Source organism: Harpia harpyja, chromosome 13, assembly GCF_026419915.1.
Source record: "Harpia harpyja isolate bHarHar1 chromosome 13, bHarHar1 primary haplotype, whole genome shotgun sequence".
In the NCBI taxonomy this organism is placed as follows: domain Eukaryota; kingdom Metazoa; phylum Chordata; class Aves; order Accipitriformes; family Accipitridae; genus Harpia; species Harpia harpyja.
This window is the reverse complement of record NC_068952.1, coordinates 23094595-23166683: the sequence shown is the minus strand read 5'-3', so window position 1 is coordinate 23166683 and position 72089 is coordinate 23094595. Positions and strand designations below refer to the sequence as shown.

The 72089-nt window shown below is 40.8% G+C and overlaps 1 protein-coding gene across 1 annotated transcript; it reads right to left on the bottom strand.

Moving 5' to 3' along the window:
• Window positions 1–36249: 36249 nt before the first annotated feature.
• On the bottom strand, window positions 36250–69963 carry KCNK5 (potassium two pore domain channel subfamily K member 5). Its single transcript, XM_052806295.1, has 5 exons — window positions 69608–69963; window positions 41305–41416; window positions 39709–39875; window positions 38405–38573; window positions 36250–37565 (listed from the first exon to the last, which is right to left on the bottom strand). The coding sequence occupies exons 1-5, from the start codon at window positions 69791–69793 to the stop codon at window positions 36745–36747; spliced, it is 1455 nt and encodes a 484-aa protein (XP_052662255.1). The 5' UTR covers window positions 69794–69963; the 3' UTR covers window positions 36250–36744.
• Between the last annotated feature and the right edge of the window lie 2126 nt (window positions 69964–72089).

Genomic DNA, 72089 nt, shown 5'->3' with positions numbered 1-72089 from the left:
AGCTAAGAATAGTAGCCTACAAATACTATTGTAGTATAGGTAGTAGGCCATAAGGTGTTTCCATATCATCCATTAGCCAGAGCTCCCAGAACACTCTATAAGAATAAGTGAATTAAAAAGTTTTTACCTCTTTCACCCTGCATCGGGTCATTTCTTGTCATCCCTTTTCAAAGTTGCTATTAGAGATGTGGCCTGAGGTACAGGCTGGTTGGACTTGCATAGAAAGCAAGCAGGAACAGGAAATGTAAAATATATGCCATGTTCAAGGAGGTAACAGTGGAAAGACTCAAAATACAGATGAAATGTTCAACACAAGATTAAAATAGTTCCAGCAGCTGATTTTTCTATCAGAAGTCCAATTTGTCTCTTTTAAAAATGCACAAAGAGCCTTCTTCTGAAGCAGCTGCCTTCATCCTCTTTTTTGCTCCTTTGCAACTCTGTTGGGATGCAGTAGACATGTACATACACCTTCTTTATCATGCATCACAAAATACCTCAATTCCACCTAGTTCTTCTCCCTGGGAAAAGTGCAAGACTGCTACCTATCCTGCATTTATTAATATTTTGTCTAATATAGTTGAGAATGTGCCAAGTGGTTTAAAACCATAACAAGAGCTGTCATGGAGCAGAACTTAGTGCATTTGGTAAATGGTCTTGTGTAAACCTGTAACAACATGCTTCCTCTAAGGCAGGAGATCTGTTATGGAGGGGGGGATAAAGGCCAAAAAAACTCCAAGCCAAAACAACAAAAAACCCAACCCAACCCCCCAAAACCTCTCCCAAAAGAAAAACCCCACAAGACCATAAAAATAGTAATAAAAAAATCCATTCACCACTGAGCTGAGGTGGTGGCCTAAGGAAAAATCCTTTCACCTGCAGCCTGTGGGAACTACAAGTTAGTTTAAACTATGCTTAGTTTTGTGATAGATGCAGATTTCACTTATCCTTTTATAGCTTATTTTATTCTCAACCTGCATTTCATTATCACAAGTATTGCGTAATTGTTACAACACAGAAAAGAAAGTCAGGATTGTTGGGGTGAGTTTAAACAGCTGTTTCTACTCTACACTCCTGAGCCTCCATACCTCTGCAGAGATGCATAATTTATCACAGTGGGCAAAGTACTTTTAAAATTGCTGTTAATGAAATGTGAGTCTTACACTGTGATTTCCCTGAATCTAAGTTACCCATAAAATGGGGAATTACATAAAATTGCTCTCATTCTGCAGAATGGGAGAAAGCAGCAAGACAAATGCAAGAGAAAGATTTTAGATCACAACTTAATTGCAGATGCTGCCTACTCCTCACAGCAGCCCAGCCCACCTTCAGCTAGCAAATATCACAGTTTTTCAGAAGAGCTTGGAGGAGTCCATGCACCCCTCACTAAAGCATCATCAAATTCCAGTAAAAGTAAAAACAAACAAAGAAACACCCCCCCCCTCACCCCCCCCCCACCCCGGAATAGATACATTGAAGTATTTCTCCTGTATTAACCTAACATTGTACCACAGAGCATCCATTTTTCTTGAACATTTTCCAAACAAGACTATACATTCATCCAAGCTCATGCATATAGTATTTAGTCATTTTCACTAACATCTGATTTAAATGCGACTATTAACTTCTGGAAACTTCTTTAAAATGCAGACTAGAAAATCCCTTCTTTCTGTCATTTTGATGTAGTTATGTTTAAAGACTCTTCCCTCTGGGAATTTGCTGTGGTCAGAAGTCTTCATCACAAACTCACTGTACTACATTTGCTGTAAAAACAAGGTCAGGGCCGCGTTCATTTCCTTTTCAAGAACCATGGTTTATGATGTTTTAATTAATCTCCTCTTAGCTTGACAATTTAAGAAGTAATTTGAACATGCTTTCACTGCTTTATTACCACAACTTCAAAGCCATGGTCATTGATACAGGAGCCTGGGTGCTCATCACATATCCCTAGGTGGGTTCATTTCTGGATATATCATGCAGCAGCCTCCTTTTCTTCCTTAAGATGGTCCCATAAGACATAGATATTTAAATTTTAAAAAGCATGAAAAGACCAGAGACTCCACTATCCTCATCATAAGATTCTGGGAGCTCCAAGTAAAACAAAGGCAACTAGAGCTCTACCATGAAATAAAAGCCAATTGTTTCAAAACCAATGCTGAGACAGCTTTGATATTTTCAAGGGATGATTTATAGCAAAACTTACAGTGGTAGCAAGGATGTAAGAATGGCCAGCATAGGCAAAGCTCAAGAACAGATGAGAAAGAGAATTCAGTGGTTTTTAGATAAGAGTGAGAAACAAACAATGAATCCAACTGTACAATCTGGTAGCAGAATTACTGAAGGGCTAAAGGAAGCTTATCACTTTTTTAGTCTCCAAAGAATCAGAAGTATTTGGCAGACACTTGAGACAGGAAACAAATAAGTTTTACTTGAGGCCTCAAACATTATTTATAAAAACGTCAACTCATAGTAATCTTTCATTAAAAACTCATACTATCACAGCTGTAAAATGTATATTTTAAGACATGACTTTAGAGTTTCTGAGTTGCCTGAACCATCTACATCTCTGTCTCTCATATATATATGTGTGTGTAGGTATATATGTACCTACAAAGCAATTTGTTTGCCTTTAAAATATATAGCTCTTAAGTCAAAACACCCTCCTGAGAGCACTAAATTGTTTGGTTTAAACATTGATCTCTAGGGCACTGATAGTATTCTTGTGGGTTTGGGAAAGCTGCAAATATTTGCACTTTAAAAATCCCATATTGCAGAAAAGCAATGTTTCAGCAATCAAGAACATGGCCCATTCTCTGAGAATGATTCACTGTAGCTAAGCCCCCAAAGAAGCAGAGCTAGTGGATGATAGCCAGTAGTAGTGTATTCTAGAAAGGTTAAAAACAAGCCCTGAAAACATAAATAGGTGCTGTTTAAAACAAGTTGTGCACAAGTACTGTTCACAGACCGGCAGCCAGCATTACACCGTAGTCCAGACATAGATTAAGTTTTGTCCTGGCAAACAGGAATGCTCCTGTTAGATGTTCCCAGCCAAAGCAACAAAAACCAAATCGGGGCCTGATATAAGAAGTGGTCTGTCCTTGGCTAAGTTTCCTCTCTTCTGGGGACTACACCCTGAGAGTGCCCTGCCCTGTTTGCTCCCACTAGCTACGGAGGGGACGGCAGACCCCCACCTGTGAGGGGATGTGCAGCCAGCTGCAGAGGCTTCCATGTTAACATTTGCCACCTTTGCCAGTCACTGACAAGGGAAGGATTTTTGTCAGCAGTTTTGCAGACCATATGAGGGCTGGCTAGTCAAATGCTTCAGCATTTGAATGACTCCCAGCTACCTCCTTTTGGCTCAGACTCAGCGCAGCTCAGTGCAACCTCAGCAATAGCATTTGATATACAGCAGTGCAAGAACACAGCACCTGAAGCTTCTTACTGTAAGCCATATACCAAGAAACACACTACAGACATTTAGCAGCCATATAAGGAACAACCCTGGCACCGATCTGCTGTTCTCATTTAAGACTCCCTCACCTCACACTGCTGCAGCTTAGCTTCTGCCTGTACAGACTCCCACAGATTTTTGGGTTGCACAACCCTGTGTCTGAAAGCAGAAGTAGATGAGCCCAGTAACTCAATGACCAGTTCTACAATATGCAACAAGACAAAACAAAAAAACAGAACAAGCCCCCACATCTGTGCTTAGTTCTCAGCCCTGGTGCATTTTTGCCAGACACCCCTAAAGCCAGAGGGTTCATGGTAAGGGCTATCTTCTCTGCAGCCCTCAAATGGAGTAACTCCATTGCTCTGCAATACTCACTGGGGCATCCCCCAGAAGCACCTGTGGTACGAGTACTCCTACACCCCCAGATCCCCCCATCGTAGCAGAACGGCTCCAAATTGAGACCAGCTTGGGCTGAAGCTGCCTTTGTGCAACTCCTGTTCCAACCTGCCCAGACAAACAGGTCCTGAAGAGCTCATTCCTCTGCTCAGTTTTTATACAAGAGAAGACCTAGTTTTGCAAAACAGACGCAGCCAGGATGCATTCTCCCTAGCCTGCACAACATCTGTAGGAAAGCATGGGTTATAGATGTGACCGGTACTTCCAAGGAAATATTTTGCATTCCTCAAAGTCCGGACAGGGAGAGAGGGACTACCACAGCAAAGGGCAGCACAAGTTCCTGCCGTGTTTGTAAGGAACCTTACATCTGGCTTTTCTGAAAGGGAAAAGTCCTTGTGAGCTCTGGCATCTCATGTTCAATCCCTCCTGGAAATGACCAAACCAGCAATGACAGCATGTCTATAAGTGGAAGTCCAGGAGTGTTGCTCAGTAGAGGAGAATAGCAGTAGTTAAATCTGCTGGAAATAAAGGCTATTTCTGTTGGCACTGACATTGTGTAACACCCAGGGAAAAGGAAGTTGCCCTCCTCAGAAGTGCTTCACAGTGAGATGAGCCTCTGTGCTATTCTCAAGGTGAATATTGCTGAGAAGGACACAAGTGAATGAATCTGGGCCGCGAACTAAAGAATATAAGAGAATGCTTCTGTCTATATCAGAGGAAAGGCATATTTGCAACTCTACTTACATTTTTAAACAAGCAGCCAAGGGGTCTTTATCTCCCACATGAGAGACAGACAAGGAAGAACTTGTTTATTTAAACTACAAAATTTTATAGATGGTCTGAAATTGGGGGAAGCATTTTAACCAGCTGAAGCTTGAGCTACTTTAGGGCTGGGAAAATACTTTATCTTTTGTGTTTGATCTGGGTGGCTGTATAAAGGGACAGGAAGGTCTGATTTTGCAATGCATCCAGGCAATCTTGTTTGTGAGCATCCCAGCACCACAAAACAATTTTAACCCCCCCCGTTATTCTTCCCATTGACCAGTTTCCATACTCACCTATTTATAAACCTAGTTGTCCATTTTCTTTCCTAAGTCAGATTTTGTGAGACTATAGTAAAACTACTCTACATGTTTATGTGCCTCTCTCTGTTTCCAGCCTATCTCACCTGGCCATATGCATGGTTTATCCTAGCTCTGGCAAAGTCACAGGGTGCATGTGGGCTAACCTACGTCTTATCTTATGAAGTGTCTGCTTCTATGACCTGAGGTCCTTCATATGTTTGTATTGTCATAATGAACTATTGCCAGCAATATCTCTGAGACAGTTTTTATTGTTTGTTCCCTCCATCATATTTGCATGCTTTTTTTTCCAGCCTCCTTGTCTTTTCAAACTTGACAGCCTTACACATTTCCAGTGTGTAACGTCATTAATAAAGTAAATCATCAAGTGAAAGAAAACTTCACTTATATTATCCATTTCCAGCAGAAAACAAAGCAGCACATGGCTTGCTTTAACACTACCTACAGTCAAGACCTAATAATGCTAGATATTTTCAGCAACTCTAGAGAAATGTACCATGTCTTTCTTTGGGTTTATCAGTAAACATTAAAAAACAAATGCAGCTCACCTGTACACAGGTGAAGTGATTTTTTTAAACTCCATTCAGGTTTTCGTCTTTGGCTCCTCTTATTATTTTCTGCATCCTGCAATCCCCAAAAACCTGGAGTGCTTCTCTGCCTCTGCCAAGACTTGACACATAAATGATTGAGGTATATATTTCAAATAATTCAGATGTCTCTATCAGTCCCTTTAATTTTATCTGCTGAAAATAAATGTGACTATCAGCTAGCAGTCTTCTCTCCTGTGTGTTATCTGTGGCAGAGATTTGATAAACCACATGCCACTTGAGACGCTATAGCTTTACCAGGTGAAATGAAAACCTGAGAGGGAAAATCTCCTTACAGCTTTTTATTGCAGGTTCCTTTGTGCATTCATGTTCCCTTCAAAAAGGGCAAAGTCATGGCAGGACAGCAGGGAGAGGAAGCTCATGGCTCATGGTGAAGCCTTCACTGTCCCACTTTCAGGTCCCATCCCTTGCAAAATAGCTAATCCTGAGGTTAAACAGAGAGCTTTCCCCTGCACTACATTTTGAGATCGAGAGGTGTTAAGAAGAGTTAAACTGCTGGGAAGGGCCTCCTGTTAAAGGAAACGCATGGATAGCTGGGCATGGATTTGGGGAATCTTAAAGAAGACTTACAATTGCCAGAGCTACCAGAAAAGTTTGGGCCAGAAGATGATGCCCTGAATTCGTATAAAGGAATACAAAGACACCAAAAATACTTAGGTTGTTGGTATACCTACCAATACACTTTTTAGGGTCCATTATTGTTTTAATTATCTTTACTTCTGACAGCACCTCTGGTCCTTGCCTTCTGATACTTAAACCTGTGTGGTGGGTGTGTTTAAACTCTTTCCATGAGTGATGTTTACGACTTTCAGACTCGCCACTTCCTCTACCCAGCCCACACAACTTACTTACAAAACAGATTGTGACTTACCCTAAAACCTTCCCCAAAACCCCATACCTACTCATCCAGGAAAAAACTGACAACTACAGGTTTTTAAATTACTGCTTGTCCTCTGTCCACACCATGAAGGTAGAACTTATGATTCAATCTGTATTTGAGCGTAAATTTATTCATTAAGCATCTTCACAACAACTTTTAAGAAAACATAGTGTTGATCAGATATGCCAGATTGATATACCTTGGACACAGAAGGCCTCTCCAGAATCAGAGGCACCACAGGGCCGTGCTATTGTGGAGTGTCCTCAGGAGGTAAAAGTATGGAGCGCTGAAACACATTGGAAGTTTTGTAGGCTTGATAGTACAGAAAGGAATGCATAAGCTTTTTCCCACCCTATCACCATGTCTTTTATGTTTTGTAAGAAGGGACTGCTTCCTATCATGTGCTAAATGCCATTAAAAAATTGGTAATATTTTTCCCAGCTTACTTTTTTTGTCTGGTTTTGTTTTGAAAATTTACCTATGTTCTTTTTCTAGCTCAATACAATAAAATGCACACAATCCTTTGGTAACAATTACCTGTGCCCCAGTATACAAAAGAAATGGTCCACAGGGACCAAAGAAGTAGCTTTCTCCCTGCATATCCCTTCTCTTACTTCCACCATACACACGTATTTACAAAAAGCATAATTTTGACTTTTTAAAAATCATTGTTTACTGTCCTGTGGTTGCATGGTGCCATTTCCAAAGCTGTAAGCTGACCTGGTTTATTACCAACATTCCTAATGCTGCTGCTGCATTGGGCAAAAAGATTCCCCATAAACCACCTACACACACAAAAATTCCCTTTGGAAAAGAGGCAAGGCACCGAGCTGGGAAAGGATAAAGGTCAAATCCATAGCACATAATTGCTCAGCAAAACCATTTGAGGTTTTGTGGTGTAAAAGTGACACGACTTTTTTAGCATACATTGGTGCATTGATGATGTCATAGCTTTAGAGATTATTCCACTTCTTGACTTAGCACTGACAAATGACCTGAAAAGCAACTTCTAAGGAAATAAGCAAGTTCATTGATAACTTAGTAGTGGATGAACACTATTTGAGCAATCTGAGACACACAGTGTCTCAACCACAAGACTGCCACCAAATGTCATTTCTTGTCACCCTGTGACTCACAGAAGAGGCAGCTATAAAACCCATGAAGTTGTTAATCCTCTTCTTCCCCATGAAGCTTGGATCCATTTACTGGGAACTTGGATGACAAAGGAGCTAATGCTAAGTGGTTTATAACATCAGACTACTTAGGAAATATAAACTAATGCTAACTTCCTCTGTTCAAAGTCTTTATAATAATAAGTCTTGAGCCTCATTAAAGCTAGAGTTGCTCCATGAGTAAAACCGACTGAGCACACCAGCCATTTCAAGCTTGGTGCATGTGGGCCTTGCAATGTTAGTGTCCAGTTTCCAAAATGTGTGATAATTCACACCTTGTTCTTCTGCAAGGCAAAGAGAAATGGTTGGGTATTTTTACTTCTGAAACGAAGCTGTCGGTATTTTAGCAGAGGAGAAAGCCCCTGCAGAAATGTGGGGACGTACACAGTATCAGGAAATAATATTTAGGCAATTGAATTCTCAGGGGTGGACATGTTGCTAGATGCTAAGCCAGCTAGTCCTGAGGGACACTGCTCTTACCAAAAGCACGTATATGAAGAAGTAACTTGCATCACTGTGAGAGACCTTGTTCTGGGAGGTAACAAAATCAGATAAAACTCTGCAAACAAGAACAGCTGCAAACACTGTCTACAATGAGAAGACAACAGGGCAGGAAACTCACCGGACTGGGGGCTTTACAGGCTCTTTTTTCAAGTCCTGCAAATTGCGCTGAAATGTCCATGAGAAGGGCAGGTAAACACCAAGTGAAAGAAATGTTCTTTATGTCTGGTCCAGTCAAGAGCTGAGGCCAAAGTCAATGCAAGGAGCTAGCTTTAGTCATAAAATCCCTCAGTCTGTCTCAATGGCTTGGGTTTTTCCCTCCTTCCTTAGTAATGTTGTTGTTATGTGCAACAAAGAAAGATTTCATGCAGTTTGCTTAAATATTAACTACTCATGATTTGAAGAAGAAACACTAACCACAGGCTTCGCATAAATATTCTACTGTTATATGCTACTGAATGACACATATGTCCTCTTCTGAAAGGACATCATGGTTACCCCTTCTTAGTAGTATGCAGAAAGTCTCAACTGCTTGGTTGGTAGGAAGAATTGCTTTATACTCCTATTAAGGGGGAAATCAGAAAATTATGGTAAAGTGATATGCTAAAATATAATATAATGGACAAAATGAATGAAAAAGAAAACACAACACCTGGACCAAGAGCATTAAATTCTCTGTGGGAAAAAATGGTTGCAGACTGTACGCAGTGTACATTGAAAGCAATGAAGCCTTCCTTCAGAGAAAGGAGATGGATCTCACCTAAACCTCCTTGGGAAAGAAAAACTGATACATTTCAAATCTTTACTGAAAGTCAGGAGGAGACATTTGAAACAATGATAAACATTTGTGCTACACTATTACATGCAGTAAGGACATCTCCTTTGGGAAGTTCATCCGTTCCTGTGCTTGCCAAACATGAAAGTGCGTAATTTAAATGGCCTCTTTTTTTTTTAATATATTTTATATTTACCTGATTTGGAATTGCTTGAGTGGTCATTTAAGGCACCAGTTCAGCGTCCTTTTCTCTCCGTCCAAATCCAGCTCCGGTGATGCAGACTGCGGAGGCTGCAATGAGCACAGAGAACTCGCTCAGCCCAGGACCAGAGCAGCTGCCACCCACTCCCCTCAGCATCTGCTTTCTGACCCCAGATACAAAGGCAGGACAAGAGCACGTGCAGCATTTTCATTACCAACATTTAATACCGACAAGCCATGTGGAAATTAAAACAACCCACCCAGTGTTCCCGTAATTTACACAAGAATGAGTGGGCGAGTGGGTCCACAGGGAGCCAAGGGTATAGGTAGCACAAAATGATTTTGTTGCTCTTTCCTTGGGCTGCATCTTTTGTGGAGCATAAAGCTGCCTGAACCTGAAGTAAAACAGCTTAAAGACTATCACATTATGGTGGCTAATCATAGCTATATAAATGTAATTAATGAATGTTATTTAACTGCTGCATTCATCATGAACATATTATATATTAACCATATTATTGCATGCTTGGGTTTTCACTTACGTCCTTGTTGTTTCAATAACGTGACTCAGCAGAGAATAATTCTTAGCTTATTTTCCAGCTTCTTTGTGGTCTCTCTTGTTGATGCATGTAGTGTAACGCACGGAAAAGACAGCAGTGAAACAGCTCAGACCCTGCCACTGTATGTAGACCTGAAAGCCAAATCTCTGGTCATTTTTGCATCCAGCATCGCTCACTGATGGGAACCGTTGTGCTAACTGTTTGGCCCTGGTCTTATTCATTGGAGCTGTGCTACCAGCTCTGTGAACTATCAGGACTGAAGTGACCTAAATCTTTCTCTCCCAGCTTTTTTACAGATACCCACAGCAGCATTTCCAAAAGTAAGAGCAATATGAGCACAGAATATGATGCACCCTTCCTTGCACAGGATTTGACTCAGAATCCCTTATCCAACCAATCCCCCGAGCCAATACTACTTCTCCTGAGACAAGTCCCTAATAATTAGCCCCACGCCTGGGCCATAGTGCTCATCAGCTGGTGTTGTTCCTCTCTCTGTTCTCACCAGCTTTATGGCAAGTGTTTGCAGTGTTCACAGGGCTGGGCTGGGAGGATGAGAGGCAGAGCGCACACAGCTTGGCATGGACCTGCGCTTTACCATCTATAGAAGACAGTCACTTGGATGCCCCAGAGGTTGAGAATAGCAGATGTAAATAATTTCTGGATCTGATTTTTATTTAAATATTTAATCATGCCATTTGACATTTTCTATTACAAGATTTCCCCAGTGGTGAGCTTCCTGAATCAGTTCAACGCACCATATAATCCCACATCTTCAGAGCTATCAGCTGGATCACTGAGTCTCCTCCACAAATCTGTTTTTGAGAAGATATGTGTGTGTGTGTGAGATGACTATGGGACAGTCCTGGGAGTCACTGTTGACTGGGAGAAATGGACCTCAGGTGCCCAGATATTTTGAGAAGATGTGCTGGTTATTTTTGGTGTCATTTGAACTAATTTAACAAGGCAATTAAAGACAGAACAGCCATTGCTCCCTCCTGTCAGATTTCTTCAGCCTTTTCATAGTGCTAGACAGCTACATCATCTTCAGTAAATTTAACACTTTTATCACCCCCCCCCGATGCTTCAAGTTTTAAAGTCACTCAGAGACTCTGCCTCAGTTTGGGGGACTGAGAAAGAATTTATTGCAAAAACATTCTTTGTGGGCTTTAAAGCCTACTTGGTTTTAGGTCGTTTACTTGGAGCATATTTCAGATACGTTGTTTCTTCCAGCTGTGATAGCTAGACTAAATATCAGTTGTATGCTACGTAACAGGAGCTACAAGTGGAGTCCAGGAAGAAGAGCAGCTGTGGTAGGTGCTGCTGTTGAGCAGCCATCCAGCCGCACTTGCTGGAGGCCTCTGTAGCTTTCAGCCCCAGAGGCAGCAACCACAAGCAACCTAAACTAACTTCCTGATTATGGAAAAACCTCACGGCAATATTTTCTAGGTTTCTCTCATGCCAAGACAGCATGAAGACAGTAAAAGACCATTTTAAATAGCCTTTTAAAATTATTTGGGTTTTTTTGAAAAAAATTGTCAGAAAATGGCAAGTGTTCAAAACTGAAACTTCAGGAGAGTATCTCAGAATCACAGAAGACTAAATCTATAAGGACCTCAAGATATCACCTACAGCTTGTTTGATCCAGATAAGAATAGTTGGATCTAGATGTTCCCTAGTATATATCTCAGCTGTTTTAAAACCCTCTGATATCAGTCTCCAAAATGGGCTATGTAGCTTATTCCTGAACTTAGAAAGCTCTTTCCAATCCTGCAGATGAGTGCTGATCTCCTCACTTTTATGTCTTGCCTGTACTGGACATGGAAAACAATTGATTACTATTGTCTTTGCAACAGCTTTTTTATATGTTCAAAATCTGTTATCAGACAACCTGATGTCTTTCATCCAGACTAAATACATTCCTTCAAACTTCCTCCACCTTCCACATAGCTCTTATCATCCTTCTTGATCATTGTAATTTGTGATATCTATTGTGAACTCTGGTGCCTTTGTCAAAAGACTTTTGAAGGCCTATGCCACGGGGGATGCACTGTTACATTGTCTTCATTTTGTACAAATTTGAGACTTTGAAATTTTGGATGGCTCTGTTCATAGATCAGGAAAACTATTTCCCCTCTAACTGAAGATTTGAGCTTCTTTATAACAATACAGTTACTTGCATTGCCTCAAGTTTAAATTACTTTTCTTCTTAACAAGATAGATAGCTATTTGTGCTGATGGGTTCATATAATATTTCTGATCAGCAACATGTTAATCCATTGAACTTCGCTTCAATTCCGTTTGCTCAACACAAGAGAAGTCAATGGGGATATATCACAGATTAATGTTTCCATCATATAAGGTGTCTAAGTTGTACGTCAGTGGACTAGGTGTTTATGTGATGTTTATTTGTGGTGGTGTTATTGAATTGCTGTCCACAGCAGGGGCAATTCCTTGATTTTGCATACCGCTATCTAATGTGCAGTAAAAAGGATTAATAATACAGGCACGTTGCAAAGATTTGCTAATGAATATGAGTATTTTTTTTCATCCTTGTTCTTACACAGCATTTGGCATCTGTCAGTTGAAAATGTTGTGCAAGTGTTTGGCAACACTGTGTTAACCGTCCTCTCCTGCAGTAAGAGCTATTGGCATTCTCCATTATAGACTTTGTTTAACGTAGTGATCAAAAGGCACATTGTATTGCCACCAAACCCTGAGTCACCCTCCCCAAGGAACAATCACCCTTTCTTTCCATTTGGGTGGAGATAGTATACTTCTTACGAAGGGAGTGGTGATCTCAGTCCGAAATTTCTTGGTAATATTTAGTAAGCTGAAGCTGGCTATTTTATATTGAGGAGACAGAGAAAAGGAGGCTTATTGCATACATGCTGGTAAGCTTTTGTCATTGCACTACTAAGATCACAGCAGCAGTTTAGTGTCTATTTTTTTCTTAGAACAGTTACAGAGGGAGAGGGAAGGAGCATCAGTATAGGTGATGCTGTGAACTTTGCAAAAATATCTGGCAGATCTTGGCTGTAGCAAAGGAATAGAAACATCTCATTTTTTTCCAGACATGCTGCCTGTGCACTGCCTCACTTTCTAATGGGGACATTCTTCTGTGGACCCACTGGGTTTGACTTTTTTATGGTTAGGAAGCTGCAGCGACATCAGGATACAGCAACAGTCACCCTGAAGGTGACTGTTTGCCTGCTGTGGGCAACAGCACATGGTAGCAGAGGGAAACAGTGGGAGGTGGAGGGTGATGAAGCTGCCTGTCATGTGCTATGGGACAGGATTTGAGCATGAGGAAGATTGGTTTATCCTGCCCTAGAGAAAGTCAAGCAGAAGACTTTGCAGCCAGATGTCACTTCCTTATGCCCAAAGGTGAAAAGCAAGAGGGAGGAAAGAAGAGCAGGGTTCAGAGCCAGGGTTGTGGCAAAACCCACCCGTGAGGAGCTCCCCATTTCTCTCCCTTTAGCTACTATAACCGTTCCAGCAGTCTGATCAGGAGGAGGAGGGAAGAGCAACTAAAGGAAAGCACGGGGGACATAGGGTGGCACATTAGAAATTTGCTGGAATTGGTCAGTTGGGCTGGAACATGACGGGATCTGGAGAGTTACTCATAATACAAAGTTTCGAAATATGTACAACTCATGCTCCAAAAATGGCTTGTGTTTGTGGGTGGGGAATATTTTCCCCAGCCCCTGCTTGCAAGACAAATAGGAAAATGGGCAGGGGGGTTGGGGGGGGGAACGATGGGACAGGACAGGGGGATGGGGGTGGAATTACTACAGTAAACTGTTTAAGTAAAGATAATTGCCCTGAAGTTTGCTCAGGTAACGTTTATTCTTGCTGCCTGCTTCCTAGAGGCTGTCCAGGGCAGGTACCTGATAGCACAGCTGGGTCCTAGTGGGTCACTGAAGTGCAAAAGAAGTGTGCCTGAGTCTGGGCTCAGTAAGGCCTTTGGGGATTTTAAGTAGGCTTCCTTATGAATCAGGAAAAGTGATACTGAGTGCCTAGGGCTTCTTTTAAAGACTGTCTGCAATCAGAAATGTTTTTAATTTAATTTAGCTACACGAAGACACTAGCTGGTAGGTAGGTGACAGTTACCTTTAGCATATTATTTTTTCTTATGTGAATTTTTGCTTGTTTCCCAAATGTGTAGCAGTATAAATCTCCTTATACGCAGCCACACTTCTGTACTGTCTATGTTGAAAAATCATTACTTAGATCAATGGCAGTAAATTCTTCTGATGTGCAGTATCAAATTTCTTTTAAAAAATTATTGGAACTTATGGCTGGTCCAAATTTCTGCCTGTGCTAAACTGGGTACCGGTGCCAGCGCTTTACCATCACTGACCTGGAGAGATACTCTCAAAGTCATTTCTGAATAGATACTTCTTGAGTGCTGCAAATAATTCAGCTGTGATGATCCTTGCATGATTGTGGTGTGACCAACAGCGACCAGTTACCTGGATTTCTCATAGTTGCAGAAGACAAAGTGACAGAACCATGTTTGAGCCTGATGGGAGGAAAGCTTCTTCCTAGCCTTTCTGACTTTAAAAAGATCTTTGCTTGCCTCAGCCATGTATCAAGTCACTCTGACCTGCTACAGTTAGATTTCCATAAATACAATCTACAAAAGGAAATACTTGCTCTAGCTAATGCTGCGAGAAATTACAGGTCAATTCATTTATCATACTCATCAGTATAATATAACAGTGGGTGCACACACTATTCCTTTGATTATTCAGAGCATTGTTCTAAATCACTTAGTGCTCAGGATGTGTTCCTACAGAGATGGCAGGAACCAGAAAGTTCAGGCTAAATCAGGGAGTTGTAGTTTACTCTCTGTCAGTTACACTGACAAATAGGTGGAAGCCTAAGCTGTGGTACAATGGGCTGTAGTGCTCTCATCAGTGTAAAATTAACCTCTGGGTAATGTCTAGATTAGATGTACACCAGGACCCAGTGAAGACTAATCTCATTGGAAGCGGGGCTGCAAACTGATGGGCATTTCCCCCCCCTTTGTCTCTGGCTCTCCCCCTTCCATTTCCTTCTGTCTTCATCTGAAACCACTGATAAGATATGTGGTACCTGCCTTGCCTTTTCTGTAGCTGCCACTCTGGGGAGATAGGGACAAGAAGCAATCAGAAATTAGCAATACATACAAGGAGTTTGCCTACATAGTAGAGTGATAATACTGCTCTTTGCTTTGAAGCTCTTTTTTTTGATCTTGCAGATTTCAAAGTGCTTCACGCCAGGGTGAAATTTGAGTGCTTTACTCCTTTTTCAGCTGGGACAACTGGGGCACAGAGATGTACCAGAACATGTTCTAAGTTACCTGGTGAGACATGCAGGACTTCTAAGCCAGGACTCGGTGCACCCAACACTCCAAAGAGAACTTGCTTTTTCTATTAATTAAAGTAACTTAGGGTAGGTAACTCAGGCCTGGAGATACATTCAAGGAAGCAAAAGTAATCTTTACAAGGGTCACATATGCAGTAGGAAGGATTCTGTATGAGCTGGCATCTGCTTTCAAGCTCCATTATTCTTCCCCAATATTTCTGCCTGTTGCATTCTCTTCCTGTAGATGTTTTGAAACATATATTAAAAAATGCCTGAGGACTGTCTTCATGACGGATGCTCAGCAGTTCTTTAACGAGATTCAAAGCCAAATCCTTGCTTCTGAAAGTATGTTTCAGACCTGAATTCTATGTAGGAATAAGCACCTGTCGCAATCAAAGACATCTATCCCCAGGAGAGAAGACAGACATGCCAGACTGATCCAGTGTGGGCTAACATCAACACTCAGATTACCTTTGTGCTAGGTATTTCTATGAATCCACATTCCAGAAGCAGAGGAAGCCTCTAAGTGTCACTTGAAGGTATTGGGAGTTGTTGGAAGAACAGCAGGTTCCCTTAAGTGGCTCACTCTGTGATGAAGGCATTCCCTTCTCCCCAAAGCACTTCCAAGTATTTTCATTTGTTTGGTGTTTTGGGGCAAAGAAACCATTGAATAGTCAGACACATCTTTAAATACTTTTTTTGTGTTTGCAGAGGTTTACAGAGTGAACATTTTGGTGGGGAGAAGTTGTTTCTAATGTTTTTAAAATTTTTCACTGTAGAGTCTTACAGGTTTCCTTACAATAATCACACTGGGTGAGGTAAAAAACCAAACCAAACCAAACCAAAACAGTAGGTTTCATCTATTTGCCAGTGAAATTCAGTTTTTGTTTCTCATGCTGAGGCCTCAGAGGGTAGTAGTCCTTGTCACATGCAGCTGTTTATGACAAGAAAATAATGTTCCATAACCAAAAGTCTTCAGCACAAAGATCCTGGCCGTGCAGTCATGCTGGATATTTACTTACATCAACTATTCTTTAGCAACTTAGACCCACTTTTGACAGCAAGGTGTTTAGATTTGGGGGGCATATCAAATTCAAAGAGAAAATTCAGCTGCTTATCAATTAAATGTATATTTATTTACTGAACTAAGCATACATTGGAGAAAGCTGGTAAAACAATATTTCTATGCATAAGTGCAATTTGGTTTATAAGTCCTCCACATTTTCAGAATTTCAGTGTGCTGCAAAACTACATTGAAAACATGTGACAGTATTGCAGAATTATCAAAACGAGAGCTGGAATGGAGGACAGCTGCTTAAGTAAGCAGCTGTGAAGGAACAAGAGGCAACTTGTGGTGGGGACAATAAACAAGTTAGTTGGTTATTCTTCCCCAAATCCATGAATATTTTGTTTTCATCACAAGGAACTAACACTCATATACCTGCTAAGGAGAACAGAATAGCTTAAAGTGCTATTTTTCAGGTAGTAAATACCAATGCATCAGCTTGTTTTCAGGTTTCCTTGCAATCACAGTGGTTGGAAATTAACTTTTTAATAAATGAAGGCTGATTTCTGAACAGATTCTACACCAAGGGTGAATACCATATTTCAGGGTCACAGAAGACATGCAGTGTGCACAGGTCTGACATGAGAAGCCTGGCTGATTCCTCCCCAGGCTTTTTGGGATTACAGCCTTCCTCCTTGGGAAAGGTGAGCTCAGTGTCTGGGAGGAGAGACGGGTCACGAGAGCAGCGGACCTCGGCAGAGTCTCTGGCCATCAGTGGCACAAGGCACCGCAGGGAAAGCAGTTCCTCTCACCCCTCTGGTGACAGCATCCCTGTTTATATGGTGTACTCAGAGCCTCTTAGAAGAGACATTTCAGATGTGCAGAGCCCTTCTGGGCCTGCTTTCGGTGCTCAGCCTGCGTCCCCAGCTCCTGCTGTAGTCCCAAGTTCTGTTGCCCTGTTTTAGGGCAATAGTATTAACAGCAATAGTACCAAGAGTTTATTGCTACAATATAGTTTTCCTTATTGAATTTCTTGAAGTGGAAAAAAGAGTCTTTATTTGATGACCCTTAATCTGTAAAAATACCTGATGACTACTGTGCACACTGGAGTGGAACAAAGAAAGGCAAATATGCTAGTTAAGGAGAAGATAAAGGACATCAGCTTGTTTAGTCTAGCAGAACAAGGACAAATTAGTGGAGTGGGGATACAATTACTGTAAGTAAATACAGCAGGACATAACACTAGGAAAGGAAGAGAATACTCAAGCTAAAGGACAATGTTAGCTTACTAAAAATAGGTAAGAACTGATCAAGAATAAATCTGTGCTGGAAATCAGGTTTCCAAGTCCCAGAGGAATGAGAATTTGGAACAGCCTTCTCCTAGGGCCAAAATCTCTCACCAGTCTTAAAAGGAAGCTGGATGTATTTGTGAAAATTATATCGGTGATGCCCATGGAATATGCCTGATCGACTAGGAGATACTCTCTCCTCTGACATTTTTATTTTCAGCCCTTCCTTTTGGATGCAGCATGAAAAAATCTCAGAAAGTATACAGGTCAGATATACACCTTAGGAGGTCTTTGCCATACAATTACAGCGCAGTATGGTGCACCTCTTGTGCATCTGTCAGTATGAGTTGAAACATGGCCTTACTCAAACTCAGAGTTGTTATCAGCCAAACTAAGCAAAAACAAATCTTCAACAAGTGAAAAAAGTTACTTGTTTCTCCCCACACTGTATTTTAGTTACTTGTTTCTCTCCATGCTGTATTTTGTCCCCAAAGGAAAGAAGCCAGGAATGTACTCCCTTAGTAGGAAGGATAAAAGGGAGAAACTTTGTTGCTTTGGAAATGACCTTGCTGAGTTCCTCCAAGACAGTATTGGTTTGCATCTATCAATTGCAAATAATACATGTTTATAGGAGCGTAAGCAATCCTCCCTAATATCTTTAGGCAGCAACAAGAGAGAGGAAACAAAATACCTAATTTAATGGGAGTTGGTGAATCTGAAGGGCAGAAGAGTCAATGGGAAATCAGGCCTGCCAAACCTTTGCTACATCAGCCTATTGAGGTAAACTACCTCTTGTGTTTTTCTGCTGCCAACACCGTGCCTCAGGCATCAGCTGGGTGAGATCATTAGCCTGAACAAGGTATCCCTCTCAGCAGAATTAAGTCAAAGTCTCCAAACATTCAGACATCATTATTCAGGCCTCTTAGAGGCACAAGATTTATCTTTAAAAGGCCTTAGATTTGTTAAGTATGTGTGTGTCTAACCTGAAAAACTTTAAATGCTGTTTTACTGGTCTTTTGCATAAAAGATCAGGACAGATTAGGATATGCCTAATCCTTGGTGTGAAATTCTGACAATGCTGCAGGCAGTGGGAGTTCTGCTAGTGACTTCAATAGACCAGATGCCTCTTTCACTTTCATCTCGGGAACTCTTGCTACTGGTGAATAAAAGCCTCATTTGTGAATTAGAGGAAAAATAGTTCTCTTCCTCTGTAATTGAAGAAATTGGTGACCAAAAGGTCAATTTGAAAGAAATTTTTACCCTATACAAAAACAGAGGGAAAAAATTGCAGTTTCTCAGCTGTTATTAAAATTAAATTAAATAACCTAAGATGTCATTTCTTAGATCCTATGGAAGCAGGGTACATTTGGAGTTTATTACAAACAAGCAAACAAGCGATCCAGGAGGTGTTTCTTTGATAAATAAGATTATATTGTGACTCATTTTTTTATATGTCTATTGGACTACCTTGCTATGAAATTCATTGGCCAGTGGGCTGCCTCTCCCGTGAAAGCTCTGGCAATTAATGGAAACACACCAAAAGCCTTAGATGTTTTCTGTGGTGAATCTTGATGCTAATGTGAACATTCACACCCCAAAACAGAGCTTCTCCACTGCTTTTTCACTGCTGCAGAGAAGACGGTAGTAAAGAAACATCTCAATGCAGCGGGATCTTGAGAGAAAGATCTCTAGGTTAAAAAGGGCTGGAGACCAGTAGCTGAAGATAAGGGTCAAGGTGATGTAAATAGCTGAGCACCTATGTACGGTCACTAGTAGTAGTATGGGACATTTCTGAAGGTCTGCATAACTAAGAGGAAGACATGGCTTTGGGGGTAACTGGATGGAGTATCTCAGATACTTGTCTTTTTAGTTCAGAGAAGCAATCACTTCTACAGGGCACAAGGGCTGTAATGGTTTGATTTTGGTAGCAAATCAGTTCCACAAATTCCTTATGATCTGGAGATGGAAAACCAATGACAGAAAAGAAACAGTTTTTGAAGCTTATGCCAAGGTCTCAAAAGCTTTTTGAGGTATACAGTCTTCTTGTGAGCCACCAGAGCATTAGAGCATCCAAGGGCAAGGCCACATGGGAATGATGTCTGGGATGCAAAGTTAAACATGCTGGCTCAGCATGTTCCAAAGACCAGTATCTGTTACTGTAAAGACTGATGCAGTTTCAAAGGAGGATGGGGAATGCAGAATATTTGCACTAGGTGCTGCTGGATCCAGTGAAGTTCTGGTCACATCTGTCTCAGATGCAAATTTGGGTGGCAAGATTATGGGAAGGGTTGGAGAACCCAGTGTTACTGCAAAATCAGGTGTTGATAGATCAGATCGTTTCAAGGTAAATGTTTGTACTGCAGTTAAGTCACTGTGGACATGAGAAGGACAAAGATATCCTCCCAGGCTGAGCAGAAGAAAAAACAAGTTGATTTAGTGCTGGGGCAGGACCCAACGGTGACTTTGAGCCTTTCTCTCTGGCTCAGGGTGATATACCAATGCAGTGGCAATTTCTGCTGGCAAAGGACAAAGTGGAAAGCTCCTCATGAAGACCTTGCTACCTTCGAGGTGTTGACAGATGTTCAGTCATTTTTGAGCTTTTGAGGTTAACTTGTGGTTGCAAAAAGCAGAAGCAGATGAAGAAGTTAGTTGGAAGGGAAGTCGATCCTAAGTGTGGAGGCTGATGTGGACTGATGAAAATGCATTGCAGAAAAGCACATTAGGAACTGCCTGAAAGAAACTGAGGAATGGAGAGTTTGCACTGCCCTTCCTGTCGTCAGGGCTAAGGAGGACATAGCACCAATGGCACTGCTATACAGGTTTTGGCTAGGCAAAATGTCTGATCTTGGCACATGGTATGCACATATATCCACAGTAATGTGCACATCAACGATGTCTCAAAGAATAATCCAGGTTTTCTAATTGCTCTTTTAAGCCATGATTAAATAAGTTATTTTGATAACTTTGTTTTAAACATATACAACTAAAGATTATAAATGGCATCACAAGTTTGGAATTACAGCTGCCATTTGAACATTTCTTCTCTGAGAAAACAATTGCTGTTCTCTGTTTAAGCTATTTGTGCCATTGCTGGAGGTGTCTCTTGCTGGTTGTTATTACTGACGTACAAATTGAGGGAAAATTGTTACTTGTATGTAGTTTCATATTTATTTCTGATGCATTGAATTTTAAAAATAAAAAAGAATAAGAGTGACTAACAGAAATTTATTTAGCATTAGCTACCTAACTATTGCAAGTTATTTTATATTAACAAGCTCTTCCATGAGTCTTTTCATAGTGTATTTTATCAGGAACCAGAATCTACTGGATTTTCCAGCTGGGGCTGATATGAAAAGTCCCTCCAAACCTTGCAAGACAGGAATAGGTCAGTCTGAATACAGAAACTGTTGTCAAAATTTTCAGAAGTGTTGGTGTGCTGGCTCCATTTATCCAGTAATCTGTTGCCAAGCTAAAGTGTCCACATATCTTCAAGTGAATAAAATGTTTTTTCTACTTTGTCCCAAATGTCTGCATACTGTTGAGCAGCCACTGCATCCTACCCCGAAGCTGGCTTTCCAGCAGGTTTCAGTGCAATGTTTCAAGGCTATACTATGTTCAAGCACTGTGTGATCCTTCAGGATTGAAAGTGCCATCTGAGATTACCAGCCGGGTCTCACATCCATGGTAGCCATTCAAGTAATTTTCTTCCACCACTCTTGTTCTCATTCCCTGAGCTTGCAAATCAGCCGGAGTGCATTATACCTAGAAATAAAGGAAAGAAATGTTATCAATAGCAACTGGCAGAGCCAATTCTCATTTTCTAGACTGGCTTGTTCATAAATAACCTGAAATCAGACACCACTTTAAAAAGCAACAGATTTTTTCCCTTGCAAACATCTGGACAGAGTGAGGGGAAGGGATCGCTGTGTCCTATCTCACCAGAACGTTACTGCTAGAGGAGCTGTAGGAAGCTGTTCACTGAGCTTTTATGCAGGTTTGCTCCCCACCCCAAGAGAATTGTCCCACCACTGACTGCATGTCGTCTCTGTGTACCCTCTCTGCCTGTCCGGTGATTTTGAATAGCTGAAGTGATGCAGCTATTGCTTGATGTGCTCCTGTATTTCTACAGGATGCCAGTAGAGGGCAAAGATGACTTTAGGCTCGATGTGAGAAACCACACCGGTTGCCCTGCAGAGCAGAAAAATTGCACAAGTTAGGGGACACAAAAAATGAATGGGAGTTTGGGAAAAAGAGGTGTCCCAGGACCACTTTCTTAGCTCTTTCTCCTGTTTTATGAGCAGAAGTTTCCATGCGACACAGCAAAGCGCCATGAATCATGACGGGGAACCCCAAGCTGCTGTGAGAGCACTGCAGGACCCAAGGGGCTGCCAGCCTCAGACCCAGAGGAGCCCGTCTGTCCTCAGCCGGACAGATGTGTCCCTGCCTGGCTGAGGTGCTGTCGGTCCCCACCATGCCTAGGAAAGGGACAGGCCTGGTTGCTGCGTCTCTTGTGAACAGAGGCTGCTCCGTTACACTGGTCCAACCCTCACTTCTTCCTCAGCTGTCCCTCTGTCTTTCCTGAACGGCTTGCTTAACATGGGCTACAAGGAAGGGTCTTCCATCTGTATCACGATCGACCTCGTGGCAGCTAAGTGTTTCCCATTTCTCTACCAGGAATGCTTAAATACAAGAGTAAATAAGTTTTTTGGCTCTAGTCTGGGGAAATGTAATTAGCTGTAATATAAACAATCTTTAAAGGCCTTGTAATCCAAATAACCCAAGAAATTAAGACTCAGAAATCCAGATCTTATTTAGATCCTTTCCCTGAGTGGAATAAAACATGATTTATGTCAGTAAGTATTTCAGATGGTCTCTAACATACCTTAGTAAAGCGATTTTTTTTCTCTTTTCACTGCAATTTCAAATCATATGTCCAGCTGATTTATCAGTTCATTATAATATGCTTCTCTTCTATACAAGCAAATTCTAGGTGTCCGAGAAGATTGTTTATTCCTCTGCTCCATAAACAGAAATAGCTTAACATTTTGTGAATTGTAGGAGTCTGTCTCAGGAGCTGATTTAAAACCTCTCACACACACACACACAAAAAAAATCAGGGATAAAATTGGAAGTGAATTGTAAATAAGCTGCTTGTTCTTTTTCCTGAGAGAGCTGTTTTTATAAAACTTCCCAACAGTCAGAGGTTTTGCCAGCTCTCACACTCATGAAGGGAATGAGGCTCCTCTGAGATACCAGTTGCTACTTTTTAACTGTGGCTGTGCAAAACATCTGTGCTTCTCTGGAAGGCAAAGTCTTCCACAGAATTTCTTACCTCTTTTTCCATCCCTTCTTGTAAACAGTGGGGTAAATGAGCATGGACCTGCTACACAGCAATGAAAGGCCACCAAATTCAGAACCCAGAGGGCTATAATCAAGAGATAACTTTCATAAGTTTACATGCGTGACAACTGATGTACAGTACAACTACTTCATCCAAGTCACAAAAATCCATACGTGTGGTTGAAAAGCAATGGAAGGTGAATGAGGATGGGAGGAAAAGCTAGGCAAGGAGGACACACTGTTCAAGGAAAAGCTGCTTGAGAAGAAAAAAATCCTTGTTTCTTTTCAAGAAGAAAAAGAGATGGAATACACTGGCCTAGGCATAGCAAACTTTGGCTTAGCACTAGTATATCCAAACACTCAGCATTGGAAAGGGGAGCCAGACAATGACCTAGAAGATTCCACACAACATCATTTTCTGATGGCCTCAACAACTAAGGAAGCTCAGGAAATAGAAATGATATGACATCTCCTTGTCTTTTTCTTATTTACAGAGCTTCAATCTTTTTTATGTTAGTGCATTTGAACCATGTTAGGGCAGCCAGTTAGTCTTGGTAAGTGGAAGAGAATATTTTATTTCTAAAAGATGTGTATGAAATATTGCATCCGATTTCTAGCAGACACTCAGTGTGCTGAGGAACCCTAATTATACAATCTAGGAATAATGTTAGGGGATGATAAAAATATATCAGACCTCTTAGAAATGGATACAAACCACAGAAACTTAAAGCTGAAAGGGACCTCAAGAGATTACTGAATCCTCCCTTCTGTACTGGGGGGCCAGTGAATGTAGCAAGACCATCCCTGAAGCTGTTTGCCTAAACTTCTCAAATCCTCCAATAGTTTGAAGTCTATGTCCATCTAGGAGAGTTTATTGCTCTTACAGCTGGAAAGCATTTTGTAGCATCAGACTCTGTCTTGTTTTTTGCAATGTGGACAGATTTCTTATTTTCTCTAAGGTCTACAAGAAACAGTTTAGTCCCCATGTAGCACTCTTCAGCAGTCTTTTACCCATCAGAAAACTGTACTAGCTGCTTTGTTTTCTTTTCTAATTTGAATAAACCCATTTTTTTCAGCCTTTTCTAGTGCTTTTCTCAAACATCATGCTTTCTTAAAACATTTTCTTGTTGCTGTGATACTCTCAGCTTATCTACAGCTTCCTTAAAATCTGATGATCTGAGCCCATACTAGCTCCACTGTCCTAGAGAGTGGAATAATACCTCCCATCTCTCACACATGCTACTTTTGCTTATACATACCAGGATAACACTCATCCTTTTGGAAGCCATCACACTTGTTTGGTGGGGGAACTTTTTACACCTCCCAGATCCTTTTATGCAGTAGTAATTCTGATACTACTCCAGATCTTTTATTTGATTTTCATTATCTTTAAAGTGCTTGGGATGACTTTCTTGAGGTAAGAGGATGGGATTTTAAGAATTTCCTGATATGGGCTATATACTGATGCATGCTGGTTTTTTTCTCATGAATTCTCTTTTTAATTTCTTCCTATTTTGCTGCCCAGAGGCCTGTGCACCCAGGGCAGCCAAAAATTAAAATTAAGATGAGATCAGGAACTAATTATTTCTACTTTCTAATGAGAACAGAAAATGACCATGAAATCAAACTTCAGAGAGTTGCATATTACACATAAGAAAAATTAGGCTACCTGAAAAAAAAAATCTCCCAAGGGTGGTGTTGGAAACACCACCAGTAGATCTCACCAAAGCGACGACTACCTGGCTACTCATTGTCTACACACAGTTGTACAAGTTTGCTTACTGCAAAGAGTCACAAGTTAGGGAGGAAAGAGGTCTGCTCACACTCTTTGGCCTTCCAAGGCTATAAATAGCATCGAACAGCTGAGGGAAAACTAAGCTTGCATTAGGGATTCTGAGAAGGAGACATACCTAGTTTCTGGTCTGATCCTGAGGGAAACAGTACCACTACCTTCCCTGTGAGAAGATGGGTAAATGAAGAAACAGTAACAAGGTGTCCTGGGTTCAGCTGGGATAGAGTTAATTTTTACAGGAACCTGGGAGGGGGGCATAGCCGGGGCAGCTGACCTGAACTAGCCAAGGAGCTATTCCATACTGTGTGACATCATGCTCAGTATATATAAATGGGGAGCGGGCCGGGGGGAGGGCTCTCTCTCGACTTTCGGTGGCGGAGCGTCAGGTTCTGGGTGGTGAGCAGTTGCGCTGTGCATCACTCTTTCTGTATATTCTTTCATTAGTACCGTTGTTGTTGTTGTAACCTTTTTTTGTGTTGTCCCAGTAAACTGCCCTTGTCTCAACCCTCGAGGTTCCAGGTTTTTTTCTTTTCTCTCCTCCGTCTCCTCCCTACCCCACTGGAGGGGGGCGGGAGGAGTGAGCAAGCGGCTGCATGGTCCTTTGTTACCGGCTGGGCTGAAACCATGACACAAGGCATGAGACACCTCACAGTTTGGAGCAACAGGGAACAAGGTAATCTCCTCAGTAATTGTCAGCTGCCCTCCTGAAGAGTCTTCTCCACAAGAGAAGGTTATACACCTCTCATGAAGCATATACACATCAGTTTTTGTTTAAATTTCGTATAATGGAGACCTTCAGTATGAAAATGTAGGCTTAGCTGCTTTTAACCCTGGAAGATGACTGTGCTGATTCAGTGGGGGAAATCAGTGGGGAAGAGGGGAAACATCTCTCTACTATTTGCTCCTTGTGAGTAGATGCTAATTTTTGCTTCCCCAAACTCCTTTCCCAGTAGGTAACATATGGCAGCGCATGCTCTGCCCTCCTCTCTTGCGGACTCCTGTTAAGGGAACATGCCACATCCCGGAGTCCCAGTGCACAGGGATACTTGAAGAGACGGTCTTCAGCTCCAACAAGAGAAACAAGAGAAAGTGTCATAAAGCTGTTGCATTCACTCAAACTCATGTTCTTACACTTGCCCCTTCAAATATCAGCCAGGCCTAAACATAAGCCAAAGCAAAGATCTGTTTAGCAGGACATGGATATGTAGAAGAATCTCCTTCATCTGTAGTTAACAAAGCTTCTTTCCCCCTCTTGTGTAAAGTACCTACTGTGTGCAGATGCTCTGGAGTGAGGGTCACTCCATTGTCCTCCTCCTTCCCAAAGCTCTAGATGATGACTGTCCCCATCTAGCCCTGTTTCTCGTTCCCAGGGTTATATTTTTGTGTACAAATACAATTACTTTGATAGTGCTAGCTATCCCTGGTACTTGAAGATGACTCCTCTACCTCAGTTCACGACTAGCCAGCCAAGAGGTATGCAAACTATGTGAATACCGCTGATAATTCTGTCTGGGGCCAGTGGCACCTGCTATTCAAGGTCTGTTCTTTTGTGTCTGTAATCAGCTGATATTCCCTGCCTAAAATGTTCCCTTTATGCTCCCTGGCACCACAATACACTAGAATTCAACTACAGCACATGGTACCAGCTATATCCATGCTATGAGCTTGTGCTCTCATGCATTACTAGCTTTCTATAGACTCCTTGACAACACAGATGGCAAATCTCTCGATGGTGGCTTCTGCACAGATGCGGTGAGACACCCCATGCCCACTCCTGCCCTCCCACTGATGTTCTGGGGCCATTTACATTCAAGTGTTATGAAATACACAAACTGTGCTTGACATCGATCTACGATATTTTTAAAGTTACAGTTTTGGCATTTATTGGGAACAACTGTAACTGGAAAAGTAGCACATAAAGATTTCTCTAGTGCTTAAAAAAATTCCACCATGGGAGTTTTCTATACCCTAAAGACTCAACATGTAGGCTGTCTAGGTTATATTGGTTGCCATCTGGCTCTCAGTCCCACTCTTTGTTTTCAGTCTCCAGGCCATTATGTCTTTAGTAAATAATCAAACATATTTTGTTCTATTCAATTTCTTTTCTTCTGTTGCATTGTTGATTAGGAGCCAAAGGTTTATTTAAACAGGTGATAACTATGCTGCTTACTTGGTGCAACTGGAACATAAGTTTTAGGTCACATCTACATGACAAATGTAGTCATGTCAAGCAGTCTGAACACACAGCAACAAGCTAAATTGTTTCTAAGGCTTTGGAAGCCTTCTGGAGAGTTCCAGACTTAAAAGAGCTGAGTTTTATCTTCCCAGTTCAGTAGGACTGGAGCAGTAGGGACAACTGTGGTCATAAAATGGGATTGGGGAGTGTAGGAGTGGTGGTAAAAGGGAACTGGAGTGGGAAGAAGGGGAGGAGGAATATGGAGCTGGAAAGGGTGCAACTACAACTCACAATAGGCAGAGCCTCTTTCAAAAACCATTTGAACCCCAGCCTCACTAACAAGTCTCTGCAAGTATTTAGATAGGCTTGCCTAGTCCACTTCATGGCCCCGTGGTGAAGCTCTACCCTTGCCCTCACCGAACCACATCCCTGCAAATCTAAATCCAGAGCAGATAAAAATAGCATGGCTGAAAATGTGCAAAAGCTTGAACCTTTCCACTGAAGGAAGCCATGACCACTCAGCTGGGTGCCTTGGTTGTTCAACCTCCGTCTCCTTTAGCTGAAGCTGTTCAGGCTGGCACTCTTTGAGTGGGAGAAGCCAAATCTATCTTCTGGCTGTCAGCCTGACATGCCAAGTGGCCATTGCGTCCTGCCTGCAGGCAGCTGTGGCATTCCCAGGGGGCCACAGGAATCATAACGGGGCAGATGCAATGCAGCAGAGGAAAGGGAAAATTAAGACATATAAGCAAGGAGAAAGGTGGTGGGAGCCAGAAGAGGCAGACAAAAGAGGTGGAAGTGGTATCCTGTGAAAAATGAGTTGGGTCATTACTGCATAGGTCTGAGTAGAATAGTGTTTGAAACCAGTCACTGCTCTCCCCATCCTGAATCTTGTTGTTGTTGTTTTAAAGAACGGTCATTTTTCAGTAAATAAACTGTGATAACCCCAAAGCCTTTTCCTCCCTCTCTGTGCCACAGGAAGCTAAGTTTATCCCAAGCACTTCCAAAACCACAGAGCATTTGCAGGCACATTAATATAAGGGGTCAGAAACTTTTAAATAAAAGCCAGTTAGAGCTTCAATCCATTTCCACCTTATTTTTTATTTTTATTGCATTCTCTGAAAGAAAAAGTCTGTCTCAAGCCTACACATTTTAACAGGCTGCCAGTTCTTTCCTGCAGATTTTGCAGCTTTCAGCTATTATGCCCCCATAAGATTATACTTTTCAGCTACTAATAAACATCATAGAATTAAACTCCCTCAGAGAAGTCAATATCACTTAGCTAGACATCATCTTCAGAAAACTGCTTGAAATTATTTGCCAGAAAATTTACTTCCTAGTGTTTTAGAGCAAATGTCCCCACAAATAACAGATTCCTCAGCTACTAGAGTTTTGGGTCTCTGTACTTGATACAAATTGTGTCTTTTGCCCTAAAAGAATTGTTCTCAATTCAACACCACATCCCTTTAACTTTGCTTGAGTGACATGCTGAGGTTATCAGAGTAGGGGCTAAATGTCAGGCTCTCTCCTCAATTTGAGCAGCTGTAAAGGATGGAGAACTTGCACCACACAGAGAGCTTCGAGGTTAAAGTTTAAAAATAGGTATTCACTTTACCTTCTTGCCTTCATCTGATCCCTATTGTACATCTTAGAGTCTAGTATGATATTTTCAATTAATTTAAAGACCTCCAATTTGTGAAGAAAGGCAGTACAGAAGAAAACCTTAAAACCTGGGCCTTCTTCCTTATGCGAAAGCAAGCCTCTGTTGCAAGCCTTTCTCAATTTGAGTTAAGCCACCAATTTTCTATCATTTATTAAAAACTAACAGCCACAAAACCAGCCAAAGAGGGCAGCGTCTCCCTCAGATGTTCAAGGCATATTGCTTACTCCTGCTCTTGTATTCATTTCCCATTCTAATCAGCAATTAAAAAGCAGACCAATTACCTTACTATTTTTCCTTCCTTTCCAGCTGTACTAGAGATGGAGTTGGCAAAAGTGCTAGTCTGAGAGGAATAGAAAATATCAAAAGCAGTTGTCTGTGTCTCAGGTCTTGATTTGTTCCTTTACTTTTCGCTAACAACCAAAGTACAACCCATAAGCAGCAAATATGAAGGTTGCCAGAGAAGGACAACACAGCTTTATGAATAAAAACTTATCCTCTAGCTTCAGAAACTTGTGACTTCTACTTCAACGTGAACATAGACTTATTTCACATCCTCACGCACGTATTTCGCAGTTCTGCCCAGCAAGCAGGAGTACGTAGGAACAAGTACTCCTCTGCACCCAGTTTATTTTGATCAGTACAGGTAGGGCCCAACCCACAAATAAGCACACAAGACTATTTTTGTCTCTGATCTTAGCGGCATTAGGAATTATGATACTTCCTTATACACCCAGAAACTTAACTAGATAAGCAAAAATGTGATCAACAAGTGCCCAAAGCCATAAGTCCACAGAATAGTGCAAAGCTATTGACAGGCCTTGAACAGGATTTTTGCTCTCGGTATTGGACTATGGTCATTCATACAGTATATTCATTCTCCTTACAATTAAAAGGCATATCATGGTGCTACATGCTAATTTTGTAAGTAGTATAATTCAAATAAGATTAAAAGTGTGTCAAAGTACTTGGTTTTTCTCTGAATAAATAATGCATAGAGCTAATTTGAAAACACAAGTACTTTTGTTTGGCATATTTAGGAAAGTATCGAAAAGAATTTTATTAAAGGTTAGCATGGGAAATGTCAAAGAATGCCTATGGGAAAAATATTAGCTTTTACTTCAGATGTTTTGTGTTTTAACCTCCTCACCCCAGTTTCAGAATTCATATTTTCAGTTTTTTTGTTCTGCTTTCTCTGTCATTCACGGTCCCACCTTAGTAAGGAGAAAAGGGGGGCAGGGTGTATTTTCACAACTTTCTCCATGTAGAAAACAACATAACCATCAAAATATGAAGAGTGAGTTGTCACCATCTCTTTTCTGCTCTTTCCTATGAGCAGCAAGGAGCAACAATAGGGAGACAACTTCTGGCACCCCATTAAAAAAATTTCTAAAAATAGGAAAATAAAACTCTTTTATTCACAGTTGTTTCAGTTCAACTTGTAAACTCCAAAGTGATTATTAAAATATTTCCATCAGAATATTTCTCATATGTCAATATATTTCTCATATATATTTTTTTTTTTTAACCAGGAGTTCTGGCTATGGGCTGTACTTGAAAACCTGGCCATCAGAGGAAGCCCTCCTAACTAGAACATGTTTCCTGGCTTTCAGGGAGCCTCTGTGCAGGATAATGCCTCTAGCATCCCGGTCCACCTCAACTCTCCCTTTCCAGATAAGCCCTTCTAATGAGAAAGAGCAAATTTCTTTGGTCAGCAACCTGAATATCTGTGGGCATTTTGTTTGAGACCTCTGTGCTCCTATCAGTCATGGTACCACTCCCTGTGCTAGAGTGGGTGTGTAGTCCAAGATAACCACTGCTTCAATTTGTTTTCGCCCCAAGACACAAACCAGCCACTTGGACACCTATCTGTGTTTCCACAAAACATCACCCCCCCAAAAAATCCCACCCCTTATGCATCTGGTTTTCTTGGGAGCCAGAATGGAAATCAAGGCAGTAAAAGTCAGTAGTGCACCCCTTTTCCCCAAGACTTTGGCCACATGCCATGAGTCTGCAGGATTCACATTAGCTGCATCACAGAAGGTATCTGCCAACATGAAAGTGAAAAGCAATCCTTTAGCAAGCCCTTCAAGTATCCCAGGCTGCACAAGACCTGTAGGTGATGAACACGTTTGAGCGGACAGCGAAGGGCCTGCCAGGGAAAGGCAATGCCCCAGGTTCGCTCTCAGCAAGATGCGTGGCCCCTGGCAGGGCTAGGTTTGCTCCCACCCACCTAGCCAGCCATCACTTGCCCTTGTTCCTTGGGCATGGAGTTGAAATAAAGCCACAGCCTACAATCATGGTGTGAAGCCCAGCAAGGTACGTAGAGGAGGCCCAGTCTGCGTGCAGGTCAGGGGAGTTCTCTGAGGGCTTTCTGGAACAAAAAGAAGCCAAAATCAAATGGGTGCTGTGCTCAGCCCAAACTCAACGGGGCGGTTGGGGCTAAAAAAAGGTCTAAACACTGCCCCCCCCCAAAACCCAACACACCACACCACACAACCCGCCCCCCCCCAAACCCCAACAAAACCCATCCAACCCTTGCTGAAAGGCACAAGGTACAAGTCGTGAATTTAAAAAGAAAACTCTTCCTGCTCAAACTACAGGGCAACAGACCTCCACACCTCCCTGCAGGTCCTCGCAAAGAGTTGAAAGAGATATTTTATGGGTTCTTCAGGACTTAAGTCCAGCTACAGGAAACTGCCATGAAGGGAGTGAAGTAGCATTTTCCTGTGTAAAACAGTCCTGAACAGCAACTCTCTACCTGCTATGTCACCATCTTCATCCCCCAGAATTAAAGGTTTGAGTTCTCTGTTTCCACAAACTGTGCAGGTTGCTGGTATCATGTTGCACCACGCATTCTAAGGACCTATGATAAGCATTCAGTGAAAAGATTGCAGTTTTTTTAAGTGTCAGCTGGTCTGTGATTTTATCTATTAAGCTATTGTGTTCAGAGGAACCCAAAGCCAGGCATGCACCATAAGAACAGGCATTTAACAGATACAGGTTTATCCTGTTTTCCTACTTCTTGCTACCTTACCCCCTATAAATTACTAACACTATACTAAAATACCAAGGGCAGAGGTGAAGAATAGTCTGTGTGCTCCAACCTGCTGGGAGCAGATAGAATTATCAGGTGCTTACCAGACTTGATGTTATGTCCTGCCCTCAGCTCCATGAGGGGACCCCATCTCCCTTTTTGGCTGTTTTGGGCATCAGTCACCCATCAGGCACCTCTTCCTCCTCCACTACTCCTCTGTTGTGGGGCTGGAGGAAAATGTAGAGATCGGCTACCCTTACTCAAATTGTGACAGCATCCACCCTTCCTTCCTGTGCCTATGCATCTCCCCACTTTCCTAGCTCAGGCCTCAGCAATTTCATTCAGTTGCCTAAAAGCCAAGGTTCAGTCTCTTTGCCCTCAAGCTGAGGTTGTCTCAATTTCTGCAGATGGCTCCATCTCTATCATGGGTATCACCACGTCACATTTTGCTACCCATTAAGGTAGGTAGCAATCTCTTTTCCAAGGTGTTTTAAGGAAACTGCTGGAGTTGAAGGACTGCAAATACTTCCAGCTTGCAAAATGGTGAGCACTGCTGCTAGAAATCTTGTGAAAATTCATAAACAGCTACTCAGATATTTTAATAGCTCTGGCATAATATTCAGATAGCAGTCAAACACCCATTTTATTGTAGTACTGACCAATTCTAGCACTTCCTGTCTCAGTGCAACTTCTTTAAAAACAGCTCCCTGATAAAACACAGCCCCTAGAATAACCTTTTGTTTACCTTTCAACAGCTGTCCAAAATCCTCATTGAATAATACTTTGCTATGCTGTATCTAACTGAAGATCAGATGCCGTTGAACTGAAGTCATCGATACACCATACAAGTACAGGCATCTGCTTCCATAAAACAACTTGCTTTATCAGCTCCTTACCTTTGAGCTCTTTGGACCAGGACCAGTCTCATCTGTGAGGTCCATTACAAGTGTACGGAGTTGTAAAAAGACATCTTATTTCTTGATTGCCATTCTCCTCATGACAGAGAGGAAAAATTGTAAAATTTTTATTGCAAAATATTAAAATAAATTACATTTTACAAAGACTTTGCAAATATTTACATACAGTGTGATTCCAGTGACAATCAGCAACAAAGAACAGACAGACAGACATATTATGGAGTGATAAGTCAGAACTGTACAAACTTCAAAAGCCATATGAAAGACAAGCTAATTTTTTAAAAGATAAATCCATCACAAATGGAATAAATCCTACGAGGCACAAAAATTACAAGTCTACAGAGTTCTTGGGGTATTTTTGCTTAGGTCAGACTTGTATATTGCTTGTTTTGCTCTCCTCATCAGTGACGCTTGTCTGTCTACACACACTCTCGCAGATCAACTGGAGAAAAAAAAAATCTCAACAAACACATACAGCTGTGTCACCATGAATCTGTTATCAGTCTATGGTTATATTTCTGCATGTTTTGTGACATCCATTGCCAGCAACAGATTCATAAATCATTAGTTCAGGAAAATTGAACAGACCACTTTTTATATTTCCTCAGTGATTTCGTACCAGTGTATCAGATGCGTTAGACTGCCTGCTGTGAGATATGTATCTGGAAACGATGCCCTGCTGGTAAAAATAGGCTTCAATAGCACAAGACAAAACCAAGAAGCATCACAACGATGTCATGAAGGATGGGGTCACACAGTCTATAGCACTTAAAAGGTCTTTTGTAGGAACAGACTTCTGTTGTCACATTTCAGGATTTTTTTATTTTATTTTTTTAAGTACTGGCTCATCTTGGCAAAATTATTAAGTTTATATTGTGAAAGTGGACCCATGCTTCACATGATGTGACTGGAAATACAATCTACTTGTAGGCAATAGCTAGAAAGAAGAGTTTCTACTTCTATTCCATCCCTTCCTTATATGTGCTTTTAAGTGGTTTCGGTTTTTGTTTTTCACTTGTTCTTTTTTAAAAATCCCCTTTCCTTTCTTTGCAGGAAGAGATCTGTCTCACCTATAAAACCAATTCCATAGCATTAAGAGAGCTGTTAACATTATTGGTTAGCCAAATGAAATCTTACATGACATCCAAAGAAAATGTTTCCAGATTGACCAGATAATTGAAATAACTACAAGACCTTACCAAGTAGCACTGGGGAATTCACTCAGAGGCACTTTTGGGGCTGAATAGCTCAAATCCAGCCTGGACACCCCTCTAACCCACTACATGTAAATCTGAAGACAAAAAGACATTAATTTAGATCTCCCAGGCAGCTGCTTTTCTCAAGACATGGAAGACAGGGAGGCAAAAAGCTGTCTTGCTTAGCACTTTGGCAGTTCTGAGATGTCACCATAATTTTAAAAACTCTGGGAAATGGTTCAACTTTTTGGAGGGAGCCAGTATGAAAGCTATGCGCCAACTAAACCCCTCCAACACACTGAAAACAAGTAGGGCTTAATGAGACCAATTGTGTTGGCCTCTGTGTAAAGAAGAATTTTTTCCCAGTGTTAGGATTAGATTAAGGCACATAGTGGGATGTCTTGAGAACAGTTTAGTGAGGTGTGATCATGTTTCCCAAAAAAGTGGGAATATTGTACTTTGTTTTAATAAATTTAAACTATTACTTTAAATCCCATGATACTTATTATACAGACTTATAGTCTATGCTGACTACACTGGGAAAGGCCAGAGAGTCACATCTAACTTGATAATATGAAACAGATCCCACCCATTCTCAGCTCTGGCGTACAAGTGCACTTCGCTACGGAGAATGGAGAGTCTGGGTTCCAGTGTGCAACATCCCCTCCCAATCAAAGTAGCCCAGCCAAATGTCTGGGTTGTATTATTTCTGTATTAAAGACAATTTTTTTTCTTTTTTTAAAATGAAGATTGGACTATGCTTTTCCATTTCATGCACTTTCAGCAAGCCTTTTCTCTCCTCACTGTCCTGTAGCTTTCTAACTGTCATTAAAACTTTGACCTTTGTGTCAATAATGGAAGACAAGTTGGAGAACAAAAGCTATATGGAGTGTCTTCTCTTTTTTTTTTTTTTAAGTTAATGTGTACTTTTTAAACAACAACAAAAAAGGCTAGACTTGCTACACAAGCATCCTGTGTATCATGCATGTATAGTCTTACCTACAATTTCTTACAGTTACAAGGTATAGCTGTCAACCACAACCCTTCAGATATATAGAAATACTTGAAGGGCTTGGAGTCACTTTAAAATGATGGGGATGGGGGTGTCTATTAGAATTAAATCAGAATCTTCTTGATAGGGCCTCTCTCTCTTTCCTGTCAGATACAAGTCAAATTCATCCAGTCACCCTCGCTCCGAAAAGCAGTAATATAATAAAATCTGATTTCAAATGAGAATGTCTCTTCAGCGATATTACCATAAAATATGGATTAACTACCAAATCTAATTATGTCAATTCCACACTTTTGCCAGTATAATAGAGTTGGCCCTAGTCTTGTGTTCGCTTTCTATTTGAAAAAATGTCATATATGTGGAAAATTCTGAAAAAAAATTAGTAAAGACAGTCCCTTGTTTCACAGTAGATAACTTCAAAACTTCCCATCAACAGGCTATCCAACCAGAGTGCTAGCTTCCCATATGTCCTCCTTTTTCTGTGGAAGAGGCCAGCAACTGAAGCTGCAGCCAATATTTGCAGTTATTAGAAATAGCTAGTAATTCAAGATTAGCATTGCAATATTCCATAAGCTCTTCTTACAGAGCTAGTGAGTCTGCCAGCATCACACTGAAACAAGAATGAGACAACTTTTAACTGTTCACTGAACTTTGGAAACTTTTAGACATACTGGAACGACTTGAATACTGTAAAACTAAACAGAACATAGAACTTGACATGTTAAGGTTCAAAGGTCTTGGCTATTTTCTCTTCCAAGTATATTGGATACAACTGAAGTCAGTACCTTTTGCCAACATGTAATCAAGAGCCTCATTTGCAAGAGTTGTCAGGGTTAACACATAGATATGGAAAAAGAAAGAAAAATAAAACCATGGTTTTCTTTGTAGCCAAAACAATTTGGGCACAAATGTTATGAAGAAACATACTTCCTTCTCAATGAGAAGCCCATCTCCAAGCCAAAAGATAATACTTTCAGGAGCTTAGAGCCAAAGTTTCTTTAAAAGAAGTGTCTTATGGCCTTAAGTCACTTGATCACATCTCAGTTTGTCCAAGATTTGACATTGCCCAGCCTTCTTGAAAGTGGGATAGAATAACCATTGTATATGCACATAGGTCAAACTTTAAAACAAAACAAATAAGCGAAGTGTAATCAACTGTTTCAAAAACCATCTCTCATTCAAGTCTAGTCTGAAGTACCAAGACAGGGAGGAACATCAAATAACAATACTGACTAACACACTGCACAGATCCGCAGCAGTGCTACAGGTCCCTTCTGACAGGCATTAGGGCATTTGGAGAATATCTGTGCCTCCCAAGGTGATTTTTTCCTCAGAAGAACAGTGTCAATAAAACTTCACCTGTACATAGATACTGTATAAGGTTCATTCAAGTATTTCCTCTAGGAAATGAACAGTGGAAGGACACTTTCAACATTAGAAAAGTTCATTGCATCCTGCTTGTGCTCATACATGCTTTGATCAATAGGTCTTCCAGTCATTTTACTCTTTAACAGTTCTGGGGCTGATGTGCAGTTTAGCAGCCCAATTGGTGAGCTTCATCCCAGATGATTCTTCCTTGTTAGAGGGCTCCTCAATCCATTCCTTTGGAATTTTTAATTTTAATATTTTATTTACGAAATTACAATTCACTATGATTTGACAAGCACTGACATATTCTAGACAGATGTTTCAGAAGCTTCCTCTTCAGTCTGCCAGCACACCTCAGCTCAGATCTGTGTGTCCTGGTATTCCATCTAAAGTTTCTCATTAAGTGCAACTGGTGGTTGCACCATTTTTTTGTGGTAACAATTTCACAATGGGCAACTTAAAAAAAAAAAACAACCAAACACACCCCCCCCCCCCCCCAAAAAACCCAAACCCAAAACACAAAACCCCCTTGCTTTCATTTGCAATCAAAGCAGGATTCAAATCCAGGTTTTCAGAGGTGGAAGGCTAATGGAGTAACCAAACACATTTGATGCCCCAAACAGTCTCTTTGCAACAGCATAATTACACTCCCAAGCTAATTCCTCAATGAAGTGCATAAAAGCAGAGCAGGTCCAGTGTATTAACTAGTCTTTTCTTTTCTACTTTGTTCAAGAACCATAAAATCCCAAGAAGAAGCAGGACTCCAAATTCAACTGTTATTTTACAAGTTTTTCAGATAAGCAAAGCTGATGGGCTCAGAAACCAACTCAGGGTGGGAAAAAAACACTGGAGTTTATTAGTTTGGGACTTGCTTTTGTTTTCAAAGAGACAGGAAAAGCTGCAAAAACATGCTTTTCTCCTTGCTCTGTTAATTTGTTCAATATGCACTGATCAATTCCAGAAAACCATTGTCAAACATGCTTCACGTTGCAGACTTCACAGTGCTTACTGTATTATATTCATTCATCAGTTGTTCATAAGGCACAGAAAGTTCTAACTCATTATTCGTAAAGGTAGATTCATCAGAGGATGGGAATTTTACCAGGTTTTTTGCAGTTTCAGATTCCTCTGCAAGATTATCATCCATGGAGGATTTTGATGTTTCCTCATCATCTGAGATATCTTCGTCTTCATCATCATCTTCATTTACAAATGTTATATTGGCATTCTCAAATATTAAGGGTCGATAGTCTCTGGAATCCCACACTTCACCTTCTTCTTCACTAATCCTGTCCAGCTGGTTTACAAACATGGTTCCTTCTAGCGGGCTATCTCCAATACGTTTATCATGCAGGGGTCTCAGTACATGACCATTTTGAATGTCCAGGGAAGCCTCATCATACTCGAATGACTCTGTCTTTGTGTAAGTCACCTGGGCATCTATACTGGCATTCTGCATGTTTTGTTTGGCATTTTCTACTTTAATCATTTTGTCGTTGTTTGTCTTCAGGGCCTTCTTCCCAATTTGCTTAATAAGATCATTGTAGGTCTCTTCCTTCTTTGAAAGGAAGCTGAAAATGTTGACATCCTTTGAGGTACCCATTTGAAGGGGTTTTTTAGACCGAGGATGGTTGTCAAAAGACTCTTTTCTTTTTTTCCTCCGTTTCTTGATTGCTTTGTGGACTTCCACAAACATACTGACCTTCCAGTTCACAAAGAGTGAAAGCCAAGCTAGTCCCAGATAGATCCATAACTCCACAAAATACCTGTAAAGGGCATGATAGTTTGCATCTGGATTTACACCTACAAAGAATTAAAAACAAGAACATTACTGAAAGACGACTCGCAGCTGATAAACCTTTGATGTTATGACCCTGAGAACTACTCCCTTCCACACTAACAGAGCCTAGTTGAACACTGCTCTGAGAGGTGATAAGTGGGGTTCTGAAACCCTTCTGAAAGTAAAAGTTGATCCCAGGTCTTCCACTTCTTGGCTGCATGTATTCTAACCACTGGACTACAACATCAAATGGCAACATACTTATCCTCTCCTTGTAAGCTATAAAAGTGAACTTTTTTCCCTGTTTGAAAATTATAAGCCTTCTCCCTTGCCATTGAGGTACGGATATAGGTACCTTCCTTGAGAAAAGGATTTAGAAGTCCACTTACAAGGACCATCTCCAAAGCCCTGAACAAGGCAGTGGATTTTAGAGAAAGACAAGATTTAGGAGGGAGACACCAGTATGCTCAGCATTTCCTGTTGACTAGTTCTAGACAGCTGCACAGAGAGCATTGCCCAGTACTTATGCACCCTGCTTAGTATACTGGATCCCATTCAAAGGTACGTAACTATCATGGTGGATAGCATAGCTCCTTGCCTGCAATAGGGACATGGGGCACCTGAAAGAGTTACGAACTCCAGAACTTGGCTCCAGACTTAGCCCAATAAAGGCCTTGGCTATCTAAACCAAGATTGAAGAGCCAGATCTGGTCCATTGGATCAGTACCTAGTTTTAACTGAATCTCCTTTTCAGCAAAATGTTTTGGAAAAGCTTAGAAAGCACCTTTTCAAATTAGAGTTGGGAAATAGAACTGCCACACTATGCATGCAGTGAAATAATACATAAAATACAATTACTGACCAGCAACAAAATCTCCAAATCCTATGGTGGTGATAGTGATGAATGAGAAATAGAGGCCTTCAATGTAATCCCATCCTTCAGTCACCATAAAGACAAAGGGAGGAATAACGAGGTGGACCAAGACACCCCAAACAATGAAAATAGCTGTGCATGTAATTTGTGCTTTCCTCTGTAAAGAAAAAAGAAAAAAAAAAAAAAAGTCAGGGAAAGTACTCCAAATTTTCTTTTCCCATCCATGGCATCAAGCATCATCTGACGCTATCAGACATTTCAGAGTTTTGTGCTAACAGTTTATCAGCCATAACTAAAAGTCACTGACAGAAGTAAACACACAACTTTTTTTCCTTTATGCAGAACCCACTACTCTTAGAACTACTTGCTCAAATAGGATTATTTCCTCATAGTTTTCTTTCACACTCTTGAAAAGTTTGATACATTATAAATAGGCATGGGATACAGACATAACACTCTAGTCTAAAAAGCAGTCAGTACCTCTGACTTTCCTTTTATTCATTTGAGTATAGAGGATCAGAAGTGTTTAAGATGCTTCTCTCCTATTTATGTCTCCTACCCTTTGCCACTCATGCAACCTCTGCACAAAGCTGCACACACACATGCATTTCACCATCATTTTCTGTACTTTCTTCTCAGGTGCTGAACCAATAAATTTCTTGCTCTGTTTCTGAAACCAGGACCTAAACCAGTCCCACTGTCCTCCAGGCACTATGGCCCTGCATTGCCCTCCATCTCTGTGGAGAGTTAGAACTGATATAGGACTCATTGGGGTGGGGGTGGGGAGGGGGGGGAGACCACCACCAAAACACCACCAAAAAGCCACAAACAACAAAACCACAAGCCAGTAACTCAGAACGAAACCTTATTTTCTTGTTGGTTCACCGCACAGCAGGAATTACTCATGCTAGCAGAGCAGCAGGTGGGAAGAAAGCCGGACAGCTTATTTCCGTGCCAGAGGAGTTTGCAAAGAATGTCTGTGAAATGGAGCCTTACTTACATTTGTCCTACAGGTTTCTAATGTAAGGAGATGCATGTCTCCATAGAAGCTGCAAGATCTATATTTAGCATCAAAGGCTTCTACAAGATCTCATTTTGCTAAAACTTCTTGCAGAACTAACGTATCAGACCCAATCCCCCTTTCAGTTATTTCTATACAACACCATTTGGGAAAATTCATATTTGTGCAAGTGATCGCTTAGTACCAAGATTAGCAGGTTAAGTTAAGAAGTGTAAGCTTAATTCATGCATCAAAAATACACAGCACGAGGGTAAACAAGCAAGGGCCTTACCAGGCTTACTCCTCTTTTTGTCAGAAACTGGCCCAGCCTCTTGGCACGTCCTCCAAAGAACTTCCCCAGAGCACTGATCCACGTCAAGCAGAGAGGAACTCCAAAGAGCCCATAAAATATGCAGAAGAGACGCCCAGAGGGTGTCTTTGGAGAAACATTTCCGTAACCTAAAAGAGATAAGTATGTGCACCGTCTGTTCTTGTTGCAGAGAATTCAAGGCAATTCCACCTATGCACAAAACAACATTGTGTGGGCTTTTGCTGTATCAGACACTCCTTACTTCACCATCTATAAGAGCTTTAGTCTACTCCAGCTGCTATCTTCTGAATCTGGATGCCTTCCAATTCTACTCTAGCAAACGTGTATTCCATTAATGCAAGAAGATCACCGCATTTTAAGTGTTTCCTAGATTTTGTGCATCTTTTTCTTGACAAGATGAGATAAATATGAAATAAAGCTTATCTCAAAACTTCTAATATGATTCCCCAACTTTAGCCAGCACTGTTAAAAACTTGATTGATTCAATTTTATAGAATAAAAGCTCAAAATTCATCCTGAAGCTAGCTTCCACACGGAAGATCCACATTTAACATGTGACCTGGTACCTTTCCAGGGTAAGAGTTTGAGAGTTAAGTGCAAGGTAACTTGTGACATAGCAAGGTATTTCAACTGAATTTAGTTCTTTGCTGGTCACAGAACCCAACACGGCATTACAGACTCAGGCTCTAAAATCAGCAGCCTATTTTCAGAACTTCTGCCAGAGCTTTTTTATTTAGGTGTGTTCCTGACTTCAACTTTTTGTCTTAAGTTATATTATAAGCCGGGTATTGCGAGTTTCAAATAATAAAGAAAACCAGAGTACTGCATATGGTTTAACAGTAAGACTTCCATTTCTGTATACCTCCAGCCTTGTCTGGTTATTTTGCATTCCTTTTTTTTGCATTGTAGGTGTAGCAAGGGTGTAGCAATACCACATAGCAAAGATTTTTCTGTAAAAGGAGAAGGCAGATGATGTTGAGCTCTGAAAGTCTGTACATCAAAGGAGTAAGAAGTCTTTCAATGCAGAGGGTTTTACAAGCACAAATCAGTAGTGTAGTAGAAGACAACACTTGTTTTACTTTGCCTTCTTCAAGAGACAAATAAAAAGTCTAGATTGTTCTGCAAGCCAAGAACACTGATAATTCAGTAGCTTAAGAGGATGAACGTGAGTAACAGGACAGCTATACAAAAACCTCATATGCACGTTTTAAGTATTAGTTTAATTGAATGCTTTGTAATGCTTTTGTTTTGGGATTTTATGATTTGGAAATTTAAGTGCATGAATTAATGGAACTGGAATGACACCAGTCATCCCCAATAGCACCTTGAATCCGTTACTTATTGGAAAGGCACACACTTCTCTTCTGTGTACCCATGCAGAGAGTGCCAAAACCCTGTTTTTTTCCTCTATGAACCTGCAGGTGAACATGTACTTTAGGTTACTCCAGCCATGGGCACTTTATCCAGTGGCTAGCTTGACACATAAATGGAAGAGTACAAACACACTACAGCATACAGAAAACTACAGTTAGGAAAGTTGACATAATAAATACTTACCAATTGTAGTGATCACAGTAGCAGCAAAGATCACAGCATTAGGCCAATTCCAGTTGTTGAAAGTATTGTTCCCAGTGATGGCAACTCCCTGTCCAGCAGCATTTGACACAACCTTTAAGAAAACAGTTTACAGTCATTCTTGGAAAATCCTGGCAGTGTGAAAAAGAAAAGTGTCTGTCCCTCTCAGGTTTTCCCCCTTTGTTCAAACTTCCAAAATAATCACTCAAGTTTTTTGTGAAGGTTAGCCTAGTATATTCACCAACAATAATTTTATGAAATATTAAAAACTTGCTTCACCTCAGAAAAAGTAGTGCAGGTGCTCTGACATTTAAATAGGGGGTTTTAATTAGATAAGCTTTTACTTGATTTACCAGTCTAACCCAAATAGATTTCTTCCAGAGACCAAGCACACTCCTCCAGACTGAACTAGCATTTAACCTCCAGTGCAGTTCTTCAATTTGGTTTAATATTAGGGACATCTTCAGAACTACTATCCATTTCAAAACACTGTTACATGCCTCAGCTTGTACATAGGTACATACATACATTAGGTATGAGTAAGACGTCATAGAATCCTTGGCAAAGCTAGTGCGATTAATGTTAATTCACCTGCTGTCCCTGGCAAAGTCAAACCATCTACAAGCCAACATAAAACTGTGCTTTTCAGCAAAGGCAGACAAATTAACACTTTTCCAAAGTATTTTATGCAAGAGGACTCCAATCATTGTCCTTGAATCAGGCCCCTTTCTTATCCCATCTTTGAATCTAGTATGCCATGATGAATGCAAAGCACTCGTTTACAATGTTTTAGGGAAGCAAGCATAGTTATTGACATTTCCACAGATTCAGCAAGTCAATTTTTTAACATCTGTTCAGGTCTTCAGGTGCTCAAGAATTTTTAACCATCTTCATCTTTCATAGGAAGGGATTTGGAAGACCCAGCCTCCCCTGCCTTTCCAAAACTAGACTGTAGAAAACACATTGATAAAAAACCCCTAATGACTATTCAGTGCAGAAAGTCAAAATTTCAGATCAAAATCATTCATCTTGCCAATTCTGACATCTATTTCTACCTCCTCAAAGTAAAAGAGAAAAATGATTTTTTATATTCTCTTCTAGAAATCCCTAGTTATTTAAATCTTTGCTCTGTCACATCATGATGCAGTTAAAGCCTTCTCAGGTTACTCTCCTTTTTTCCCCTTCAGTGTAAACAAAGGTTGTCTGAACAAAACTCTGAGGCTATATCCATATACAGGAGAGGTGAAAGTATCTTCAAAAGTTGATTCATAACGTTATCCCACTTTCTGTGTTTCTCCCTCAATAAGTGTTGAGCACAGAAACTATCTTGTGCTAAATACCTAAAATTGGAGGCAGTATACTTTTTTTTTTTTTTTAATAAACTTGACAGGTGAGGTTTATCTTAAACTGGTAAGAACTTAGAGGTACCTACAACCAACTCTTCCTTCCCTTGTCACCCCTTGCTTCCTTCCTCCTTGATTAAGATCTGATCTTGGACCCAGCAGAGACTCAACACAAAGTTCAATCGCTACTGAAAACGTACAGAAGTTAACACAGGTTTTAATTATTCTTGAGACTTATTACATATCACCACCCTCCTACCGTAATAAAAATGCCCTCAAAGTGAATGTATTGTGCATATACAAGATGCAAATAATTTAATTAAAAATGCACTTTCAACGCACAAGCTATTACAGAAGATAAAAAGAGAAGCATTGAAAGTGAACGAAGGTACATAACTAGATTTTTCTCCTGGTAAACTCAATGCATGTGCAAAACTGCATGCAGTGTCTTTCCACAGCCTACAGGCTCTGAATAGAAAAGGATAGAGAGAGAGTTCTCACCAAGGCAGTAATTTGTCATAAGAAAGTAGTGTTGAAATGAGAAGTAGCCTTAAAACAGGCAGGTCAACAGCAGGCAAGTAAACACACAATGCCATCCCCTTCCAAAAAAAAAAAAAAAAAAAAATATTTGAGGCAGCTACAGTGGATCACAGGAATTCATCTGAGTAGAGAACAATCGAAGTAGCTTCATTTATTTCTGCTATGGCCTGCAGATGAACTTCCTAAAAGTCCCAAAGGACATCCAAAGTACGCGATAGACACAATCTGTGATCTATTATCCCTGAAAAGATGCTTTGACTTCTTCTTCCACTGTCCAGCAACAGTGCACCAAATATTATATCAAACACCAGTTCTCCAGTCATTTTGCATGCTATAAGCACACTGGGATTTTTTTTGTTGTTGTTATTTCCTCACAGAGCAACTGACCTCATAAGAGTTGCACTGAAGTATCTGTTTCCATTGTCACTGGGCCATTATCTCATTGCATTACTCCACCTTCAGTCTGAGCTAATGAGTTCAGTTTCCCAGTACGTACAGTTAACATTAAGATCCGCCAGCATTTGAGGTCTGGAGGTGTGAAGGGTGCCCAGACCCAAGGGGAAGAAGCTGCTGGACTGAGTAGCACACAGCTCCCCTCCACACCCAGGCAGTTAACATTTTGGGGGAGAGATGGCCAGGTCTCTATATAAACACCTTGTAGAAAGAATCACAGATATTCTCCAGCCAAAGCTGTCACCCTCTCCCTGTCCCTATTTACACACAGCTATCTGCTATTAGCACACAATTATCTATGATCTAGAGTCTAGTCTTTTAAGTTACTTTATGCCTGCAATAAGCCTGAGTGCACTATATGCATCCCAGCTGCAGGAACAAAGATGGTCACAAAACACAATTAGATAGCTTTGGCGCAGTGGGAAATACGTAGCTGCTTTCCAAGCAGCGTAACTTTTGCCCATACTGAAATAATTAAATATTTTGGCTTCAACAAACATTGAGTGGACACTATACAACAGCAAATATGGGTTCTTTCGCTTGGTAAATCTGTTAAGCAATGTCAGAGATGCCTTTGTTTTCATACACTAGAGTACAGAATGCCCCAGGTTGCCTGTGCTGGATTTCTTAAACTACAGAAAATTTCCTCTAAAGAGTCTTTGGATGGGAAAATAGGGGGCAAGGAGGCAGAGTAAGAAAAGGGTAGATGGTGCAAGTGTTCTTAATATCTTGAAAGATGTCATTTAGAAAATACCTCTTCAAGTATGCCCAAATTCAAAAGCTGAAAATAGTTAACTAACTCAGAATTTACATATCGCCTTAGACCCCACCTCGTGACAGTTTGTACTGATGAAGGCAGGACTTTATTTTCAGTCAAACAACTGTCTGCCTCACAGGAGTCAAACCCCCTCTTCTCCCTCACTCCCCACCACTCCAATTCTGCACATTGGCAAAGGAAAAAGAAAAAGAAGATCTAGAGTTCCTGGAGCTATTGCTGAAAGTAAACAGACTTGCAATTGCAGAGGGGGATTTAAGACACACATAAAACTAATAAATCTTCTGATGACATTAACACAAGTAGAAACCGGGATGCTATTTGAACATAATCAAGCAGACAATTTGCTCCACTTGCAGGTACTTCCCCACAAACCCCAGCATTGCTCCAATACAGAATTGTGTTTCCTGGGCTTGGTGACATTTTTATTAACTCTCAATGACCAGGTTCACTCAAGATTTACCAGATATCGCAGGAAGTAGTTGTAAAATCTCCTCTATCTTAGGCAAAGGAGAGGAGTTTCTCTCAGATCCTTTGGGCGCATGCCACTTGCATCCTCCCTACATGAGTACCAGTAGGGCTGAAAAGTTCTCAAACCAAATTTGAAAATAGCAAGGAGAAGCCTGGACCCACATAGGTATTATGGATATGTTCCTACCTCTATTTATTCTACTTCTCCATTTTCTGCTGGGGGCAAGCCCAGAACAGCAGCAAGGTTTTCCCAAACTGGGAAGCTACATACTAATGAATTTATTAAAATTGGTTTTTTTCTACTGGCCTGTCAAAATTTGCTAGGGCAAGTCTCTATGGTGGCTTAAAAGCTTGCAATAGTCAGCAGACGCGTCTTAGCTGTCCTTGTCTTTGTATTAGCAGGAGGGATAGTTAAGTTTGAAATGTGATCAATACCACTGCAAGGTTAAATGGTTCACAACAGAATGACATTTAGTCCCTGTAGAAGTAATGCAAGGGTACAAAAGTAAGAGAACGAGCACAGTGGGGACTGCCTCCAAGTGAGCGAGCTTTACCATAACTAGGTACATGGAATATGCCATTTTACTTTGGCTTCTTGGCCTTCAGAAGAAGGAAAAATGGGACAGAACTATCACCTTCTGCCTCTATAAGCATGAAGAAGTGCGCAAGGCTTTGTTTTCTTTCTAGGAAAAGAAGAAAATATTCTTTTACACCCTCCCTTCAGGTATTTATACACATTGATGAGATCCCCCTCAGCCTTTTCTTCAAGCTGAACAGTCCCAGCTCTCTCAGTCTTTCCTCACAGGAAGACCGGAGCACCCTCCAGTCCCTTGATCACCTTAGTGACTGTTTGGTGGACTCTCTCCAGCATGTCCCATGTCTCTTTTGTATCGGGGAGCCCAGAACCAGACACAGTACACCAGGTGTGGCCTCACCAGCACAGAGTAGAAGGGAAGGACCACCTCCCTCGACCTGTTGGTAGTGCTTTGCCTAATGCAGCCCAGGATACCTTTAGCCACCTTGGCTGCAAGGGTACATTGTTGGCTCATGTTCAACTTGACATCCACCAGGACCCCAGGTCCTTTTCTGCAAAGCTGCTTTCCAGCTGGGTGGTCCCCAGCATGTACTGGTACCTGGATCCACATGCAGTTAGTGATTTTATTCCAAGAGTTAAGGACTGCAAGAAAGCTGTGATACAGGTTCTGCATATCAAGTAGGTATAATTTCATATTTGGCATGAAATCCTAGACACTTTAATAAGTATTAGCTGGGTCTGATAACAATGAGCAATAGGAAAGAAAAAGGACTTCTGGGGTACTTATGGCCAGATAGATGGATAGGCCAGACTAAAGACAAAAGACAATAAACAGGCTATATAAACTAGAGCAACAGATCCTGCCCCACAGGCACCCTATTACATACAAGAAGAACAGCCAGATATTGCTCAGTGCCAGCTCTCTTCTGAAGAGGCTGAAGCCTCCCATGTTATACAAAGCATTCCTTGGAGATCTGACACATAAGTCTAATGGTAGTTTTAAGCTCCTCCCAGTGGTATGAACAATTTTCTTTTGCAAATGTGAAGTGTTTCTCCATAAGAAACAATACGTAATTGATCTATTAAACCTGAAATTGGAACCAGTGGCTTTCATTCTACTCTCAAGAGTATTACCATGTATATAAAGGACAATCACAGCTGGCTGCTGCATCCAAAAGCAGAGGCCATTAAAGCAATAACTGATGCATCCTTTCAGGACTCTCAGGCTTTGTCCCCACTTCTGACTCTGAAGGAACATGGAGTGATTTTGCTTCTTTGTCAAGTTGTTTTATAGAGGATGTAAAGATTTAATGCACAGAAAGCCACTGAGAATTACTACAAAGTACTTCGGAGACCTTCCTACAAGGAATAAAGCTTCAACAGCAATCTCTTTTCACATTGACACCCAAAACTTTTATACAATTTGAAGAAACCAGAAAACTGTGTAGTAGTTATCTAATCATGAGTACATACAATACTAACAATTTAGCCAATCATAATAAAATTGTACAGGGTAATGAGGTTTAAATTTATAATATCAGATGAAACTCTATACTGCTGTTCATCTTTAAGCAGACTTTAATTTTAACCAAATCCAGCAGCAGCAGAGCAAAACAAATACAAGAAGTGGTACAAGAGGCTGTATGGACATTTTTCATGATTTTTAAAATCAAGAAAAGGCTTAAAGTAACTCCTAAGTTACTTTAAAATAATAATAAAAAAATATTAAAAACCATGCCATGCAAATTGCACACCCTTCTATGTGTCCCCCATGGTTTTTACAGTTACCTAGGTTTTCTGGCTCCAGCTATAAAGTTACAGTAGCAGTCAGCTGTTTATAATAATCAGATTTTTAAATGCAAGCAAAACATTTCATTGTTAATGTTTATCTTCCCAAAAATAAAAAATTGAGTCACATGTTAAGACTCCCAGGTCAGACACACACTACAAAGTTCTGCTGACCTAGATAATATTGTCTCAGGATTACATGTAAATAAAGAGAAAAGAAACCCTCTCAGTCAGTATCCCTTTTGAAGGAAAAAAGTCTTTGGGTGGTCACAGCTAGATTGGCAGAACAACTTCCTCAGACTCATCATGGAGACAGGCAACACAGTGGCCATGGCCAGAAATTTCCTGCCCTGTTGGCATATTGCAATTTGACATCTGCTTGCATATTAAAAGCAGCAGAAACTATTTCACAGGCACAGCCTGAATTTGTAAGTACTTTATACCTAGACCAAAAGTAGTAGATTCACAGTCAAACTAGGAATATACTAATCCTGGCTGACAGCTATCATAGCTCATCTATTGAGTAAGTTTGTGTGTCTAGCTGTTAAGCAACAAATATATATTTAATATAATAATAAATGCCATAATCTATTGTTTTGAGTTATAGTAGTTGGAGAAAGAGAAAAGAAAAAAAAGAAAAAAGAAGAAAAGAAAGATTTAAAGCCAACTGCCTTCCCCCCGCACCCCCGATATGTCCTGATTGAATGGAGAATACTGCCCATCAGAGAAAATATTTTCCTCACTAGAGCATCTTGGCAGCTTGGGGTTTGGGTAAGGAAGGGGAAGGAGAAGCCAACTATGTAACTAATGGTTTTACCAATAAGTAAGAAACATTTTTGCCCCAATTACTTTTCATGTCTAGATATACGAGGTATATACATGTAATGATTTATTAAAATTTTCTGTTTGAGTCCTCCAAAACCTTCATATTAATCTATATATTCTTGAGACTAAAATATTTCACCTCTCTCCCCAGCCTTCACTTTCAAAGACAGCTGCACTACTGCTAAGAAAATCTTCCTATGCCATGATGCTCACTTTGGTAGCCAGAGACACAATGTGGCAGAGCTGCAGAAAGATGAGAGAATACACATAAGGTTAAATGATTTCATCAAGGGAGCAGAAAGAGCAGCTATTCCAATGTCATCTTTAGAAGGGCTGCTATACACGTGTCTGCACAGAGAAATCAAAGCTCACCGCTTCTTGGAGAGGGAAAAAAAGAAATCCTTTGAGGATTAGAATACAAAAAACCACAGCCTAGAATACAAAACAGCAGCACCCTATTTGGACACGTGTTTCTGCCAGCCACTTGGCACCTGGCACACTTAGTATGTAATCAGCTCGAGGCAAGAGTTCTCAGGGAAGGATGGTAGCAACTATCTATCCCTTCGGAGCAGCTCAAAGTCACCAAAAAAGCATACGCTTGTGGTTCCTGCCATCCTTTTTTACACTCCCATCTCTAGCGTAATGACAGGCTTATCCTGATTGCTCACTTGGACTCTGAGTTCCCAGCTGACTGAAACACGCTGGCGTATGACCAGGGCCAGCACACAGGGCCAAGTGAACAAGTCTTTCAGGCTGCCTTCGCCACTTGTCAGTCTCTGCAGGACTATGCTAACCAGCAGGACTTAGGATAGCTGACCTTTCATTTCCCTCTCAGGATTATCTGTGTTCACAATACAAATTTCATGTTTGTCAGGACAAGAACCATGCCAGATGTAAAAAGAAGTCTTTTTAGATGAGTCCTGGATTTCCTACTTCACTTCTGTGGGGAATGGTTTGCGACCTTTTTTGTAGAAAGAAAAATAAGACAAGTGAACCATATTGTCTCGGTCTAACAGGCAACACCCTTGTGTCTTGCTAACCTGTGAAAGTTTTACTGTCCTTTACCGACCTATGCAGAGAGTAGAGTTGGAAGGTGGTTGGGGCAAGAGGTGCAGGATATGAGTCAGCAGCACCTGCATTAGAGAAGGATGGTGGGATTTAATAAATTCCACATTTATTAAAGAGGACATCAGTTGACTACACAAGTCTGATTCCAGATCAACTGAGCATGTAGGAGTGAATCCCCAGTTAATTCAACTGCTGTGCACAGCATTTCTTCCCAGCTGTCCTATACTAAGAGTTGCTAGGTTCTCCAAGACTCTCACTAATCCTAGAACTTGTATAGTCTATTTTAACAAATGTAAAATCTGAGGCAGAAACAGCTTGTTTCTAATAGCACAATGGGGTTATGGCCAGTAGCCACCTACCACAAGGACAAAGTTGAAATTGAGGCAAAAAATAGGAAGTAGTCATTGAGTGAATAATGTTAGCTTCTACTTATAAAAGAATAAAAACCCCACAAGCCTCATGCTTGGTGTTGACAGATGTAAATAATAAAACTAACCAAAAGCAGACATGAACATTAGCTGAAAAGCTAGAGAGGTCAATACAGGTATACAGGATTCCTTCCCCCTTATCTATGAATTGAACTACAACAAAAATAAAATAAAACCCTGGAAAGCAAGTGTTAGTCCCCATGTTTACATTCCTACATAGGTCAGCTACAAATAGCAGGGGACGGGTTTTCCCCTTGCTGTCATACACTGCATTTATAAAATGGTTGATTAAGTGTTATTGCAAGTAAAATCATATTTTGCATTTTTCAATCAACAGTTTAGTCTTAAAATACAGTTCCTATCAAAGGCCAAACTTTTGAAAATTCTCGGTTGGGGAAAAAAAAAAAACCCTGGCAAAATATGGGTTTACATACTTCAGGCAAGGGTTTTCTTTTCAGCAATAGCAAGATTTAATCCAGAATGAGATGGTATTTTCACACTCCTACAGATACCGCAGATAGAATGTTATCTTGTCAGTTTTCCACAGTCTGCAGGGAAAGGAGAACTTCTTTAAGTTCTCCTCAATTCTTCTTTTTAACTGCTTACACATATCAGCGTTTCTTTTTTTTTAACAAGGCAATTATAAAAGTTGTTTAAATTTGCTGAAAGTCACTTTAAATGATCCACCAGTATCTTAGCATACAAAATAGAAAGGTACATATATAGGTCAAATGCACTGTAGATACCACATTTCATCCAAAATATTATAAAACAAGATTGAACTCGCTCTGCAGAGAAAGTTTAGCTAATCTTGTTGATTCTTCATTTACCCAGGGAACTTCTCAGCATTTCATTCTATTCATACAACAGTGCTTCTCAATGCATAAATGAATTACACAACCAAGACACTCTGTTGCTTTCCTTTCATTACACTTAAGTTTGGTCTGTCAGCAACTTGGACCTCCATCTAAGCATACCTTTTCTTACCTAATAGAGCCTCCAGCACATGCCACTTCATACAGAGCTGTCCCTACATCTAAGCCTGATATTTAAAGAATGCATGTAAATACATGCCTGGTTTTCACTTTGCATAGTTCTGTTATATAACAGGACAGCAAACCAGACATGGTTTGTGTCTGTTAATTTAGAATACAGCACACCCAGAGGGCTTTTTACATGCGTCTTGGTTTCTTAATTAGGCTGTTTTGTCACAATTCTTTATTGATTTTTTTTTTTTTTAATATTGGGGAAACTCCCGTTCCTAGACTTCAACGTGCCTAGCACTTTTTTTTTCTTTTCTTTTTTTTTTTTTTCAAAAGCAGCTTTGCTAGTTTTATTAGATGGAGAAAGCACAGAGTGGGATACATTGTCTTGTACTGGACTTTGAAACCAGATTCCAATTAAAGTAATTAAGTAAATGCTATGAGGAAAGCCATGGATTAGAGCTGCAGATTCCTTTAAATTTACTGATTAGCCAGGAAAGCAGAACAGGCTGTCTAGTACTAATACCTAAAGATCACAGCATTAAACACAGGTGTACAAGGTACTACCAAAACCAGAGAAACACAGAAGTGGTCTTCAGCAGATGGAAAATACTCTTGACTAAACTGGATCACTCTGCTGTAAAGAAAACCTGCGTATGTCTTTCGAAGAACGTTACTGAGCTTGAAAAGGGACTAGAAAGCATTCACATCTTAACCCTACACACATACTTTTACACTGGAAAATATTTGCTATTCAGTGTAGTTCTGAGGAAGCTTCATCTGCAGTTTATTTAGGTGCTCAGAACTGAGGAAGAACACAGATATATCCCAAAGCAAACTGGAACAGCTCAACAGTGAGCTTTATGGTATCTCTGCAGAAGACACAGTTTGTTGGATATGCCAATGAATTCCTATTTGCACCTGAAGTTATATCAGGTTAGCTGTTCTTTTTAAAATTCACACTACCCAATCCTAGAATAACCTCTATGTACAGAGAGCATTTAAACAAGAGCATCCTTGCTACGAGTTAATGTGCTACTGCACACAGACGCCAGGACTTTCCAAAACTGTTGTAAGCGAAGGTTTTCAAAAGCACTTGCGTTTGGATGCAATGCCATCATAAATAAAACTGAAGAGAGAATACTGTCACAGATCCCTACCTTTATTAGGCAGGCTAATGGCCTAAATATCCATCCTGACCTTGCAGAAGAGACCTTCTTTCTAACTATTCTGCTAAGTGGAATGGAGTTTTCTCCCATCTTCTCCCAAGCACTGATGACAGCACTTTTTTCCCCCCCTCTGGCATCATTATTTTAAAACACCACCAATTATGCATGTTAAACAATGCAGGAAGTTCTTCAGTGGTCTCAAAAGGAACAGAATGAAAACTTAAATAAGCCTGGGCACTTCATTTTTTTCCTCCTGGGTTTTGTTTTACCTTTTTGCAAGTGCAATGTGTGTGGGGGAACAATATTAAAAAGATAAATTTGTAGCAGGGACCAAGCATCAAGCATCAACTGCTGACACTGACAACCCAGTAAAGACAGGAAATGATTTGTTTAACCTGCGAAGGGTATTCTTGCTAAAGACAGTACAACAGGCACAAGCATCTCTTCTTGCCACTGTGTTCTCTAACTCTATACGCTTCCTTGTTGGCAAAAAGAACAAGGGTAGAGAATGCACGTTTGTCACAGATAGGAACACTTGTTATTTCATTCTTTTAAGTGCTCATTTGTTTTCTTGTTTTTCGATTACAATTTAACCAGATTAAGTGATCTTTTAGAAAGGCAGTTGGTTAATTAATCTATATTGGGCAGAACAAATAATGCTCTTCAAGCATAATCTCAATTTACTACCCAGAAATAGCTCTAATCAGTCAGAGACAAAAAGGGGGGAAAAGGTTTTTACATGCAAAATTAGAAGACATGCTCTACCCTAGTTTTAGCTTGTTATCTGAAGGCCATGCAATAAATCATTAATTTAGAGGAGATGTAAAGAACCATCTTTGTACTTGCTTGAACCTGTAAGACTCATAAAAATTTAATTGTGGCTAATATTTATGAGTCTGGAGGCCTCAGGACACAGTCCAGTGGAAACAATTTGTGAGTCTACAGTCAAATTAATTCCACATTATTGTTTGGAAATAGGGAAGGTAAATAATTGTGACAGCTATTCCCTGCTTGGAAAGATGATCAAAATTAGACAAAGCATGAGCAGGATGAAACAGGATACAGAAGAAGTGAGGATAAATATCTTGGGCACTTCTATAGTGCCAGCATTAGATATACTGAATATTCTCTCCCCCCCCCCCCCCCCAGTTAAAACCAGACATTCATGTGCTGACCTTTTTAGTAGTTCACATAGATTTAAATGCTCATCACTGCAACAAATTGTACTCTACCTACAGCAAGTCCTTAGGGTTGCTTCTACTTGGATAAAGAGTCTTAGTACTGCTGTAATGTACTGCAAGATGACCTGCTCAATCGGCACTGGCAACTAGCACCATCACCTCTTCATTCCCACCAGGGTGAACACAAGCTTCACAAAATGTATTGGTATTTTTGAGTTTTGCATGGAAAGTTACAGCTGAGTAATAAACCTAATCGAGAAAGCTTGCCTGAGGACATCATGCAAGTGCACTTTTTTTTTTTTTTTTTTTTTTTTTGTTCCTTGGCATGGAGAACAAGGGCTGGGAGTTTTAAAGTTAATGGAAAATATCCTGGGAAATAATCACCATTGACATGATGAGAGGATCATCTCCTGTGGGACAAACAAGTGCACAGGGAACAAATGTACCACTTAACCCTCCTAGCTTCCCAACTTCTGCAGTATCTGAAAATTAATAGAAAAACAGTAGTTCCAGGAAAGGGTGTTGATTTAACAACAGAAAATGCCTGCCTGTGGAAGAGAACCACTGGAAAACCATTTGACTTAGCAGAATTATATCCTTCTACTGGAGAGAGCAGACTAGCAAAACACAGCTTAAAATTTATCTAGTTTCTGTAATTTCCTCCTTCAGTCTATGCTATGAACTGAATCTCTCCTTTAATTAACCTGAAGTAAGAGCAGAGTTCCAGAACTTCTGTATCTTGAAATTGGACCTTATTGCCCTTGAAAGCAATATAGGTTTTGTCATCAATTTTATTTAGAGAAGATAAGGTATTATACAGGTAGCACATGGGTTGTGATAAGGCCCAGCAGTGCTGTAAACTTAAAAAAAACGTAGTGACAGAGCAATCAGCTGGCACACTGGCTGTATCTAAATTTTAGAGTCATTTACTGGCATCATTTCAGTTATTAGCAAGGATGGCACCAAACCTTTCATTTGTATTACCCATGTACCTGGGCACCCTGTAAATCTGGTGATACTATAGACTTTGACATACCTTCAACATATAAACACCTTTTTCAAACATTTATTGCTCAGCTGATTTGAGAGGCCTGCAAACAGTCCTGGCCAATTGTACACTAAATCATTACTGCTTTAGTTTCAAGGATAATGTATCTTAATGAAGAATCTTGTTTCAAAAATTGGGTATTTTTAAAGTCAGCTTTAAGATGTCCTAGTCACCCAATGCAATTTATTCTGCTTCTCCTTTCCCATTCTCTGACATAAAAACACTATCATAACCTACAGCAGTAAAGGCAAGGGGAATACATTTTTTTCATTACATCTCATCAGTCCAGTCATACTGTTTAGGCATCCCAACAATATAAGCACATCAATAAAAACAAAAGGGGAAGAACTTCAAGGAACAGCTAGATGCTTGAAACCCCTTTCCTGATGTCTTGCTGTCATTCTGCAAAGCACTGGTGAAACTTAGCTGGCACGATTTCTACAGTTCTGGTCATTCGCCTTCAAGAAATGGGAACAGAGGTAAGACAAGGGCTAGAAGAATGAGGAGACTATTATGAGTCAGCCAAAGCAATTTGTACTGCAAAAATAAAAGCTGAGTGGGGATAGCATTGCTTTCTTTTGTACTACATCAGAAACTACAATGCAAGACCACAAACAAAACCCAGTGTTGGTATAACAGCAAAACAAAAAAACTGAGCAGGAGTGAAATTAACCTGTAAATTTAAACAGGTTCTCAACCTATGCAATAGTTTTTAATCAAAGCATTCAGCATAGTAGTGTAGATGAACCTCCCTGTCTAAACCAAGATCCAGCTTAACAATGATTGGTTTAGCTTAATGTAAATATTTCTACAACATGGCATTACAGGTAAGATTTCGGATCTGAAATCCTTCTTATAATTATAGTGCATTGGGGGGCATATTATTGTCCTACAGTAAAATCCTCTTAGTAAGAGAGGAGTTCTTCAGACAGAAGTTGTGAGAAAGAGTAAACAATTTCACCATTTTCTGTGGCACCATTCAAAGGCATGCAGGAGTTCTTCCTCAAGGATTGACATGATGCAGGGTAGGAAAGAGGTAAATGCTAAAGAGTAAAACAAATTACTTGGAAAGGATCAACTGTACTGATAAATAGAACACCAAAATTTTTGCAGCACCAGCTTGATTTATATTTTTTTTCCTGGCAGACTTCTAACAAGAGTTTTAAAAGGTCTTTCAATAAGGCTCAAGCATCATAAAATACATGTAATTTCCTTTACTGAGTACACTCATGGTTCTACAAAGTGGACACGTTGCCCTACTGATTTTGTGAAGCCTCATCTTAAGGCCACATTTAAGAGAAGTACTAGTCAAGATTAGTGATTTTGTAATAATTTGCACTCCTTACTTGTACAAAGTGCTGTTCTACTGAAGGTTTACAGATGGCTGTTACATCTACAGCTACAGACATAACAAGAGCTATCCTCTTCGAATTAAGCAAGTACTGCATGAAAATATTCCAGCTGATAATGGAAACAGAACACTAATCAAGGATTGCAGCAGAAACACTACACAGCTGGGGGTGGGGGGGTGAAGAAGTATAGGTCTTTGTTCTTTTGTTTTGTAAAAAGCAAAGCAAGAATTACATTTATCCTTTCAGCTTTCCATCATAAACCTCTATTTTACAAAACAGTATTTTAAAAATAGGCAATCTGAGAAATTTTCAGTCAAAAGACACATAAGTGTTTTCTAAAAAGTCCTCACATTGTGTACACATATGTTTGCGGAAACCTGTTGTACTCTGCCCAGCCAGTATTTGGATAATGCTTATTGATTTCACAGTCTGCAACAAGTTCTGCATTTTGACTTTTTCTCCGTCCTCATGGAAACTCCCCATTGCTTTCCTAAACTACCTCTATTGAAAGAAATGCCTCAAGTCTGAGGCTTCAGTTTGCACGCAGTAAATTCAAGAATAAGGCCACAAAAGGATGTTCAGCCCAAACAAGGTTGGACATAAGCACATGCCCCTTCTTCCTTACCAAGGCAAGTTGAGGCCAAGCCAGCACTGCTCACGTGACTTGACAGGAAAACTGTGAGTAGTCAGGTCTTTGGAAATATTTATTGCTGTTTCTGTACCTTAAGTGTGTAATAATGAACTTTCTTGTGGCTACATCAGCAGTTTTCATTCTTAGAAATGAAATCAATCATGTAATCAAGCCCCTAAGAGAAAGCACAGAAGAACTTAAAGCCACTGTTTGATCAGAAATCAAGTAGTCGTAAGCTGCTACATGGTGATTTTTGGGGGGGGGGGGGAGGCGCAAATTGAACCATTACAGTTCAATGATTAAGTTTCTCCTCACTACCAACCCTTACTATCCTGCTACTAACCCTCCCTTTGCCATAACTAGCTAAACAGCATGCTTTATTAGTGACCTGCCAGCCCAGATGTGTGAAAAAGACAACTAAAGGTAAACAACTGTAAAATCGTAATGAGAGAATGAATTAATTCTGCAATAAACCCCCAAGTTTTGGAATAGTTTCTATTTTAGGATGAAACATGAAGTCAAGCAAGACTTAGGTGGTAAGAGCTCATTAAAATAAAAAAGAAAAAAAAAATCATTTGAACAAATGGAGCTCTACTTCCATTCTGCAGGACAAATAGGTGTTACTGTTTCCTCTGGAAAAACGTTCTATTTTGTAGGGATATTAACCTCTTGGAGGCATGTCAATATTTTTACAGCATGCACTGTTTAAGACTTGCTTGTGCATTATGTATAGCATGGACAGTTAATTATCCTATAAGTCATAATTCATAGGACAAACAATGTGAGGAATATTAATGGAAAGAGATCAACAAGGTTATTTCCTTTTTGTGGCTTTCTGCAGAGTTAAATAATAAGTAAAACTCATAATTCAGCAAATTAGTTAACTGAAACTATTTTGTCATTGCAGAATTGAACGCTGAAGCTTACCTATTTGTGATACTTGCAGATCCTATGCTTGAATGAACTAATGCTGCTTAACATTATTTCTCCTTTCCACTTATATGCAATAGATGTAAACACCAACAGTTTTGAAAAGGCAGCTGGCTTCTTTGACAGATCATGACTACAAAATTTAACAGTTGATATGGATTTTTTCCCCTATTAGTTTCAGGACTAGATTCCAGTTTAATGAACTAGTTAATAAACTATTTTGATGAAAAGCATATTCAGTGCTTTACCAGCATTCCCTTCCTCTTGCAATTAATGGAATTATAGAACTGTTTCCTTTTCACTTTCCCAAGTTCCACATAGACATGTTTTGAAGACAAATTAACTAAAGGTTACTGCTGCATGAGAACTGCAGCTGTTCTGCAGATGCTGAGTGTCCCAACTTTTCTTTGGTCTCCAATTACTCTCATTCAGAAATAAAATCTATCAGACGATTTCATAGCTTTCATTAATACAGATTAATTTTGAGGGCTTTTGTGCCAATTTGCTTATAACACACATTTCCTTGGTTGGAGAAAAAAAAAAAAAGTATTTCAACAACTTTTAGGTTACACCAGCTGAAATTAAGAAGTTGAAATAATCTATAATAGCAGACTAGGCTTCCTTCCTATCTGAATACATACATGGTGACTAATGTAGCCAACTCCCCTTTAAAAGGGCTTTGAAAAATGCTGTTGTCCCCATTTTAGAGATAAGAAAGTGGAAGCAGAAGAGTCAAGAGTTTAATCAAGCCCTCACACCAGTTGGTGACCTATGTTAGGCAGGGTTAGAACCAGTGTTTACATGAGACTATTGCAACAGAGTTGGTACCGATTGCATAAGCAGATGCTAACCCATGCAGCAGTCTAAGTTTCCAAAATAATATATTTCAGTTTAGCTACAATTGATTTAAGTAGATTTAAATTAAACCCAAACAAGCCTAGTATCAATAAAAACAGTTTACTGAGATTAACTTACTAGATGGGGAGGGGTTGGACCACATCTTCAAAGTGTTGCAATTCCCCCCCCCCAACCCCCTTATTCAAACAAGGCCTCAAGACCTGGAGCAGCAACTCAGCAATCTAGTTAATCTTTGCAGATTTTCACCCACCCATAAAATAGTATAAACTGGAATACTTAGACAGAAAAGCCTTGATACTATACAGGGGAAGTAAAAGAGGAAGCTGAGCTTAAAATGAAGCTTCCCCCCTGCCCCCCATGCTTTCCATGTATAAGAATAGTTCATAAGGACAAGTCAAAACACAGGTGATCCAAGCTTGACAACTTTGCTTACAGAGGCCTAAATAAGCTTTTCAACTTAGTGAATGAATTGCAGCATGAAGTATCATTGCATTAAGCAGCATATTATGCTCTCTCCCATATCCATGCATAAAAACATGCTTCAGATTAAGAAATGTACAGAAAGTCACTTTGTTAGAATACCTTAAAAACTTTGGAATTTGTTTCTTAGTAGCTAGGACCAAAATGTTATAGATTTGTGGTTTCACAAGCATTTTTGTATTTCATCCCCAAGTTTCAATACATTAAAGGTCTTGCTTCTCTGAAGACAAACTAGAAGCTGCTGCCCAAGTGTGCTAGTAGCATCACGCATCTCATTTCCTACTTAACAACCTATCTTAAGGAGAAACAAGTTTAAAAAAAAAAAAAAAAAAGGCAAGCACATCCTGGTAAAACAACTGTTACTTGTCTTGACAGTTCAGTGAGCTTACACACGCTAGAATGAAAATCTTATTTGTCCCAACAGCATCAAATCAATGAAACAAAACTGAAAGTGATCAGACTTGGGTGGAGCAGAGTACTAAGTGTAACAACATTTTTAATCAAGTAAACATTTGAACTACAGAACAGGAGCAAAACAGGTCACACTGTTAGCTATTAACTCTTTGGGGTAGAACCTTTACTAACTCACCTTGTTAAGCCAAACAAACAACAAAGTTTCCAGGGTCAACCAAAAACTTTACATAACCTCAACCATGCTAGTCTCTCTCCCTGTATCGGTCCATCAGACAGCAGGAGGAGGAGGCAAGGCAAGGCAGGCTTCCAGTGTCAACATGGACGGGATGCTTTGAATGAATAGCAAGGTGATGGGTTTATGTTAAGAGGAGGAACAAGGGGGAAAAGTCTGCCACAGAAATACTATCTGCTTTGAGATTCCTGTTACTATGTATTTAGCTTTATCCAGGGCTTAACCTGAGACAAAATTTTGTTATGTTACTTACTATAAATCCCTTCAACACTAGATTAGCTCAAGACTGATCTTTGAGGAGGACTGAGGAAGAAGAGGAGGCTGGTCTGGACAAATGTTTTCAAATATAGATACAGAGATCTGCCAGCACAGTTACGGCAGGATAGAAAGAAGTGTGATCAGTTACTAAGATAAACACGCTGGAAAACAGTCTGATCTAGACAGTCTCAGACCTGAAATAGCACAACTTGCCTAGTCTATCTTGTTTCTTCTGCTGGATGAGTTAACTAGACTGGTCATAGCAGCAGTTTGCTGGTAAGCGCTACCTATGCATTAAAATATTTCTTAAACACAGTTGTGTCAGCATACACACAAACCCCATTTTTGCAGGAATAGTATAACATTAAAAAAACTCACACACATACAACATGCACACTGGAACACAATCTTCTGCTATTTTATTATCTTCAGCACTGCATTACTAAGTGCACATAAAGGTCTGTCTTCCCAAGAGAGCTTCCAATCAATAACTTTGACAAAAAGCAGAGCAGATACTTCAATAATCTTTTCAGTCCCCTATCACATTTAGCTCCTGGACAAAAAACAATGGTAAACAAGTCATTGCATATATCATGTAGAAAGTGTTTTGATTAAGTGAAAAAGCAAGTTTAGTCAACTGAAAAATCTTCCAATTTTAAGACTACCAAACAGTGCACACTTCCAGATTCATAGCTTCCCATATATTTGCAGGTCACTCCTAAACATCTGACATGAGACAAGTTGAAGGCAAAGAGTAATGTACAGCATTGACATGTGGCAGGTAATTAACAGGCTCTGTGCCCTGTCACTTCTCAACTGTCCCATCCCTGAGGATGTATGAAAGCCAAACCACTTTGATATCTTCTTGCTACTGTATTAAAGGGAAGAAGAATTAGCTGGCAGAAGCACTGTAGTTGCTGCCTTCTGTTTGTTACACTCTTTTCCTTCCTAACCTGGATTTCCTGCAACTGATATCTCTAAACGTTCAGCAGGCATCTATTATCTTCTTAGAAGCTGAGACAGAGGAAGCACTTGCACACTGCTAAGTAGAGAACTCCCTAGCTTAAAAGCTGCTCAACATGCAAGATGCTCAGAGAGTCGTCAAAACCACAGAAAAGCTGCAGTTACCTCAAATAAGTGAGACTGTTTTCCTAAGAAAGATGCACAGAATTCAGCTGAAAGCACCTAGTCAATGCCTAGCATGAAACTACTTTATTGCAGTGTCTCTCTGCTAGGAAACAACAAGAAGCAGACAGCTGTGGGGACATCTGTCCAAATAACCAACTGTCTAATTGTAGCAGAACTGAGCAAGCATTCTTAAAACACATGTAAATAAAGCCAAGGCACTCTCAGAGTGTGAGCTATATTTTACTTTTCTTAAATGTAAGATAAAGACATCTATGCTCCCTTCATTAATCAAGCTGACAGCTTTAGGACCTTGCAGAGACTACATAGCAAGCTCATGAAAAAGCGCAGTTATCCTACAGTCACAATCCAGCTAAGATACTACCTTGAAAATCTAGTATTACTGTAAACAAATCACATAGAGACACAACAAAATTAGCGACTGGTTTTGCTGCTACAACAGAAGAAACTTCAATGTTTTTCATTCTTCCTCTCCTTTCTCTTGCCTTCCGCCCCAAAAGTTGTAAAAAAAATTCAGTTGGAAACATGCAAGTATTATTTTTAAAGGGCAAATTGATAGTGACACAGGTGAAAAGCTTTCAGAGTGCATTGATACCAATAAGAGCAAGCGATTTTCTAAGCATGAACTCCAGTGCCCTTCAAAAACCCTTGTGCCAACAAGGCAAGTATTGATTACAGAACTGCCCTCTGTCATTCTGCAGTCACGTACACACCACTTACACAGGCCTGAAGATTGAAATTCTAACTTAACTGGCAAGTTATCATAGTTCAACTATTTAACTTGATTTTAACATATTTGCATTACAGTCTGTGAAGCTGGTCAGCAGCAACTGTAACAGCTGAGCACGTAGTAGGGTGAGGGCTCCAGCCAGACTGATGCAGTAGAAGCCAAGGAAGAAGTCAGTACCACCAGTGAGTTTCATTATACCCCTTCTCTTTATACAGCTGCTTGCCTCCAAACACCTCCCCTATTTCTTTGGTGCCTGGAGGAGACTCCTCAGCCTCACTTCCCTCATAGGCCAGAACAAACATACTTCCAGCTGCTGTTTCTTTAGCAAGGGACCACACATGATTCTTAGGCAACTTTCCTCCAAACCTTTTTTACTCCCTTGGATTGGATTGGGAGTAGAAAAGAGAAGCCGCAATATCAGTGCTTGGAGGTCATGCACAGAAGTCATCACTGATTAATTTGATATTTTAGCCAAGCCACCAAAAATACTGTATCATATCTGACTATGCTTTCTACCTCAGGACCTCCACAACCCTTTGCAGAATTATTTTCAAGTTCCATTAGCTATCACTCTTTAGCTGCCATCATCTGACAATCTTATGACTTACTCTGGAGTCCAAGTTAATGTTAAAAAGCTGACATCTTTGTTGTTAAGAAGGATCAGAGTTCAGAGACCTGTGATAGGTCCAGCTGGGACTTTTTTGCACCTGTTGCAACCTCAAAGAGACACACAGGTCTGGGTTTTCTTTCTCAGCAGTTGGAACCTGCTTACACAATATTTATAAGATGCCAGCACAGAACAAAGTCAAATTAGTATTTGCCAGTTTGCTCAATCACAATCTGTGTCTACCATTTCATTAAGGCAGAAATACAGTCCTACAGATAGGCTAATCTGTAGCAATTGATCCCACAACAGGGGTAAAAAAACCAGGTCCATCACAAGAAACACTACAGATACACATATTGTTAGAGAAGGAACTTGATTTCAGATTCAACAGAGCCTATGATATACAACCTATTATTAGTTTCCTACTCCCTTTTCATCACCCATGTTTCTTTCTCTTAAGAAAACAGTGTAAGAGGTTTGAGTTTAAAACATTTCAGAAGCTGCTTTGCACCTAAGGGTGCATTTGATCCACTAGAGTTCACACAATACAATGGAAAAAAAAAAAAAAAAGAAATTATAACTTCCTTACTGATTTGACTGTAAATAGAGCTCCTAGGGCAAGGCATGCCTAGGAGGGATCTCTCCTGCCAACAATTAAAATGTTGATAAGTACATAACTAACACAGTAATATCTAAGAACTCTAATATAAAGACATAATAAAATAAGATGGGTGGACACAGAAAACAAACTGCCAGTCTGAAGGTCCCTGCTACAGAACTTGGTGTTTTAAAGAAAAGATCTAGTAACACTAGAACCAGCAGTGCTGTTGAGCAACCTGAATCAGAAGGAAGATAGCAAATAAAGGAAGACAGTTATGCCTTCAAGCCTAGGCCATCCCTTCAATAAATAGAGCTAGTACAAATGCAGTGTGTATTGCATGCCATATTTTAAGGGTTCAATCTGCTTCTAAGTGTGGCTCTCCTGAGGATGTGTGTAGCACCATAGAGAGCCTCAGGTGTGACCACAGTGGGATTTTAATTTAGATGAAGAGTGCAACCCTTCCAGTTGTCCCATTACCATGTTTTGTTTCCTACTCAGAGCAGACTTGAAGCTTATGAGCTGAACTTATTTTGGACTAAACAAAACCTAAAGACATACTCCATGAAGAAATTTAACTACTTGCTCATAGGTATTCAATCCATAGGATCATACAAGAGTCAGCACAAAATAAAAGCCCTGCAAATACAGACACTGTGATCAGCAGGTCTACAGCACCAAACTGTGAAAGCATTCTCACTTGCTCCCCTGTTAATCAGACTATTGACTGCCACTTGCAATCCAGCTTGTTTCTGGTTGTATGTTACTATGTTGACATCTACTTGCAGTACCTCAATGAAATGTGATTGCTCTGAAGGTCAACAGCATTCAAAGCAAAGCAAAACAATTCATTTTGTTTAATTAGCATTAATAGCAAAAAGAACAATTTGTTTTAAAAAAGGAAATCTGTACAAAGTCATCATTACACTCTATCTTCACTGGCTACAGAAGGTATCTTGCAATAACTATATATACAGCACGAACCAAAGCAGAAGTTCCAAGATCTTTTAGGACAACAAGCTGTTCATAACCTGCAAATCTTCTTGCATGCCATTGTCTCTAGAGCAGAGCTTGCCAGAAAACACACCTAGTAGCAGAAGGTAACACATCAGGTAATGTAAATATTCTGTCCTAAAGTAACAAAAGGACAACATACTACAAGCACTCAAGGATTAAGTCCATAGCAGGAAAAAGGAAAAGCCCATAGCAGGAAAATTATAACTTCTGATCGATTGCTATTGCTCCATCAGCAGAGAGAGTTGCAGTGTATGCACTATCAGCTTTGTTTAACTATGTTCCAACAAAGTTTAAACAATTTAATGGTTAAACAGCGAAAAAGGGGGGGGGGGGGGAACCACAACAGAAAAGCATGCCTGCTTAAACTTGATTTTGCATGTAGAAACACACAGAGAAAAGCTGTGGAGTAATGTAGTACTGCCTGCCCTCTATTTTCTTCTCCTAATGCTCCAGTGGCAATATCCAATAACTCATAGTTTGAGATGCCACAGAGAACTGTGGACAGTGGTCCTACATTTTCATTTCAGTTCATCCTTGCTGAACTTAGAGGGCGCATAATTAGAGATATACATTTGGAAAATCTAGCAATACCTATTTCTCAGGCATAAGCCTTAATTTGCACTGTCAAGTTTTTATACAAGCGGTATTAGATGTAGTTGTTAACAACTTTGCAGTTAAAGAATTTCCACTGGCAGTCACTTGTCCTTGTCCGGTAGCCGCTTAGCTTTACTTTGTTCGGCCTATGAAAAAGTCAGTCTTGAAAGGTACAGCTCATCTGACATACCAACTAAGTGATTCAGTCTCCTATTTGTCTCCCCTACCTTCAGTACCTTAGATGGAAGGGATCAGGAAGTTAAGGACCAACCAAACAAACCCTAGTAGTCTAGAATCTCATTTATGCACCTCCTGAAGAACACAGGGGAAGGGAAAGATTATGGAAGATATGCCCATATTAACTTTACATTGGAAAACAAATCACTCTACAACGAGTAAGCAAAAGCCATAATCTCTTCATTAAACATTAAACTAACAAAAAGCATTTAAAACCTAGCTCAAGTTTTTAAGAAAACTATAGTTTGCAGACTCGGTCAAGAGTATTGCACACAGATTTAAACCTTGAGGTAGAAGCTTGGAAGTAAAGCATTGTGGGAAACAGCGCTCAGAATCAGAGAGTATTTTTAAAGTTTCACAATAAAACTGACAAACTCCAAGAATAAACAAATCTAGAAACAAACTTCAGCATCCTCAAACACAAACCAAAATCCTGTAAATGCACCTGTTGGTATTTGTGAGTGGAGAAGACATCCTGGCTTTAAAAACAGAGGGGAGAAACTATATTAAGCCACTTGACTTATTTCCTTTAGCATAAATGTCCTGTGTGTGATGTATATCCCAGCAGAAGCTCTCCTTAAAAGTCTTCTAAATGTTTGTTCACACCACTGGGCTTTAAGTCTAAACATTTAGGTTTCTAAAGTTATCTCTCAGGCCTGTTTAGAGTCTTGCATGCTTTTCAAATAAAGACCTCAATTATTTGTTCTCATACTCAGTATGTTTGACTGCTTCTCCTAAAGGGAGCCAGCAGTTTCTCTTTTCATTTTATTGCTCTGTTTTGAAAGTAACCATTTTCACTCATCTTCAAATTCTTCCCTTTTTTGTCACCGGCCTTGATGTTTATTAATGGGAAGCATTTAATTTTTTTATGACTGTGGCAGGCCAGTAAAAGAGATTTCCCAGTAAATAAGATGTGGCCCGGTGTTGACAAACCTTTGCTCATGTGAATAGTGACATGAGGGTCAAGAAGGTTCCTCCTTGCATGAATAGCTCCTTTATCATTAAGCTGATGTTTCACAATCAGGATGGAGCAATAAAGAGTAAAAGTAAGGAACTAGAGAAGAGGGAAATTACTGAATTGCCTTGCATTTGCTTCAGTCTCCAAAATTCATTCCTACAGCAGGGTAGGCAAAGGTGTCATCACTGCAGGTCTCTGCCTTCTCCCCCTTCCTAAAGAGTCCCAGGACTTCGGGCCACAGCAGCAAGTGGCAAGGACAAGCCATAGACTTTTATGAACAGGCCATAGGCTTTTATCAACAGACAGAGGTCTTACACTACTTTCAAGATTCTACAATGCCAATAAATATGGCACAGTTACATCATTATTAAAAATGTTTATTTTTGCAGATATTCCAGATATGTTATGAGACATTTCTATTCCAAGGTAACTGTACATAGTGAGGAGAAATTACACAGTTCCTTGTGTCAATACATGGTTGTGGCTGAGTGTCTTTGGAGGCCTACATAAATTGTCATGTGAAGCATCTCAGCCACATTTTCATTCGAGCAATCAGCTTTACCCAGAAGAGCATGGTCAGGGAGCGACCAGCCTACATACTGTCCAGAGTGAGTCACCTTTAAAATCAGGGTCTACGTAGCATTTCTCCAAGAAGAGTTTAAGTACTTTCTTTACCTCTTATAGTTATGATAAGTAATATGGTACTTACAATAATCAAAACCAAATGGATTCTTCACATAAAAGACTTCTAAAAGCTGTTTTTAAACAAGTTTATTTTTAGGCATTTCTCAGTTAGGATTGGGTAAAAAGGCTTTCTTTTTAGCATATCCTACAATACTCAGCTTGAGTTTTCTGAAAGTATGTTAAACGCATTTCGATAAACATTTATTGCAGTGTATTTCTACTGTAATGTGTTGTGAAACCTTTATTACAGAATATAAACTTTAGACAGTATTTGACCTAATACAGCCCACTTAATAATCACTTGAACTGTTGGTACAGAGATACTAGTCTGTATGTGAATTGAGAATCTGTGCTGATAACCTACTTGTCTTTTTAAGTGGTTAAGATCACACTACAGATCTAACTTTGTAGCCATTCCACACAGAGTTTCCATTGCACTTACAGCTAGCATTAGGCTCAGATGAACACACAAGCTAACCTGGGTGGGGAACAAGGGCAGCAGAGAGATCGGTCTCTGAATAAGTCAGTCCTTGTCACCTTTCAGGCTGCTTCTGGAAACAAAATGGGCATTGTTAGTTCAATTTGAACATTCATTGGCATTCCTTCATTTTACTAACAACCATTTCAAGTTCTATAGTTGGTGATATTTGTTGAAAAACTTTATGTTCTACTGTGTTTTAAATGGGGATATTAAAAAGAATATCAGTGAAGTAATAGTAAAGCTCAATGCAGCTCTGTAAAGTCACATGAGTGTCAGTGGGGACCACAAGCAGAGCGAGAGAAAAGGCTCTAAGATGAAGACTGAAGGCCATTTAAAAAACAGAGACAAGAGCAGAGAAATGAGTCAAATCATGAAAAATCCCAAGAACAAGTTCAGGGAGTCCATGGAAGAGGCTAGAGGAAGAGGTTCAAAGGGACAAAACCGGGGGGGGGGGCGGGGGGGGGAATGCACGTGTTCAAATCAATAATATTCTGGATCTATTGTAAGATAATAAATTTGGAGGTTTGATATGAGAACAGGATGATCAGGATTTGCTGAAAGAGAACAGGTGTTAGTAATGTTTTAAAGATTCAGCAGAACCCAACAGAAGCAGCATGGGTAGTGGTTGAAAAAGAACAATTACAAAGACTATTTCTGGTATACTTTACAGCTTACTTGGGATGAAATCCTGATGTCCTTACATGAATCCCCCCCCCTCCTCAGCTTCAGCTATGCTAGATTTCACCCTGCCATCCTCCTCTGTAAGAAATGCCACTCCTGTTCTTACCATCACTTCTCACATAGAAGTTGAGTAAAAACAGGAACAAAACTACAAGTCTGGAAGAAAGCAAGCAGTGAAGTTTCCAGTTACCAGTAAGAGTGAAATAAGAGCAAGAGAAGACTTAAATTTTAGCTAACCTGAGCTTACAATGACAACAGAATATCTATGAAGGATCATCAGACCAGCAAGACTGGACATGGAAAGTTAAGGTATGATTAGAAGTAGTACAGAGGTAAAACTGAAATCACATGAATATGAGAATATCACCAGGAGCTAACACACACTGAAGAGGGAGGGCCTTCCACGTTGTGCTGTGGAGAGATACTCAAACCAAGTATTTTGATCTGGCCATAGTTCGCCTTATGCCATTTTTTTTCTCCTCACTGCTTCTGCACCCATCCCCATTCTACAGTGTTGCTCTATCACACAGTCCATTCTAATGAACTGTCCAATAATTTTTTCATAGTAATGTTGTATTTTAAGACAGATCTTTCTGCCACTTCAGGATTAACTGTGATAAGTATCATGGGGGAAAAAAAAAAACCCAGAACAACTAATGATTCCCTCATACCAACATGAATTTCATCCTAAATTGAGCCAGAATCTAGATTCTGCATTATGTCTGCAGCAAGTTAAGCATGCCAGGCTTAACATGCATCCCAATCCAAATACAGGTGTTTTTCTTGAGGATGTTAAGACAGGTTTGGGATATAACCTAGAGTAAGATTTCAGTTGAGATTCCTGAACAGCAAAAGTATACTCAAAAAACATAGCATGTCTTTCATTTTCCAACATCCCTTTAAAGTTTCAAGCCTCCACCCACCCGTTCCACTGTATACCACAAACACATTTAATAGGGTACTGTCCTGGTTTCAGCTGGGATAGAGTTAACTGTCTTCCTAGTAGCTGGTACAGTGCTGTGTTTTGAGTTCAGTATGTGAAGAATGTTGATAACACTGATGTTTTCAGTTGTTGCTCAGTAGTGTTTAGACTAATGTCAAGGATTTTTCAGCTTCTCATGCCCAGCCAGTGAGAAAGCTGGAGGGGCACAAGAAGTTGGCACAGGACACAGCCAGGGCACCTGACCCAAACTGGCCAACGGTGTATTCCATACCATGTGACGTCCCATCTAGTATAGGAACTGGGAAGTGGGGGCAGGGAATCGCCGCTCGGGGACTGGCGGGGTGTCGGTCGGCGGGTGGTGAGCAATTGCACTGCGCATCATTTGTACATTCCAATCCTTTCATTATTGCTGTTGTCATTTTATTAGTGTTATCATTATCATTATTAGTTTCTTCTTTTCTGTTCTATTAAACCGTTCTTATCTCAACCCAGGGGTTTTGCTTCTTTTCCCGATTTTCTCCCCCATCCCACTGGGTGGGGGGGAGTGAGTGAGCGGCTGCGTGGTGTTTAGTTGCTGGCTGGGGTTAAACCACGACAGGTACTAAGATGGTAATAATACGGACACTACTGCCAGAAAGCTCTGCTATCTGAAGCAGACAGAAAGCAGCCACCAACTGAAGAAAGAGAATTTAAACCACAAACTTTTAGGACCAAGAACCATATCCTTTTCTAGGCTTGCACAGTATAGATTACACCAATAGAACTAATGAACCATTTTCCCAGTCTTCTTTATTTTAGCATTTTAGTAGACTTCTAGTGAATTTAAAAATAAAATAATAAAAAAAATCCAAAACACAATGACCAGAAGATCTAGTCAATATAAACATTTCTGAAATAAAGTCCCAAATGACTCATTCTCACCACTGGAGCCCCACGTATCTGGGCAGCCTATTTTTCATGGTTCACCATTGCTTGCCACCACGTTTTAATGGATACCACATCCATAAAAAGGCACTAACCAAGTTTATACTGCTCTATGATTTAATACATACTATTGATTAATAATTAGTTTTGAAGAGGCATTCTGCCAGACGAGCGATTTATCAGCACGATTATCAACTCATGGCTTGGAAAGAAGTCATTCTCCTAAAGCAAAAAGAACAGCACAAGAGTTGCAAGCATCCCTCTGTCCGAGGCGTTCAGCGTTCCCCCCCGTTACCCCGACTGACCTCCGGGACCCGCACTCGGACCCCCAGACACGTTTTCCTCACAACGAGAGTATTCAGTACGGGGGGAAAAAAAAAAAAAAAAAAAGAGGGGAAGGAAATCAGACCAAACAGAAGAGGATCAAGACGCTTGGCTTCACCTTCCCTTCCTCATAACACAACATCCATTGAGGCAGGAGAAACCACCCTGGGTGCTAAAACAAGAGCTGCATTCACGGCTACCGGGTTTAGGAGCAGACGGGCTTGCGGGAGCGTACTCCGTGCGTACACGCCCTCAGCCCCCAGGACCAGCCAGCTAAAACCGAAATCAACCCTGAGCTCCATTATCACTGGGGGGAGGAGAGAGAAAGAAACGCAGACCCATTTAATCACTCTATCATTAAGCAGCTAGGAATGATTAAGAGCTTTCCCCGCGCCCCCCGCTCGAGGGACAGTTTTTAGGCACCGGGCTTTGTGAGGACGCGGCTACGGTCGGCTTTTCCCGGGGAGCCGACTAGCTTTCCAGCCCGGCAGCACTCCGCCCGCCCAAAGCCGCGGTATTTTCCGCTCCGGGGCACCCGGCAGCACCTGCTGCCGCCGCCCGGCTCCCCCCGGCCCCAGCCCCTGCCGCGCCCGTTGTACCTGCAGGATCTTGTCCAGCCCCTCTTGGCCCAGACAAGGGAACTGCTTAAGCAGCTCCGTCTTCTGCCGTTTGTAGTCGTCGGTAGCCGAGCGCCAGTGCGGCTCCTCCAGCACCTCGAAGATCGCCGCCCCGATGGACAGGTAGAAGATGATGGCCGAGGTCAGCAAGGGGCCCCTGTCCACCATGGTGCCGGCGGGAGGGCGGGAGGAGCGCGGCGGGCGGGCCGGGGTGGCTGCCCCGGGCTGCGGCCGTGGGTGCCCGAAGCCGCCCTGTCCTTTCCCTGACACCTCTGCCTTCACCGCCGTCCGCCGTGCCTCCCCTCCTGGCCTCTGCCGCGTTCCCTTAGAGTCTTCCACACTCCCCTCCCACTCTCTCCTCCTCCCTCCTTTCCTCCCTCCTCCACTCCACTCCCCTGCGGCTGCCTCCTTCCCCCAGTTTTCTCCCCTCCCTCCTCAGCAGCGATTTGAATTTGGTGCCCTCCCGCTTCCTCCCCCCACCCGCCCGCGCATGCGAGACTGCTGCCGCGGGAAAGGCTGGCGGGACGCCCCGGGGTGCTCCTGGACCCGCCGCGGGCTGGGCCGGCCCCGCGGCCCCGGTCGGGGGCGGGAGAGCGGCGGCTGGGGTCTGGCTACCGCCATCACCCGCCCGTGAGGGGCTGCCTGGGGGGAGGGGAGCGGCGCCGCCACCTCCCTTCTCCCGCCCGGCCCGCGCGGCTGTTGGGGCCGCTGGGGTGAGCCCGGCCGCGGGAGCCTCCCCCCCCGAACAGGGGTGGTCCCTGCGCCCGGAGTCGCGTTTTTCTCTCCGTATTTTGCCTTGAGTCAAGGGAAGAAGGGTAACGTCCCTCAGTTTTATTTTACTTTTTCCCCTCGTGCTGCCAGGTTCAGCGGAGTTTCTTGTTTTCGACACGGGAAGACTATGAAACGAGAGTTGTGGCTTTCCTGGATGCAGCGAAGCGCGGGGGGGGGGGGGGGGGGAGGCGAGCAGGAGCTCTGAGGAGAAAAGAAGGGCGGCTGTTGGCAGGTTTCACCCCTTCCCGGAGATGTTGTCCACACGTGTGCGTTACGGATCCTTCACAGCAGGAACTGCATCTCCCTTTCTTCATACATTTGGTACGTTCAGTAAATGTTCCTGTGCACGCCCATGTGTGTCTGTGAGTTCGGGAGTGAGGGAGAGATCCTGGCTAGTGATTTTCCACGAGATGCTCAAAACCCCATCTGGGCTGAAGCTCTCTTGATGCTTACCCTGTTAGTGAAGCCTTCTCAGGAGCTGCTGACAGCCATGCGTAAGGGCATGCTCCTCCACGTTCACGCTTCAAGGCAGAATGAAGGCAACCTGACTGTTTTGAATGAATGGGGCTGGAAAGGGCGTTCAATGGGTCAGGGAAAGAGCAAGTCAGTGACAGGATATAGTGGTGCGTTATGCACCTGGCAAAGTGCTTCTGGTGTGGACAGGGTTCATCTTATAATCGGTTTTTGTGGGGGTAACTTATTTTCTGCCTTCTACAGCTCTCCCCACCACCAGGAAGAAAACACTCAAAATATAGAGTTGTCCATATCAGTTGCATCAAAACTAAGGATTTGGGGATGTATAGGTATGTCAGCTAGAGTCCACACACCAAAGGGCTGTGATAAGCCAGCTGAAATTTCTCATGCGGACATAGTTGAAATGGGAGGAGGGAGAATGGGAAAGAGGAAGGAAACAAGTAGAAAATACACAACAGTATATGAGAAAATAAAAAGGAGAGCACATAGAAGGCCAAGGAACATGCCTTGGTCAGGAGGTATCCAGAGACACCTATCTGTAAAACTTTGAATCATGCCCAATGGATGCTCTTGTGAGATTGCCCACAGAAAATTACATGGCCCCTTAAACAGTCCTTCCTACTGACGTGTATAGTGCTCAGTAAAAATATATCTGTAAAAGGTTCCTGGCAGCCTAAATGCAGGACTGGAGAAACCACAAAATGCACAAGCATGTTACGTGATCAGCATCACTGTCTCTGCATGGGATTCCCCAGTTATGTAAAGGAAACATTAAGAAGAGAAAAGGATTGCCAAACTGTGGTAGTAAAAAAACAACAAAAAAAGAAGCATTTATATGTGCCAGAGGAGAGATCAAGTAGAAGGCATCATAACAAACATTTTAAAAATAATGAATATTATAGAAAAACTACAGTAACCTTTTTTTATTAAGGCAAAAATGGGGCATGTGTCATGAAGTTGTAAGGCAGAACTTTTAATTAAAAGGAAAAGAAGAATTTCATGATGCATAATTACCACATGAAAATTATTCCCAGGTGTTATCACTTGGCCCAAGACCTTTGCAAAACTTGAAAAGCTATTGGCCACATAAATAAGTAATGTGAGCATCCATCATTGCCTCAGTAATGTAAAATTAAAGTTAAAAACTGAAAGGTATGTAAATATGGCAAGTGACTGAATGTATTGAGGAAGAACTCTTCCCATAGGCAAACTATGATAT

What these genes read in the sequence shown, in the direction of transcription:
- KCNK5 (XM_052806295.1), bottom strand. Translation starts at nt 69,793, where the DNA reads ATGGTGGACAGGGGCCCCTTGCTGACCTCGGCCATCATCTTCTACCTG. An exon ending in GGCTGGACAAGATCCTGCAG is followed by an intron (nt 41,417 to 69,607) that starts GTACAACGGGCG and finishes GTTTTCTTAAAG; the next exon opens with GTTGTGTCAAATGCTGCTGG. An exon ending in TACTGTGATCACTACAATTG is followed by an intron (nt 39,876 to 41,304) that starts GTAAGTATTTAT and finishes TATCTCTTTTAG; the next exon opens with GTTACGGAAATGTTTCTCCA.